The sequence below is a fragment of the Nymphaea colorata genome, chromosome 1 (genome assembly GCF_008831285.2).
Source record: "Nymphaea colorata isolate Beijing-Zhang1983 chromosome 1, ASM883128v2, whole genome shotgun sequence".
In the NCBI taxonomy this organism is placed as follows: Eukaryota; Viridiplantae; Streptophyta; class Magnoliopsida; order Nymphaeales; family Nymphaeaceae; genus Nymphaea; species Nymphaea colorata.
The window spans coordinates 9,547,593-9,598,511 of NC_045138.2; the positions used below are offsets into that span (position 1 = coordinate 9,547,593).

General features: G+C 38.7%; 3 protein-coding genes across 6 annotated transcripts; 1 reads left to right on the plus strand and 2 right to left on the minus strand.

Moving 5' to 3' along the window:
• Window positions 1-2,966: 2,966 nt before the first annotated feature.
• Window positions 2,967-12,265, minus strand: LOC116257737 (uncharacterized). Of its 2 annotated transcripts, XM_031634708.2 has the most exons (9): window positions 11,294-12,265; window positions 11,084-11,176; window positions 10,253-10,345; window positions 8,790-8,998; window positions 7,494-7,638; window positions 7,333-7,405; window positions 3,642-3,788; window positions 3,423-3,548; window positions 2,967-3,334 (listed from the first exon to the last, which is right to left on the minus strand). In XM_031634708.2, the coding sequence occupies exons 1-9, from the start codon at window positions 11,641-11,643 to the stop codon at window positions 3,239-3,241; spliced, it is 1,332 nt and encodes a 443-aa protein (XP_031490568.1). In that variant the 5' UTR covers window positions 11,644-12,265; the 3' UTR covers window positions 2,967-3,238. The 2 variants fall into 2 exon arrangements, with proteins under 2 accessions (XP_031490568.1, XP_031490575.1); XM_031634715.2 differs by lacking the exon at window positions 11,084-11,176 and having other exon boundaries at window positions 11,294-12,245.
• A 12,154-nt stretch (window positions 12,266-24,419) lies between these two features.
• On the plus strand, window positions 24,420-31,779 carry LOC116257753 (uncharacterized). 2 transcript variants are annotated; one of them, XM_031634726.2, is made up of 6 exons: window positions 24,420-24,695; window positions 26,227-26,258; window positions 27,539-27,727; window positions 28,256-28,306; window positions 31,129-31,223; window positions 31,306-31,779. In XM_031634726.2, the coding sequence occupies exons 1-6, from the start codon at window positions 24,502-24,504 to the stop codon at window positions 31,399-31,401; spliced, it is 657 nt and encodes a 218-aa protein (XP_031490586.1). In that variant the 5' UTR covers window positions 24,420-24,501; the 3' UTR covers window positions 31,402-31,779. The 2 variants fall into 2 exon arrangements, with proteins under 2 accessions (XP_031490586.1, XP_031490594.1); XM_031634734.2 differs by having other exon boundaries at window positions 24,430-24,695; window positions 31,159-31,223.
• Window positions 31,780-42,083: 10,304 nt separating this feature from the next.
• On the minus strand, window positions 42,084-47,850 carry LOC116257722 (uncharacterized). Of its 2 annotated transcripts, none has more exons than XM_031634688.2 (4): window positions 46,706-47,850; window positions 46,248-46,385; window positions 42,532-42,780; window positions 42,084-42,402 (listed from the first exon to the last, which is right to left on the minus strand). In XM_031634688.2, the coding sequence occupies exons 1-4, from the start codon at window positions 47,552-47,554 to the stop codon at window positions 42,289-42,291; spliced, it is 1,350 nt and encodes a 449-aa protein (XP_031490548.1). In that variant the 5' UTR covers window positions 47,555-47,850; the 3' UTR covers window positions 42,084-42,288. The 2 variants fall into 2 exon arrangements, with proteins under 2 accessions (XP_031490548.1, XP_031490556.1); XM_031634696.2 differs by having other exon boundaries at window positions 42,532-42,771; window positions 46,706-47,839.
• Between the last annotated feature and the right edge of the window lie 3,069 nt (window positions 47,851-50,919).

Sequence of the window (50,919 nt, forward strand, 5' to 3'; positions counted from 1 at the left end):
CCATATCGCTACCCCTACCACCAAAAAAGGGAAATAGAGGTCCAAGTGCAACACCTCCTGGATGCTGGGTTTATCTGTCACAATCATAGTCCCTTCGCCTCGCCAGTCTTGCTCGTTAAAAAGAAGGATGGTAGCTGGCGAATGTGTATGGATTACCGCCAACTCAACTGCCGGACGATCAAGGATCGATATCCGATTCTCATCATAGACGACCTTCTTGATGAACTACATGGTGCAAAGGTATTTTCCAAGCTCGACTTATGGGCTGGGTACCATCAAATTCGTATAAAGGAGGAGGACATTCCTAAGACGGCATTCCGGACACACCAAGGCCATTATGAGTTTCGGGTGCTACCTTTCGGTCTTACTAACACCCCAGCCACCTTCCAGTCCTCAATGAATCAGGTTTTGGCCTCATCCTTACGTCAATTTGTTCTGGTATTCTTTGATGATATATTGATTTACAACAACGAATTGGCCTTGCACACTGAGCATCTTTCGATGGTGCTAGAGTTACTCCGCGTGAACAATTCTACCTCAAGTTATCCAAATGTGAATTTGGCATGACTCAAATCAATTACCTGGGACACGTCATATCGGGAGAAGGAGTCAGTACCGACCCAAAAAAAGTTGAGGCCATGATTAGTTGGCCTACACCCAAAACGATAAGAGAATTGCGGGGCTTCCTCGGCTTAACCGATTACTATCGAAAGTTCATACGCAATTATGGTGTGGTGGCGCAACCCCTAACTAAGCTCCTCAAAAAAGATGCCTTCTGCTGGTCTCCAGAAGCGGACGAGACTTTCACAAATCTAAAGCACCTCCTATCGACTTCTCCCATCCTTGCATACCCTAACTTTAATAGCGAATTTGTGTTGGAGACAAATGCATCAGAGCGAGGCATCGGGGCAATCTTAACTCAAAACGGGTGTCCAATTGCATACATGAGCGAAACATTAGGCCCTCGTAATGCCGGCTTGGCCACCTACGAAAAAGAGTTGATGGCTGTCCTTTCAGTGGTGACGCGTTGGCGGCATTATTTGGAAGGAGCCCATTTCATGATCAAGACGGACCATCGCAGTTTACAATTCCTCTTGGATCAGAAAGTTCATACAAACTTGCAACGAAAGGGTGTCTCTCGCTTGATGGGGTTGAATTTCTCTATCGCATATTGAAGGGGCTTCGATAACAAGGCGGTTGATGCTCTATCGCGCTTCACGAAGATAACCAGGGGTGAAATTCCAACTAGCAACGAGGTGCTCGCTATTTCATCAGTCATTCCAGCCTGGAAGGCTTCGATTGAGAAAAGTTATCTTGGCAATACCAAGGCAACTCAAATCAAGGAGGAGTTATTAATTACTCCTGATGGCAAACCAAATTTCAAGCTACAACAAGGTCTGCTGAGGTACAAGAGCCGTTTTTATATAGGCTGTTCCGGAAATCTTCGCCACGAGATCATTTTTACACGATGCGGCAGTCGGAGGGCACTCGGGCAGGTTAGCAACTTACAAACGAATCAAAAGGCATTTTTATTGGCCTGGCCTCAAGAAGGAAGTTGATACCTATATTGCTAACTGTGACACATGTCAGCGATGCAAATCAGAAACCGTTGCAAACTCCGGTTTACTTCAGCCTCTACCAATTCCAACAGGCAATTGGAAGGATATTGCGCTTGATTTCATTGAAGGGTTGCCTAAATAGCATGGCAAGGATGTGATATTAGTAGTGGTAGATCGATTCTCTAAATACGGCCACTTCATTGCCATGGCCCATCCGTTCACTGCCATTCAAGTGGCACAAACTCTCTTCGACAACGTGTTCAAACACCATGGGTTTCCCGAAACAATAGTCTCAGACCGAGACAAGGTCTTCACCAGCAATATGTGGCGTGAGCTCTTCAAAACTTTTGTCACACAACTGGCCCTTAGCTCAGCATACCATCGCCAATCCGATGGCCAGGCGGAAAGACTCAATCAATGCCTCGAACATTATCTAAGAGCGATGTGTTTCAATCGACTTGACACCTGGAGCATATGGTTGTCACTCGCTGAATTCTGGAACAATAGTTCCTACCATACTACCATCAAGAGCTCACCATTCGAAGTGGTTTATGGTTACTTGCCACCTCCCATTTCCGGAATTCGAGACAAACAGCCCTCGATGGCCGTGGTTGCAGATTATACCACCAAACATGCTCAAACGGTGCGCCTATTATCTGAATCGCTTGCTAAAGCCCAAAATCGCATGAAGATACAAGCTGACAAATGACGAAGTGAGAAGGAGTTCGCTGTAGGAGATTGGGTGTTCTTGAAGCTCCAGCCTTACAGGCAAAGCTCAATGGCAATCCGTACCAACCTCAAGCTTGCCGCCAAATATTATGGACCCTTCTGCGTCATAGCTCGGGTAGGATCGGTGGCTTACAAACTTGATCTACCTCTGTCCTGCGCAATCCACCCAGTTTTTCATGTGTCGTTACTTAAACGACGAGTTGGAGAAGGGCAGGTACCAAGCACTACACCACCTGTCGTTACTTAAGGATGGTCTAATTCGATCAAAACCAGAGGCAATATTGGATCGCCGTTTAGTGAAGCGTAATAATGCGGCAGTCGTCCAAGTACTTGTCAAATGGGCCAATTTACATGATGAAGAGGAGACATGGGAAGATTATAGTGCGCTTAAGGCTCAATTCTCCATCATATCAAAATTGAATCAAACTGCTATTCTTGAGGACAAGAACAGTTCCAAGGGAGGTCGAATGTCACGACCTTAGCCGAAGGTGTCTACCGTGGCATCATGGCAACAGTTAGTAGGCGTCATGGTCATAGTTAGTGTTCAGTTGAGTTTATTTCAGTTGTTCCAAGAAGTGGGTTGTTCCACATTTTTAGCGATGAGTTATCCCTGTTAGTGGCAGAGTGGGTCTACCACGATCCCCTGTTTTGAGGCTTCCACTTCTGCTAGAGGAGTATAAAGGAATATAAAGCCCTTAGTTGTGAATGGAATTGATCCCAATTCTTCCTCACTTCTCTCGTCTCCTCCCTCCTACTCTGCTATCTTCCTCAAGACTCTGTTTAAACAACAAATATCCACTGCTTGCATTACTAAAGGTGTGGATACTGCATTCATTTTCCCTGTCCTCGTTTGGTGCCAAGGCATAGTTCAGCAGTAGAGCCCTTTGGTCACAAAGTACGGGGAAAATAAACCACAGTTGCTGTTCATACCACAGCCCAGGCTGTAGCCATTACAAGGTAGCTCCTGCAGAGAGAGTGAATTCCTTTGGAACATGTTTGGCCACAAATGATGCAATGAGAGGGTTAACAAGATCGGGTGCTTCATCCTTCACAAAAGAAACCAAGTCATAAAACGGGGTGAAATTGTGGAGGATAAAAGAAAAAGGTAGACACTGTCATTGTTCACTATCATACCTGTGGGCAATGACCAACATCGGGGAGTATGACAAAGTCTTCTACTGTCTCGAAGTCTGCATATGCTTTTCCAAGCTTAATTGGCTCCCATGGATCTTTATCACCCCAAGCAATAAGTACTGGGCACTGAAATTTTTTTTCATGTTCTAACCATCAGATAGGCTTTCAGAACATGCAAAACACTCCCGTGAATGGATAAGCAGAAAGAATTTAGATCACCTGGACTTGACCAAGCAATTCTTCAGGTAGAGGGCCGCCTGAATAACATATGAATTCAAGAAAGACTTCAGCAGCACCAGGTTCCAGACCCGGCAAAAGGATCTTTTGGACCAACTCGTCTGTAACCTTGGACTTGTCATAATAACACTGCATTAGTGCCAAAAAATCAGACTGGCGTTTAATTTTGTCAGCAAGTAGAAGCAGCTGCTACGACAATGGGAAAAGAATGGGGTATAACAGTGTATTTCAGACACTCGGAAGAAACATATACACATGCTTATGTCCTTCCCAGTATTAGATTAGGATCTTCAGAAAACAAATGGATGATAGCACATCTAAAGCATGAGCATAGATAAGCATGGCAGTGAACGGATGTCGCATGGCAGTGAATGAATGTCCGTATTGAAATTCTGATCTTATTTTGCATAAACCCATTTCACAAATGGAAGATAACAAATGAAAATGAAATGCCAGAACATGGAGGCTTAGGTGAAAAAAGTGCAAGGTTTAGTCATATACTGTAGATGAGGCTAAGGAAAGAGTAAGTCGATGTAACATAATAAAAGTCTATTTGCGAAAGAGAGACGTTTCAGATTGGGTTATGAAAAACCAGAAGGCATCTTTTTGCACACCCAAAGAGAACATGGGGTTGTTTACACTTTGAAATTTGAATCCTCCTTTTGTGGGTGATACAGAGGCCAAACACCAGACTGCTGTTTACAGCTTCTTCAAGCCTTCATTACTTTTGCCTAGAAACTTGGAAACATAATCCTTCTGACCTGACCACACTGAAAGAATTCATTCTTGGAAGGCACCATTGCCCATGGAAGAAGCTTCTTTTTTGGAGAATTGTGACAAGGACATGGCATTGGACCATCTCTCCTGACTGCCAACCAGAGTTACCAGAAGTGCATGTAGGGCCTCATACGTGTGCTTCCCAGGAAGCATGCTTAGGAAGTGGGACACCAGGCGCTTTAGAGGTGCCTGGGAAACCAAGGTTGGGAGGGGGGGGAGGGGAAAGAAAGTGCACTTCCTTCTGGGAAATTAAGTGCAAAAAAGAAAAACAAGTGGGCTTCCCATTTAAAGGAAGCAAGCTTCACAGGGAGCTTCCTACTTCCAATTTCTGGAAATCTATGTAACATGGGTACTACTTTGAAGGAGCAGTACCCAAGTTTTCTGAAGAAACATGAGCTTCCTACTTGTGTGTGTGTTTGTGTGTGTGTGTGTGTGTGTGAGGCCATACCCCCGCACCCAAGTTTTCTGAAATGGTCCGTACCCGTACCCGCACCGGCACCCGTACCTATGTGACATAGCTGAAAATTAAGATTCCTATAATTGAAAATCTTAATTTTCACATAAATACATCCTTATTCTATAGAAAATCTAAATCGCACGATTACCCAAACCTCAAACATAATTTTACAAAAAACCAACAAATGATGATTTTAAAGCATTAAGGACAAAAGACGGCCGATGACCTTTCTTAACTTTGTCTATTAAATTTTTTGTTTATATTTTATTCTTGATCATACAAGTTATCTTAGTACAATATTGTAATGAGTATATTTAATGATACTTGTAGTCTTATTGTATGCAATGTGGTTTCTTAACATGTAATGTTGCTTACTCTTTTATGATAAATGTCTTTCTAGCTGACTTACAAATGCTTGTAAGAGATGTATCTTGTTAATTGATTGCATATATCAAAATCTTCATGTTTCACTTTCTTAGTCATGACTTATAATTCTTTGTTAGATAAAAAGATCATAATTTAACTTCTTAATTTACTTTTTCACTTCTAAATTTGTTCTCTTTCTTATTCCAACCTGCTTCAGGTTTGATTCCATTTTTGCTTATGGTTCACTTCATGGTCCATTTTCAATTTAGTTCCTAGTTTGCTTCTAGATCTTTGACTGCTTTCCCCGTCCTAAAATCTTTGAGGCCTCTGTTCATGCTTCTACTTCCTGAATCACTTGTCCCTCCCACTTCCACAGTCAGTAACTCTGTTTTCAACAGGCCTAGAAAGGATACCAACACTAAATATAGGGGGAAAGGGACACTAAGAATGGTCAAAACAAGGCCCACTACTTCCTAGAAGACATATACATGCCTTTAGATTTTATTTTTATGATAAAAAGTTGAAAGTTAAGTTACCAAATAACAAATGCATACTTAGACTATGCTACAATCAAAGACCACAAACAGAGATCCTTGTAGCATATTCACATGTCCACCACTAAAATGACCCTTCATGTCCAAATGAAAAAAACTGCCTTGGCATGACTATAATCGCCTCTAACTCAATGCTCTCAACATGCCCCGAAAAATGCAGATGATCCTGAAGACACAGGACCTGTCCCTTTTTCCCCTAACCTGAGGCCTCATTTTTCATAACTTATTTGTTCCCCCCAGCATTGATTAGTATCTTTTTATTTTTTTTCAAGTAAAATACTCTTATCTGCTTATCATAGTGTTGCAAATCATGCACTAAACTTCATCTTTATATGCTATGGAGCTGGAAAACTGAAAAATCAACCACATAGCATAGCCACAAATATCATTCTCAGGTTTTTATTGGCATGGTTTTTCTCAAGTATTTTTGGCAAAGTTGTTCTTTTTCAGGAAAATCTCAGGAAGATCTCGGAAATTTAAAAAAAAAAATACAAAAATCAAAATGCTAAGTAAAAATAAAATAAACGAGAAACTAATAAGAAGTCATAAAAGAACATCTAGTGAAAAATTAAAATGATAAAGTAATAAGCATTGTATTCCATGTAGGATGTGTTAAATCATTGTCATAAAAAACACGTCTTATTCAAAAAAAAAACGTGACAAAAACGTTAAAAATAAATCACCGAAAAACACAAGAAAGAAACGTGTTTAAAAAAAAATGAACAAAAGCCCAAAAAACATGCTTTATTCACGACATATTTATTTTTTGGGTTCCTTTCACGTTTTTTCACCTTTTTTGTGTGTCCCACCTTTCTTTCGTTTTTTTCATTTTTTGCATTTTCTTCACGGTTTTTACATTTCTTAATTACCAGATTTTTATTTTCATATTTTTGACATTTTATTTTTACTTTTCTAGCTTTTTTAAAATTTGCTGAGATTTTCCTGAGTAAAACAACTTTGTCGTATTATATTCAAGAAAAATTTCGCTGTTTTGTACCCGAAAATGGTATTTGTGACAATGCATTAAATACCTAAAATAAGAAGAAATAAAACAAACAAGCAAAGTTGAAAAAAATGAAAACAGAAAATGAAATAAAAATAAACTGTTTCTTATTTTTTTGAAAGTATAGTGATTTTTTCCCTTTTTTGTTGTTTTCATTTTTTTGATTAATAACAAAGTATTTGTAGCTATGCTGTATGGTCGTGTTAACACTTTTGATGCTACAAAAACTAAATTTCATTCGTGAAAAAGTGATGCTGAAGAAATCGAATAGTTTAGGTACAAGAAAGAATAGCTTCAATCCTGTGGCTTCCATGGAATGAAAAAAATGCATCCTAAGTAGAGAATTGGTCAATATATCAGCAACTATACAACATAACTCAATTGAAGTGAATCTCAAAATTTCCTTCCAGACCAAATATCAGCACAACTTAGAAACATTTATCACCATTTGTCTTTAACGCATATCATAAATGCTTCAACGTGAAGAATCTTGATACATTAGAATGAATTCAGAACCTGAGAAAGAATGCTTTTCACGGACTTTGGTGTGGCGACAGCCTTGAAAAAGATTTTCCCCAGATCTGTATTTCTGTTAGGAAGATGAAAATAAAAAGATAAAGCAACAATTTAATGTGGCACTGGTAAACAGACAAATTTCATTTTGGTTATCCACATACCTTAGAAGATTCTGGAATGCTCGAATCAACGGCCTTGCATACCATGGTTGTTTTTTAATATGAAGCATACGCAAAGAGATGTTGAGAAGAAGCAACCCACAACATAACTTAGGTTCCATGATAGCTGCTTGAAGGCCAACTATTCCTGAATTTATCACGATAAAAGATGGAAATCACTTGTCTGCACCTTGTGGTTACTAAAATTTCTAAAGAAAATAAACAAGAAACAAGTCAATTCAAATGTTTCACTTTCAGCCAACAAATATGTGAGTATAAAACCATGAAATATTTCAATGGGGTGCAAGAGTTAATGAAGTACCAATGTGGTGATCATGTTGGTGGTATTACTTACAGAACAGATAACTGCTTTCTATAAAATATTAGTCATGCAATGTTCCAATGGGTTATTGACATTGGCAAGCTTTTGAAATAATCATAGACAAATAATCATTGTAACACATTTAGACTGTTCATTGGAAATTTTATGGTTAGCCTTTCTTGGAAATTCTATAGTTTTACATCATTTAAAAGTTTGATAAGATGGAGTTCCAGAAAAGGATAAATTACACTTCACAAACATACACATTCATGAGATAACAACAATGCACAGAAATATGAGCAAAAGAAAAAGTTTTGGAGAACACATATTGATTTTTTTTTTCCCAAAAGAAGGAAAGAGGAAGAAGATTTCCCATTAAAACATGAAGAATGATTTTTTTCCCTGATACCATATTACCTTTTAACAGATTTTCAGATCAACCAACAAGAAAACACTAGCATGACATTCCAGTAGACAATCAAAGTCTGGATACCAGTGGTTCAGAAACATGAACAATCATTTTTATCAGCATGTAAATTTTTTATGTTTATAAAAAAAAACAATAGACAGCTGGGTCAGTCTGAATCTCTTTAACATGGCAAAAAAAAAAAAAAAAAAGATAACACTAGAATCCAGTTTAATCTGTACAAAACAAAACAGAAGGTTCCAAGAAAACCTACACCTTGCAATCAAATAGAGTATTGTAATCAATTTCTAATAATATATTCATGTGCTGAAAAAGGCTTACTTCAAAAAATTTTGTGTTTAAGGCATTGTTAGTAATACTGTATTCAAGTGGGTACCCATGGAAAATTATGTTCCTACTTAAATGCAAACACAGGCTAAATCCATGGTTATCCTCAATTACCTGAAAAGGAAATAGGTCAAGCGACTCAGACATGACTTACATACTCATTATCCTCAATTACCTGAAAAGGAAATAGGTCAGGCGACTCAGACATGACTTACATACTCACCTCCTATGGAGTTGCATATGAAAAAAGCCTGGTCTTTGATTACTTCTGAACAAAAATCATTCAGTTGAGCCCCCCATGTCTCAAAGGTATATAGGGGCTTGACCTTCAGCTTTGGGTTTGGCTTGTCAGAATATCCGTAACCAAGAAGATCAATGGAATAAACTCTGTATGAACTTGAAAGATAAGGCAGGTTGTTTCTCCAGTGATCACTATCCAGAACCAAGAGACAACATCAAAGGAACTGTTGTAGCATAGTTACCGGGAAAATTGACAACTAATAAGAAGATTGGACTTTGGAGAACCCTGCAGTTATGAGCAACACTAGCTTTGCAGTTTTATGTGAAATTCTTTAAAAGATAGACAAGGCATGTAAGAAAATGGGACACTCCGAAAAAAAAAGTGAAAAGGCAACAGGGGAGATTAGGATATCAGAAAAAGTCACAAATGACACAAAAGAAAAGGTCTCATTGAGAGCCACAATTCTCCTAAAGAGAAAAAACAACTTTGAAGGAAAAGTGAACTTTTATTCCTAAAAATTTATAGGAGAGACATAATTGTTAAGAGGTTTAAACTGAAGAAGCTAGACAAGAAAACCAAGTCAAAAAGTGATTAGAAGCAGGCAACTGGAAAGTTGTAGGAAGCATGCTAAGCAATCAAACCATATCAATATCAGAATTAAACTAGAAGACAAAAGAAAATTGAACAGGGCCAACGCGATTACAAAATAAAAACTACTAACCAAAGCATGAAAGCCTATGTTATGCATAAATTAAAGAATACATTGGCAAATGAACTTTAACCTTGCTTTGTCCTCTAATTTTAAACTTTGTAACACCTATATGAAACCACCTGACAATATACATTTTGTTGTTCACATTTCAACCATCAAGAGATAATTAAAAATATAAATGGAATTTTCATGCAATAGCCAATTTGTTTAAGAAATTCTGATTATGTAGGATAAGAAATTAAGAATCATTAATTCTTAGGAACAAAACTATTTAAAGAAAATAATAAGGTTAACTAACTTTTTATACTATTCAAACTAATTAAAGAAAGAATAAGGTTAACAAACTTGTGTGTGACTCTTTTAAAGCTTATGTATGTCATCACTGCATTTCAGGTGCTAGTCGTACTACAAAGTGCATGAGAAATGAAAATATGTTAAACAGGCAAGCCACTAACTAAATCTGTTGCATATGGATACCATGCGCGTGAGCACATCAGAGCATCTCATTTGCAACCAGATGAGGAGAAAATGGCTCAGGATGATACTGCAAAAACAAAAGCCATCTCACATTAGATTAATAACAGAAACTTGGTGGTTTTCCTAAAAAGTGAGTTCCAATCATCAGAATCGAGAAGCACAATCACAAAAAAAAAGAAAAACAGCATACCAAGGCAATCAACATACGAAAATCCATACAGTTCCATATTTAAAAGGATAAATAAATTCTACGCACCTGTTTGCACCAAATCCATGGATTAAGACTAAAGCAGGTCCACTATGTCCAGCAAATTGATAACGAATCTGATAACCTCTCCACTTCCACAATCTACAACAATCAAACAAAAATATTCAGTTTCTGGGTATTGAATGGCAACCCAGACTAGAAACCTCTTCAGGGCAGCAATAAAACCCTTCTTGAATGTACCTCAGGGGTCCCAGGTTGTACACCTATAGCTTTGGCTTGCATGAACAGTGAAACTAATGAGAACAGAATCATGAGTATGCATCACCACGAAAAGCCACCCCATTGTACCAACCCCTTGGGATCTAGAAAGTAGTCATTGTGACAAAAGTTGTCGATGACATGCCACAACAAAGGAGTATAAAATGGTCCTTATAAGAAATTTGATGATGACATAAATCTCTCCTAGACAATGACATAAATCTAGAATAGTACTGACAATAGAAGAAAAATGCTCCTAATTTATCTCCAAATCAAACGTAAGTGGTCGATCACCCATCAAAGTAACTTCATCACAGAAGCAGCAAATTCAATCAGGAACTCTGAAGAAGCAATAACTCATGTCAAAAGAATGCATGCCTTCCTTTTTTTGTATATGTGTGAGAGCACTGAATGACCATTGCTTGCTACTATTACAATCTGACAATTAAAATCCTTGGAAACTTTAGGGCATGATGTAGCGAACATGCGGAACGGATGGCTACATCCAAAGAGGCAAAACTAATTCATCTCCATTAGATGAAGCCATCTCACCCCATTTTGATTGGGTACAAAACGAATATATTGAACAGCTGATCAATGAAACCCCTTAAATGGCATTACTTCCTTAATATAGAATTCTTCTTGTCCTCTTTGTTTATTGGTTCTTCCTTTTCTTGTGCCAATCCAGCATAAGTTTGCTGTTTGATGTAGTAACTACATAATTTGAAAAAAGTGCACGATCAATAAGCACAAAATCACACGACCAATATGAAGCATCCATGGTAACCATCAGACAAGATCTAGTTAAACGATAATAAACGATTGGGTTACCCCGTGCGAACTACGGCCTCCGAGGAATCGACAGAAGAAGAAGAAGATGGCGAGTCATCTGAACCGAAGGCACCCTGCTCCTCCTCCTCACTAGGACCAGAGAGTGAGGCAGCGGCGGCAGGGAAGGGCCGTGGCCCCCATCTATCGAGACGACACAGAGGAGACGGCTCTCTCCAGCAGAACCCAAGACTAGGCCGTGCATGGCCATGAATATTGTTATCGATGGAGACTCCACCACTCAACAAGGCGGTAACGGATGCATAGCTGTTGCTCCTGGCCAAATTCTGCCGTTGTTGAAGGACATTGTGATTCGCAAGGGTGCAGAAGTTGGAAGCATTCAAGCAAGCCATCCTTATTTTAATCTCCAATCTTCGCTACTTTGTTTGTTCCTTTTCTTCTTCTTTCTTCGACTTCTTTGCTAACTACGGATTTCATTCCTCGGAGCGAGCAACACACACACACAGAGAGAGAGAGAGAGAGAAACGTGTCAGCTTGTGCTTCAAAATTTTCTCATCCTGCGAGAACCGTACGTTTTTGTTTGGCGATGGATGCGTGCGGCCACGAGCCCAGTTGACCCCCAGCTTGGTCAGACTCTACTCCTATTTTGCATGAGCTCTCGAATCAAGTTACATAATGTTAACTTGAGCTCGGCTCGATGAAGCATGTTAGAGCTTAAACTCGAGCTCGATTTCATTTAACTCGTTTAGGCATGTTGTAGTGCAGCAATAAAAGAAAGAAGATTGCAGTGTGCTTGTTGTCGCAGTGGTGCTATCGAGGGAGATGACACTAGTGGGGGAAGGGTTAGCTGATTTGTAAAAGAAGTGCTGCTATCCAGGGAGATACACTAGTGGGGAAGGGTTAGCTGATTTGTAAAAGAAGATGAATCACTTTATGAAAAATGAGAAATTTGAAATCATGAAACCCCAATGAGAAATCTCAAATTTTATGGGAAACCTGAATTTCATCTAAAACTCTTGCTCAACGAGCGAAGGTTTTGAAACCCTCGCACGCCGAGCAAGGGTTTCATCTGAGAAATCTGAAACCCTCACTGGTTGAGCGTGGGTTTCATTCATTTGCTAAGACCTGCAACTTTCAAAACCTTCACTCTTTCATTCATATGCTGAAACCTTCACTCTTGTTCACTGGAGAGCGAGGGCTTTGAAACCATCGCTCTCTCCCTGGAGCGAGGGAACAAGTGAGGGTTCCTTTGCTCCAGCGAGCGATGGAACAAACCCTCTCTCGGGTTTCAGGACTCTTGCTTGGGTGAGCAAGTGAGTTCTTTTTAGAGTTTGAGAGGGAGGGAGGGAGAGAGAGAGAGAGAGAGGTAGCTTGGCTATGCAGCAATAGACAAAGTAGCAAAAGACGATGTCTCCCATTTGGATGATGTTGAACATGAAAAGTGAGGAGAGAAAACAGATGTTGAACATGAAGAGTGAGGAGAGAAAACAGGCGTGATGAAATTAGAAGTAAACCCAAAGAAATGAAATAAATAGTCACTAAAGTTACTATTCATTTTTTATTGAACAGAGTCAAATCGAGTCGAGCTTAAAAATTCTAGTTCAGTAGACTTGAACTTGGCCTACTGAGGGTCAGGCCCTCAACTTTTATTGATAGGGAATGAAATATTTACAGCAAAAAAAAAATTATAGGATCCCAAGAAGGAGTTGAGACTCATTAAACATTTGCATCTGCAACAACATCTCAATTTGTTGGGAGGTCCTTCCACTCTTGAAAGTGGTTACTTTCATCTGCCAAGAAAAAAAGACCAACTGTGGCACTTGCTAGGAACATGTTGTCAATTTGTAAAGATTCAAGATTATGTCCAATCATGCTGTATTTTTCAATCAACCTAGGGTATCTTCTAATAGCTCTATTGATCCATTGCAGCCATCGCTTTTTGTTGGTTTGGAGAACTATCAGCTTATGCGCTTGAGTGACTTCCTCTAAACAAAAATTCAACAGCCAAGTTTTACCCATAAAGGTTGAAGGCTTGGACCACTTGACTACAACAAGGGGAATGGAGTCATTTTCCAATTTAACCATAGCAGCTAACCCCATAGTGTTGTTCCTCTCCCACGTGACAATCTGGATTATCGCCCGGTTGTCCCTCTTCTGGCTCCAACCTTCCATCCATATTACTGTAAGTGATCATATTCTCAGGCATTTCATATAGTAACTATACATGCACCGCTCCCATACCCATTTTCAACAGATTCTCTAATTTTTTGGGTGTCATGCCTCAATTGATTTCTCAGTTGCCACACACACCAAACCAAAATGTGGAATCTGCATTTACATAAAAACTTGTAACCTATTCTCTTCTACCCCCAAGCCTTAAAGGCATCTTTAGTGGATCCTCTAGGGAGAGGCCATGAGCTACATTGGGAAGCCAAAACCTTTCACACACTCTTCACCACTTTGCAACCAGTAATCAAATCGATGATTGATTCCCCTACAGTTTGACAGAGGGAACACATGGATACCAAATAAATTCCTTTCTTCTGCAAATTGTCATCTGTTAGCAACTTCTCTTCGCATGCTAGGTATAGTGACCAGGATGCTCTTGGAGGCCTAAACCCGACCCAAATATTCTTCCTCCAATGTTCAACCTAACCTTTGGACCGTAGATATTGCCATATTTCATGCCTAGAAATAACGACATTTCCTTGCCCTTTCCAAACAATCTCGTTTGCATCTTCTTCAACCAAAGATGCAAGGGAAGGAAGGCGTGTGTCAGGAAACATACGCTATATTAGAGCTTCCACCTGATTGTTCGATGAGGTCACCATTTGGTAGATCGTAACATTAGGCTGGGCCACTTGCATGTTCACCTCTAGTAAATGAGGACTTCTATTAAGTGAGCATTCCAACCATTGGCCTTTTCAAAACTTAACTGTGTTTCACTCTTAACTTTCCAGATAACATCCTCCCTAATGAGTTTCCTTGCTCTAAATATACCCTTCCAACAATTAGATACACAGTGTTGTTGTTTGATGTTCCATAAACTAGAGTTATGAAGATACTTACCCCTGACATAAGTATCCCATGTCGAATCTGCGGAAAACGCTTGAACCGCCATGAATGCTAAGGTCGCATAATTGACTTTCCTAAGACATCTAACACCCAAATCACCTTCAGATTTCGGAAGGCAAGCTTTGGACCACAAGATTAGATGGAAGCGTCTCTTCTGAACATTATTTCTCCACATAAATTTGGAACATAAGCATTCAATCTGTTTGATAGTGCTACTAGGTAATTGGAAAACCATACTCCAGGAATTGGGAATCGTAGACAATACACTTTTAACAAGGCACAATCGACCCGATAAGTTTTTTTGTTTCCAATCAACTAGCTTGCTTTCCATCTTAATGAGCAACACATGACACTAAAACAAATGAATTGAAAAAATCAGCGGCTCGTTTATGAAAATAGCCGGCTCGAACTCGATCATGAAGGAGCTGGTTGTTCACCCTACATGCCGGCTAATGATGGAAAAATTGAAGCACAAGCTGACTCTCTCTCTCTCTCTCTCCCTCTCCACCTAACGGCAACGACAACTGAATTCTCTTTTTCCAAAATTTTCACTTAAAAGCCTGCAAACTTTTCTCATATGTTGAAAAGCCTCTGAAGGCTATGTTTGGTTTGTCTCGATCTTAAGTTCAAGGTGATTTCACATCTTCGGATTTTAGATACCAACTTTAGATTTTTAGATATGCAGTTCTGGAAAACCTTGTTACAAGTGAGTTCAGGTTGTGGTGGCTTAAGTGCTTGCCGTTCAGAGGGAGGGAAATTAGAGGAATAAGGGATAACCCTTGTCACATATATCACAATATTTTTTAAAATTTCGCAATATTTTCTTGAGATTTTAGAGGGAGGGCAATCAAAGGGAACAAGCACCAAGCTGCCAAAAGTGGCTCCCAAGTGAATAAGCCATGGTAGTTCTCTCTATGTGGCTGAAAAAATAGTGCTTCAAAAGCCTTTCAGCTGAAAGAATAGCTTCTAAGCTTTATCTTCCCGGCCGAAATTATGGGCTTCATTCAAGGCTTTTAACCTTTGGGTCAATCCTACTAAATGGTTGAGAGATAGCCACACACACAAAGAACTACTTGATCTTGGTCTTTTTAACGACTTCTACAAATGGCGTCACAGTATAACTTATCTTAAATCTATGATTCAGGGTTATCAAACTACCCATTAAAGTTCAGCAATTCCAACTTTTTTGACACAGCATCCTCTTTTGTTTTTTTTTTGATGAAAACTCTTGAACAAAGCTCCAACTCAAACCATGTCTGTTAAAAGTTGTAAACCTTGAAAATTGATGTTCTGTATATTTCATTCTAAGTTGATATTCTGGAAAAAAGCTTCATCTTCTTTCCTTTAGTTTGACTCGTATTTTAAGCGACAACAAGGACAATTACAAGAAAGGAAGATCAAACATCAAATGGAAGATGATGAATCATTCTCAGAATTTGTCTTCTTTCTGCTACTATTTTCTTAAGAGGCTTATCTTGGGTATTATAGCTAACATTAAGGTTCGTAACAAAGAAACTGTTTTCATGGCGGCAAGGCTCTTGGCGATAGGTAAACAGAGATCGAAGGGACGAGATCAGCATCCATGGTAGCCTTAACGTGCCCACGACCTAACATGTCCTCATGTGAAGGGACCCACTTGGGGGAGGACATATGCCATGTCCTTGGCCAACCTGATATGAAGTATTGAAAAACGAGGAGTAATATCCCATTAAAAAAAATTTGTCATTGTGTATTGAAGCACGTTGATTTTTTTTTTTTAAAAGCAATTAAACATGCACTGATACTGTTTCCTCTCTCTCTCTCTCTCTCTGGACTACTGATGCACAACCTTCCATCGTGTGATACTAGAGGCAGCGTGAGTGTTTTCCCTCTGCGATCAATAGAGTACACTGCAATAGATAACAACTGGAACAACCGGTGAAGCCTCCACTGTTACAGTCTAAGGATGCCAATGAGTGCGAGGAGCATCTGGTACGGATTCGAAAGCAAGAAGTGCAACAACAACATCTAGGTCCCTGCTGCAGAGGATTTCAATGTATGCTCTGTTCAGAAGTCGAAGGGCTAACACACTGCATTCCTGCAGGTGGTGGAGTGCCAAGAGGAAGAAGCCTAATATTGGTGTAAGGAACTGGTAGACCAGCCGGGAAAGCCCCTACGGCCAAATATTGTGGATGCATTGGAGGGAACAGGGCAACCAAAGGGTGCTACTGACTCAAAGAGAAAGAGTCACGAGATGGGGTCAGTCGAACAACAATTGTCGGACTGAGTGGAGAGGTTTTAGCTCTGGACCTAGCACCCGCAGTTGACTCTGAAAGCAGCCCTGATGGGCCTCTCTCTTTCTCCCATGAAGCGGAAAAAGGTCTAATACAGGAAGGAAGACCAGAAAACTTGAGTTGGTCTCCTGAGACGTTGAAGCATGAAGGTCCAAAATTGGTGCTTTAAATGACGGCACGTCACCACAGAGTAGAGGAGGTGTCCCATGGGTCTTGGAAAAAAACCGAGATGATGCTGACAAATTGAAAAGCGAGGATTTTGATGTGGCTAAAGATACGCTTTCTGAGCTCATGGCTTTATGTTCAGATTCAGGAAATGATCTACCTTCTTGCTTAAGCGTGACATAGGAAAACACTTGTTGGAATGCCTTGGTGACGAAGAGCTTGTAAATCGTGTATTTGCAGCCAAACTATTCTCACAGCTTGATCCTACTTCTGTTCTGCCTACTTTGCCGAAATACATCTATTGTCATGATAAGCGAGTCCAATCCACTGCTAGTGATGTTGTGGTTACATTACTGAAATGTCGGAAAGACAAACTTGATGCAATATCTGCAGTTCGTGACTGCCTTGGAGATTTTAGTCGCAGTTCAAATGCCTCAAAAGTTTCAGCGCAAGCAGTAGAAACTATAACCTCAGATGTTCTTCCTTTATGGTCAGTATCAAGAGAGGACATTGATTTGGTCCTTTGATTGACACCCAAGTGGTTTGTAAGTGTTAGATCATAACACATTGTCAAAGCTCAGCATAATATTGAATGGGTGATGTCAGGTCAAAGATGCTGATAAGTTGTTGTTTGGGTTTTTTCACCAAATTGGCAAAAATAAATCACCACTGCTTTCCACCAACAAAAGAATTGAGGCAGAAGGTAAAATTGAGGCACACTTTGTTTGCTGTGTGTAGTGTGCCCAGAATTCCAATAGGCAATGCAGGTGCAGCAAGTTTCAGAACAAGCCGCAACCAATAGGCTTAGGAAGTCGGCATATGTTCTATAGGAGCTAAGAAACCCACTTAATGGGATAATGTTTACTCATCAACTGAAGAAGGATTCAACTTTAAACAAAAAGCAAAACCAACTTCTCATGACGAATGTGCTCGGTCAACAACGGTTGGCTAACATCTCATATGACATGGATTTCAAAAGCATAAATGAGTGCTATCTAGAGTTAAACACAGGAAATTTTAACTTGAAAGTGGTTATAGTAGCAATTACAAGGTCAGATAATGACCTACAACGCTCCATTGATAAGAATGTTGGTGCAAGACTTGCTCAGTAATTCCGTCAGACTGGATATCACGGAAGCTCCGGGATCACCCGCATCAGAGTACTCCCCACTCAACTCTTGAGCTGGACATTTGTTTTACATCAATCTTTTCTACGGCAGTCATTTCCATGGACACACCTTGAGGGCTAGTGTTTTTCAAGGAGTATTGTTAGTAACGGTCAGGTGATTGGGATCGGATCCAATTTGGGTCAGACCCAAATAAGGATATAAATAGGTCGAAGGTCTTAGTAAGGAGGCGAAGGCAGACTGCGGCCCCCAAGATTACCATGTATTGGTAAAACCTCATCCCTCATGGCTTGTGCTGATGATAACGGGGATCAAACAGAATCCGCTTCAAGCCTCAAAAGTTGTCTCAGCACCCTTGAAGCAGCTTCCGGTCTTGTTGCTAATACAGAGAAATCGGTCATTATTCCCTTATTTGGAAGTGCCACTTTTCACAGGTTCATTGGATATGGCTGGGTGTCAACCCTTGAAAGATAAAGTGTCCGAGGAAATCACCGCAAGAAAGCAGTTAATCTTTCTTATGAAGGTAGATTTACACTTCTTAAGTATGTGCTAACTGCTAAGCCATATGATTGACTATTGGGGTGCTATATTCATCATTCCTAGAAAAGCATGTGAACATATCAGAAAGTTGATGAGCAACTTCCTATGAGGAGGGTCTGTGAGGAAAGGCTCTTCCCACTGTATTGCTTGGGATCAAATTTGCCTTCCACAAGAGTTGGGAGGAAAGGGCCATGTAGACTTTGTTGAGTCCAACATAGCTAAGGTGGCAAATCTATCTCTTCAAGTGATGAGAGCGGATAAACCTTGGGCCAAGCGGATTAGAAGATACATCAAGTGGCAGAGCCTATGGATGTTGAATCCCATCGAAAAGGGTTTGGGGTATTACAATCCACCTCCTTAAGGTACACGCATTCGTGCTTGTGGGACCTTAGATTCCAGTGTTGAACCGGCTCTGATACCACTATAACAACCCGATCTATTTCTGCCTTAAGACACATGTGTGTGCACGTGTGAGACCCTAAATCTGAGTGTTGAACCAACTTTGATACCACTGTAACAACCCGACCCATTTCAGCCTTAAGACACACGCGTTCGCCCATGTGGAATCCTAGATCCGAGTGTTGAACCGGCTCTTATGCCACTGTAACAACCCAATCCATTTCTGGGTTCAGGCCCTTGAGTCGGTGGATGTCAACTAGCCCTTTAGCAGTTTTGGCTCCAATATCAAAAAGGCTAAGAACCAGAACAATCATCTACTTAATAACCTCCTTTATAAGCTCTTGAAGATCTCTTACAATGTTCAATATAATACTAAATTTATCGGGTGTTACAACTTAAAAAAGTGGGCAGAGAAGAAATTCCAGACACGAGCTGCCTACCCTTGATTTTTGTTGTACTTCTATAGCTTGGTTTCGATTGTTTATATCTCTGCTACCATCGTTTGTTATTTCTTCGTGGAACTTTCTCACCTACAATGGAAAAGAGTCTTAAATCAGAGCTCAGATGTTGGATTATGACCATGAGCCACATCCAAACTATATGCACGTAACAGGTAAGAGAGCTTGCTCATCAATTATGTGAGTCATTACAGAATTCAATAATGAAAATATAAGGAACATTAATCTCCTTACTACCAAACTGTGCTTTTCCGGGAAACTAAAGGGTGCATACAAGGAGATGCGTAAGAACGGGTGTATACTAAGGGCTGCATACTACATAATATGTGATAAGGGGTCTGTTCCAACACCTCTAGGAAAAAAAGATTCATTTTCATATCAATTGTATAATTTGGGTCCCCTCGAAGCAAACCCTAAAATCCTAATTTCACCATCTTTTGTTGCTATTTCCTCTCCATCTCCCGCCCTCTTCATATTGCTACTGCAAGCTTCCTGGCAGTTCATCTAGATCCTGAAAAGTGCTAAACGTTCTAATTTTATGCACCATCTACATTGATCAAGTAGGCCATCTTTCGCCATTTTGCATCCCTTTCTCTTTCAAAAAGAGAGGTGTATTTATAAATCTATAAGACAACAATTGATTACTATCCATGATACACAAAACAACCATGCATACATTCCACACACCCTGCAAAATAAACACTCTTTCTTGATGTAAACATAACCTCTCTCAAGGTGTCATTTGTTCTCCATGTATTTTGGGGCATCAAAAGCAAGATGATTTGTTCTTGGTATCTTAGACTAAAATTAAATAATATCATCTAAGAGTGAGTCTGAATTCTTTGTTCTTACAGTAGGCGAAACAAGATATCATGTTTTACAATTCCCAGAGTATGTAACAACCTTTTTTTTTTATACTACGTAAGGAAGATTAAATCCAATAAAATTATCTTCTTGTAGGCCTCCTATCATCAGGGCCCAATCAACATGTAAATAGTAATTTCCATTGACGAGTTGAATATAAAGAAAATCACAGTCTGCAGACTATTTCTAATATCTTAGTATTTTGTTTGACCACATTCACAATGAGTGTAAATAGGAGTGCATGTATTGGCTAGTTTTATTAATTGCAAAGGAAAGGTCTAACTTGTTCACTATGACATACTTAAAAGCTCCCATTATAAGATCATGAAATTATGACCTAGTGTTGGTCATTCGATCTAGAGATGTCACCATGGGAGTAGAAATTTCTTCAGCTCATGTCATTTTAACTTTTTTAAGAAGATCAAAATATATGTTTCTATTGTGAAAGAATAGTCCCTTCTTTGCTTCTTCTTGCTTCAATGCTTAAGAAACAATGAAGCTCACCCAAGGGTTGACAAAACAACAAATTGATGTGGTTCAAGTTCTACAGGATAATTGGCCGAGGGTTCTTTGAAAAACCTAGTGCTTAAATTAGATACTGTTAATTGCACATGGTTGAGGAAATAAGGTTAGGATTTATGATAATAATTGGGTGATCAAATAGCAAATCCTTATTTTGACTGGTCTCTTCATAATAAAAACCCCTTGTTTATTTGTCCCTTGAGTGGGAAAGTTGATCCATCAAAAATAACTTAAAGAGAAATAAGGATCTGATCCTTGAGCTTATGCAATAATAATCCTTGTGTTGTGGACATAGCTAAGAAAAACAGATTTGGCAGGATTAAAATCCAATTTGTATTTTGCTAACGCAGTACTAAATGCACAAGTCTAGAACCTTGCGGAATATAGCTTTAGTAGAAGAGTCAAGCCTATTTCACATGCTTGATGCAACTTTTAATAGCCCCATTCTGTTCAGGGGTGTGAGGATAAGAAACTATATGCAGACCACTCTACCATGTATGATCTTAAACCTTGGAATTGTCCATCTCACTTGGAGTCTAAGAATTTTAGTTTGTGGCCTATAATTTTTTTCAGCAAAGGCTTTAAACGCCAGAAATACTTGATAGAGGTCTACTTTATTTTTCAGCAAGTATGTCTAAATACACTTTGAAAAAGCATTAACAAATATAATGAAATATCTATTGTCCAAATCCGTTGGCGCTAATGATAAGGGTTGGTCGCCAACCATCAGAAGATACTATCTCAAGAGGAATTTTATCTTTTAAGGTTTGAGAAGGCAATTTAATGACTTCCCCCTCTTTATGCTTCATATCAGGAATTTCTAGATAGCTTATATTAGGGGCTTATTATTCATATATTTAGTGGACTCACAAATTTATCGATTTTTACTTCTTTCAAATTTTCATTCCCCATTTTCAGAGAACTTAGCTTTACAAGAGTACGAGATCTTGTGGATGTCTAGTACTTTGATAAATTGAAATATCTGCAAGTGCAGTAGCCTTAGAAATGCCCTAAAGGGACAGAAATTAGCATGCGTGTTTTTAGAAAAAACACCTCCATGTTAGTTCTTCTTGCATCTTTCAAGTTGATTGTTACCCTTTGGACACAATATTGGCTGCACTGACTTGGACATTCTTTCATGAGTTAATCATTTTAAATGTTTAATAATGATTTCCATTTGTTGAATCTAAAATCCTTCTAAATTTATAGGTTATAAGATCTTATTATACAACTAAATGAAAAGTTACACAAACAAAGGCCTAGGTTTTCCCTGATGCAGATAATATCATCACATTTTAAATTTTGAATAAGATTTAAAAGATTAATTTTGAAGGCTTGATTCCCAAATATATAGTTACAATATAGCAGTTCATCCCAATCATAATGTAAACCATCAACCTTATCGTTTCACCCAAAGTACATAAACACATGCCATAAATACATTTTCTCACAAAAGGAAAAAAAATGCATTTATAGTCATCACCAGTATATATACTTTTTCAAAATATTACTAAGAATTAGCATTAGCAACAAACATATTGGACCCTCACTTACTAATAAAAGAGAGAACCTTTGAAGTGCTATCCAAAGCTGGAACAGGGAAGCATATCCTTGACATTATTCATCATTGGCATGGGAAAAAGGGGAAACTATCTCTGTTGTGATAAATCTACGAGGGGATAATTTGCTTGATCATCACCAAAATGAGGGTTCTTTGCCATTTCGAGACATCACAAGAACAACCAGACAGAGGAAAGAAGTGAATCATGAACTATAATAACACAAAAAAAGGGACAAAAATAAAAAGAGGGGGATTCGAACTTCAGGGATAAAATGCATAAGGTGCAAACAAACAAGAGTAGCATTCGTAGCAAACGATTGCATGTAGCATTCGTAGCATACGATTGCATGACTGTTATCCCTTCAATGAATGAAAATTATGGAAACCAAAGCTTTCAACACAAAAAAAAAATTCTAGCACGAAAATTAAGCCAAACTTTTTTCTAAATGATGCCCTGAGCCTAGGCATCCTAGGATGTGTGTGTGTCTGTCTGTCTGTCAGCACTCTCTCTCTCCTACCCCCCCCCCCCCCCCCCCCCCCCCCCAATTTTTTTTTATGAGGATAATCCTAAGTGCGCAACCTTTGCATGACAAAAACTTGGGCCCGACGGGCTGACTTGGGGCAAAATATGAAAAACACTTATAATAGTAATACTTATTTTTTTTCATGTTCTTTATTTTTTGTTTTTTTTTAAAAACGCATTTTTTTCAAGGCCCGAGCCCGGCAAAACGGGCCGGGTTGGGCTTTGGTATGGTGGACCTGGCCCGGTACCCGGCCCGGCCCATCAATATTATCGGGCCTGGGTCTAAACGGGTCGGGCCGGCCCTATACCCACCCCTAGTGTGGAGTCATCAATAATCTTCATCACCGTCTCAATTGACAGTTGATTGGTCTTGAACACTCACATCGTTTCACTTTTGCTTTTAAAAGGAGTTTCCTCTTTTGTCAATGGGGGCACTTTTGTCTTTTGAATCCAAACTCACACTTTGTTGGAGGCCCATACATATAACCAGCTTCCTGTTTCAATGGTGCAATAAAATACTTATTCCACATGGACCCAATATGAAAATTAATGGTTTGGTCAAGCTATGAATTCTCTAAAGAGGACAATTCAATATCCAAGCTGAATCCCTTGTGAATTGGTAAAAAAATATAAAAATTATTGAAATATAAATAAAAATATATAAAAATTGAATAGAGACACACTTTCAAAAAATTTAAAATAATTTAAAAATAACCGCTAAGATTTGGTCATAATGTCGAATCATTTTGCCACTGTTTCGATTATAATATACAGGTTCAAACCAGTTTGATTTCGTTGGTTGGAAAGCGTGAAGCAGTTGAAAATCCTATATTGAAAGCAAAATATTAATCATCTTTGACATAAGACCTAGTCCTCAATGTTTTCTCAAATAAAAGAGTTTATGGGTGTGTCCACTAGCTGAGATTTAAGATATGAGGTGATTTTTAATTACCTGAGATCTCAGATTCTTGGATCTAAACCGGCTCCGCTCCACTTGGAATTCTGATCTACGTTTTAATTTTAACATATATTGTGTGGATTTCAGACCCATGCTGCCGGGATCTCATTTTGTTTAAACAGTATATCTCACATTGTGCGGATTTCAAAGCTGCATCATATATGAGATCTGATGCTATTAAACACTAGCTGTAGGTTAGACATGCCTCAAACCTAAAGAGTCATGAACTGAATGGGGTTGCATAAGCACTACAATAAAATTATGTGGCCTCTTATATTTATACCAAATTCAAACTTCATTAAATTTTATGCTGGTGGAGATTACAATATTCCCAACAAGCTTAAGATTCCAAGTTCAGATCAGCAAGGATTTTGTGGACAGATGTTTTGGTAAGTTAAAACTGTCAAAACAGGAAAATTCCTGTATGGTTATGCCAAAAGATACGCATTAGGATGGAAAGCTTTGACATTCTCCGAGTTTACATTTATCTCATCCTCAATCTCCTACCTCGCACTTAACTATTGAACTTGGACTGGTCTACGGAAAGGAAAAAAAAATGCTTGGCTTTTGAGAAACTAACAGAAAAATGTCTGTAATTGCAGATTTTACATTTAGACGCTTCATGAAATTAAAATAAATTTGTACGAAACTTCCGCATCTTTTCATCATGCTTGAAATTCAAGCGTCGGTTGTTAAAAATATGAAATGAACATCCATTTTGTGACTTCAGTCCTACTAGATGGTAAAAAGCAGTGTTCTTTTTCAAGTCAGATTTCTTACAATTAATGGTAACACATCGTCCGCAAAAAATGAAAATCCCAGAATACCGTGCCGAGCCCACAGGCCAAGGAAAGAGGAGCAAGGAGGAGGGGTTTGATCCTTCAAATCTTCGTTCTCGTCGTTTGTTTCTATTTCCTGCGACGATGCTCGAGAATCCGGCTTCTGATCCCTCAATAAAGCGTTATACCCCTCCTGGCAGGTAACTCTCTCTCTCTCGCTCATTTTTTGGGTTGGTTTCGGTCTTGTGTGGAGAAATCGGCCGTTGGATGGAGTTGCATCTTCATGGTCGAACCAGCCCCTTTCTTTGCTTTGGGGTCTTGGAATTCCAATTTCCAGCAGGTATGCTAGATTCTGGGAACTGGGGCCGGCGGTTTAAACTGTTGAGAAACAATTTTAGCGGGATTCAAGTTAATATTCGGACGATTTGTTTCTTCTTTTAGTTTTCTGAACTCAAATAACTTTTTGGGTTGAGGGGAGGGGACATTTAGTTTGCTTTTGCTTTTGCTTTGCCTCTTCCACGAATCCGGAGCGTTTTGGTATACCATCGTCTTAACTGTTCAGATGTTGAGTTATTGAATCTGTGAAGGTGACCATTTCCAATTTTGTAGCAGAGAAGCTACTTGATTTATTTGGCATTAATCTGTTTATTTCGACGAGTCCAACTTTTTGGCATCTGTTATAACCTTGGTAACTTGATAGGCAATACAAAGCTAACTGCTTCTTTTAGTATTTGTGATTCATCTTTGATTCGTTCTCCTTTGACTGTGTGTGCTTCTTCGGGTTCCACATTCAAGATCCATAACAAGGTGCCAAATCGTGCTCGATGGACCAATATCCGAGCCTTCCTTTAATAACGCCTTGCAAATATAGATTTCACTTAATGTACGACACCAGCATATAGATGTTACATACCAAGAGGTATCACGTTTGGTCAAAATTTTGCTGAAGTTGGTCAGCTTCTCTTTTTTTTTTTTTTTGCTTCATTGTTCTTAACGTTCCATTGTTCCTTCATTCTCTACTGTGTCCAGTTTTAAATGCAGAACGTTCCTCTAACACACAGACCCCGGATACCTGCATTCTCATGTTGCTGTTTCACAAGACGTTTCATGTCATAGGAAGTGCTTTCATGGTGTCCCCTACATCTGTTTTTGTCGTTTGCATGATTTTTACTGGTTATCGTGAAACTCTTGTGCACTGAGCCTGCAATATATAGTGTCATATAAAATATGACTATGTGGCAGCTGTACTTGTTTCCATGTCTATTTCCTTTGTGCACGTGTGTCACGTGCATGTATCCTAGTTTTTACGATATCCTCTTCTTGTCCCAGTAGGCAATGTTTTTGTCCCGTGTTTGTTTCTGTGTATATCTGAAAATATTTTTGGCTAGTTTTGATTGAATTCATTTACCCCGATAAAACTTGGTGCACACTGAAATTCTAAAGCTGCCATCGTAAGTCGTCAACCTGCCCATATTCAAAATAGTTATAATGGAGGCTCAACGCTTGTGTCAGATTTTTTTTTACCATATTGTCCTTTTATGTCTATTTTGTAGCTGCGGTCGTTTCTTCTTCATATAGTGGATCATGTTGTCAAGTTGTGTTTTTATGTCGATGTTGTGGCTGCAGCTTTTTTTGTGAATAGCTGCAGTTGTTTCTTGTTCATGTAGTGCTCATGTTATCAAGTTGTGTTTGCTAGGCATTATTTTAATTTGTTCTGAATCATTGTTGCAGGAATCGCCTCCTGAATAGGCGCAAATCTTCAGGTCGGTTGCTAATTTTTTTGTCAATCAAGTTCTGACCTTTTAATACCTTGAGTATGTTTCTGCAAGCTTTTGATTTGTCATCCAAATGCTGCTAGTGCAGAAATGCTTATAATTTTTCATACACATACACAAACACAAACATGCATATAGTTTTGGTAAGAACTTGGGTTAGAGTAGAGCAATTGCCTGCCACTGAGCTGTTGTGTTGCATCCCTTAGGAATTCAGATATCGAGCATAATGCCAAAAAAGGTTATGAAAACTTGCTTTATTAAGAATTAGAGTAGTAACAAAATTAAGTTTTGTTGAAAAAGAGCCATAGCAGTGCTTCTTGAGCTATTAGTTTTTGGTCAGGCTCAAGCTTTGCCTTGCAGACTAGATCTGAGATTAATCCTCTCACATGGAGCTCTATTTGTAGCCCATCTGAGATGCTTTCATATATATATTTGTTATTGCCTGTTTCTGTGAACTACATTTTTTATTGGTGATCTTCTAGTGTTGCATGTACGTAGCATATCATACAATATGTTATATGTTATATAACATAAGTATGAATGAGAACTGTGGTGAATGTAGTTCATGTTCTGGGTAGGATATACTTGTTGGTTTGTTATGTTTATTTGATTCATGTTGTTTTAACTGTGAAGATTTCTCCCCTATTTTTCCTAATCTCTTCTGATTATTTTATATTTTTTTCTGAAAATTTCAATATGCTTTGTAACTTTTTAATTTCAAAAAGTTTATTTGTGATTTTTTTGTCATGTTGCATATCTAACTTTGGACCCGACTAATATAGTTTACATTATGCGTTTACAGCATTTGGTTCTTCACTAGTTGACTTTTGTGTCTACATGCTCTCCTACTGTCTATTTGACTGTCGAAGCTTGTGCTCTACTTTTAAATAACCTCTATGAATTTATGCAAAGCTGTCATTATTTATGCTAGTTAGTAGACCTTGTGCACAAGTAGGCTAATGTCGATTACCACTGAGTTTTTTGCCATTTGATGTCTATCTCTTACATATTCTGCTGAGTGTTTTGATGTCATAGTGTCAATCTTTTCTTATGGAGTACCATGTTATTGCTTTCCTTATCCTGTTGGATGGATATATATTTCGAGTAGTGATAGTAGATCTGTTTTTTGGAAACACTAGGGCACACTTGCATATAGATTGTCCAGTGTAGCCTCATAGCAGGCTACTTTTGAACTCCACAAGCAATGTTTATTAGAGTTGTCTTGTCTTTTCACTTCTGTGAGTTCATCTGCTTGGCAATGTGGGCAGATCGATTTGACAGAATAAACAACTCTCAGAGCAATGAAGGAGAAAAAGGCTCGTCTACTTTCAGAAATACATCTGCCGCTGATCATGGAGATTCTGTTAGCTGCAACTATCAAAGCGAGAGTTCAAATTCAGGGTTTATTGTTGTTGAGGGATGTAGTAGCAGCGAGGCTGTGCAACTAATGGTTGAACGTATGTCCACACCTTCATAATCGTGAACAAATTGTTTTACTATTAACTGGATTCCTGACATGGTTAACTGCTGGCTGAATAGGATTGTCATTTGTATGATCTCTTGCAGAATATGCACTTGAATTTCCTTTATGATCAGCACTATCTTTCATGTATTGCTTTATGAAAATGTAAAAGAGAGTTTTGCTTCGGTACAGCCTCGCTCAGTAAAGAAAAGTAGATAATATCATCTGTTTAAAGATAGTCCACTTATAGTATCTCACTGGATGTAAATTTGGCTGCTTGTTCCCAATATCCTAGAGATATGTTCAATTCTTTAAACTAGATATGCTGGAGGATACTAGCTGATTTTTCACCAATGCTTTGGAACGGGGATCATTGACTATTCAAGGGTTTAGCTACTGAAAGACCAGAATTTTGAAAAGAATTTTCCTAAGCTAAGGGACTTTTGTGCTGTCTTTGTATTGTTCACTTTATGCTCAAATTATCTTAGTCTCTCTTTTAAATTTTAATGCTTTCTTGAGACAGGTTGGGCAGTGGCTATGGACTCCTATAATGATCCATCAATAGGAATAACAGGTATTTGTCTTTTACATGTTTTCTGCTATGAAAGTTAGGGATATGTTACGCTCTGTCAGAAGGCTAATCTAGACAGCACTCGTGCTTAGGTCTACACATTCATGATTTATCAAACAAAAAATGCAACATGTTGCTGTTATTATTGTCGAGGGGTTCCATGCCATTCCAACCATTAATACTTTCGATAACCTTTTCCTGATTGACTTCACCTAAAGTTGATCTTGAGTTGTTGACAATATGAGATAGGATGCATGCATTAGTTTATTGTGAATTGATCCCAAAAATATGTAAGTGAGTCTCTTTTTTCCCCATAAAACTCTGTTCTTTAATCTAGTAGAATAAATGTCTGAAGACTGTGTACAAGACATTTGCCCCTGTTATGGTTTTTAAAGTTTTACCTCACTAGGAATGTGTGAACAAAATTAGCAGCTATGAGTCCTTGAGCTCAACTGTCTTCAGATTTTTTTCTATCCTTAGAATATCTCTTCTTGGGAATCACAATTTTCAACAAATTACTGTCTTCACTTTCATGTCTATATTCTGAAGTCTTCTTCAATTTTGCTTATTTGAGATACGAATTTGTGACACTTGCATCCCTCAGTAATCTCGATTGTTTTTGCTTTTAATCAGAAAATCTTTACTTTCTATGTTTTTTTGTCATCCTCAATACATTTGGTTGTCACTCAGTAAGCAATTTCATTAGCTCTCAAGATGAAGTGGTTATAAGAACGTCTATTAGGTAAAACTTTCCATGCTAAGGGAAAAGGACAAGATGAGAAGAAATTTTCCATGCTAAGGGTAAAAGACAAGATGAGAAGAAATAGCTTTTCTTTTCTTGAGGAACAATCTATGTTACCTAGGTACTAGTACGGCTATGTCACATGAGTGTGGGGTGCGGGTGTGGGTGCAGATGCAAGTGCTGGTCTGGTGTATCCCCAAAAATTTGGGTGCCAGGGTGCAACGAGGTGTATATATATATACATAATATTTATTTTATGTATACAAATGTATGTATTCATAATATATATAATTTTAGCTTGTTTTTTAGCTTAATCACTCTTTTTTTTTTACTTTTATTACTGTACATAAAGAAAGAAAGGGTCAGAGAGAAGAAGAATAGAAAATATTTTGAACTTGCATAGAAAAGAATGTAGTTGGGATGCGTGTCAAAGCAGCACCCGTATCAGCACCAGCACTTGTCGACATGGGTGCGGTTCCTTTTTTTGAAGAGTCCATGTGACATAGGTGTACGTATAGGTACAGTGTGCGGGTGTGGTACAGACCATTCTCAAAAAACTTGGGTGTGCTGGTATGGCCGTACAAACACACACACACACACAGACAAGCGTATGTGTGTGTGTGTCTATATATATATATATATATTGGAATTCAAACAAACAGAATAGCATATTCATAAATCATGATCCAAAATAAATTGATAGATACTATGCATAAGTGCATAGATGCAGGTCCAACGATGTTGACTGAAAAACGCACAAATCAGGTTATCTCTGGTGGACCAGAAAAACACACAAATCAGGCAACAATGGTTTATTTCAGTGTGTGAACCATAAACATAGCAGTTCAAATCGAAGAAAGGGATAGTGGCAGAAATAAAGAAGTCGACGGATGATGAAAATACTTGTCACCGGTCAATAGGAAAGGCTGTTGGACGATGGGTGAGGCTGTCGGAGATGGAAAAAGCTTAAACGTTGGACAGAGAAAAAAAAACACCCAAATCAGGCGATGAACCAGCCCGATGATGCTTGAATACCATAGCAAGGGCATCGCCTTTCGCCGGAGAAGTCGCCGTTCACCGGAATACTTGATCACGTGGTGGAAAATGGACGGAGGTCGCCGGAGTTTCCCTTATTGTTTACTTGAACAGTGGGCATTGCTGGTTGCTGTGGGTGAAAAGCAGATGCTGCGTTTTCTTTAAAGTTAAAAAAAACAAAGAAAAAAAAAAAAGAAAACATAAACCCTAACCTGTGGACAATTTTGGATTCGGTCAACTTTGACCGAGTTCAAAAATTGATGGATACGTACTCGGGTACATTGACCGTATGCCGATACCCATATCAGTATCGTACCGGTGCGGTACGGGTACTCCTCCTTAAGAGCAGTACCCGTGTTACATAGAGAACATTGTTTTCTTTTTTGCATCTGACAATGTTCTAATTAGTCACAAATAATGTCTTGGAGTTTTAAACGGTGAGGTTTTTTTCGGGGAGGTTTTTTTTCGGGTATAATACTGTGAGCTTAAAAAAAACGGAAAAAATATAGTAAATTTTTTAAAAATTTAAAAAACTAAAAATGAGAGAAAAATAAAATAAGCGAGAAACTAATAGGACAAACTTCAAAAGATAAGTAGATTTGCAACAAATAAAAAACATAAAATGAAAAAAACCGTTTAGCATTAAAAAAAACTGAAAGAATGAAAAAAGTGAAAAAACGTAAAAACGTTTTTTTTTTAGTTTTGAACGGCCATTTAATTTAACGCATTTTTTTTTTGTTTTTTTCAAAAAAAAAACGCCTTTTTTGTGACTATGGACATCTAAATGTCAATTTTCATCTCGTATTCAGAACCTTGGAAAACCATACTTGTTGCAAATATGCATCGGCTTATATCTGATGATTTTCTGTGTTCGTTTAAAAATGACAATGAAAATATTTAATCGGATAAAAATGCTCATTTTTCCAGCCCTTATGTCACTTTATGGCCAATACTTATGCATATCAGCTGATATGCATTCAATTCTGGATGTTGGTATGTTTTATATCATTTACCATGGTTCTTGTCTTTGTACTTTTAAGCATCGCAGCTGATGCTGGTTTTGGTGTTCACGGTGTAGAAAAACCAGTTATATACTCGGGCTCTAGCGGATCAGCATGGGGATCCGTAAAGCTACCCCATCAGGTCTGTTCCTTTGATCAGCTATGTTTTGTTTCTGTCTTTTGGTTGACCCTTTGAGCCTGCCATGATATGTTTCTATCTGCAGATGGACTTCCTAGCTGAACTCCGTCGAGCAATTCAAATGGCAAATGCGCAATCTGCCAATACTGGGTCCAGAGATTCACCCCCTGGGAGAAGTTGATGTCCTCAAAGATGAAATTGTCATGATAAGGAAGTTACTCAAAAGTGGTCCTCCTGGATTAAGATCAGATGCCCATTTTCTTTTGATCAGTCATTCATGAATATGCTTAGATGATATGCTGTCAAGAAGAGAAGTCTATGTTTGTCATTGTCTAAAATCTATGGAGATTGTGCCAGCTTGCTTAATGCCTGAGCGAGCAGAGATGCCAATCTATAATTATGATGCAGCAGAATCAACTGCTACAACTGTTACAAAATTCTTCTGTATTCCTTGTTCTGGACATTCAATGTGTTTGGCAAGGTGGTTCCGTCAACAGCCGGAAGACTGCAGTCAAAATTTGATCCGTTTTCTCTTCATATAAATTCTAGTTTTTCTTTCTTTTTTTCAAAATGTGAACTTCAAAGATGGTCATGGTAGTCTGAATGGAGAATGGAGATGAGCCTCTGTCGTCCCAAATCTACATATTGGGAGAGTGCTGTTCACTATCACGGGTTTTGGTTCCATCTCTTCTCATCTATCCAGCTTCAGACACGGCCTTAAGGTTCTTGCGTGATATGATCTTGATTTGTCTCAACAGGCCGTATCCATTGGTAGTCTTGTAACTGCTAACCAGAATTTTCGTGCTACAATTGATGAGGATGTAGATGTAATTCATGGGAAGGTACAACTGACCTCTCGCAGGTCAGTGCAGGTCATATGTTAAGTCCCCTAACATGTCACAGTGGGGTTAGGGGCTGGAAATGACAAACATACCCTTGATAGCAATCTAGAAGTGACAAAATTGAGATCTGAAAAAAAGACTGAATAAGAAGATGAAAAACACCCCTATGATGAAGTGGTAGAACACGGTTCTCATGTAAGCCACCTTAACACCGATTCACTAGTTCGGCCCTTGCCATGCTTACCTGGGTAAATGTTCAAGTGTCTATTTACGGGCGCAGGTTAATTGTGAATAGGTTTCTCATCCCAAGCGAAGGTTTTCTGTTACAAAAGCGTGTGAAGGAACCAAATTTGACAGCTTGAAACTTCTAACATGCTTGCTTTTTCCTTCAGAGCATCCCGAGATTTTCTCATGCAAAAGTTAGAATTAAAGAAGAGGAATGGTGCATGACTGCTAGGGAAGAGGGCTCGGTTGCCTTTTATTACTTAACCATACAGAAATCCCCGCAAGCTTCTACTTAGATCTCTCTTTGTTTCTTTTCAGTCTCTTTTTGCTTTTCTTGAGGTGTCTGTTGATTGCATAGATTTGTTAATAAAAACTGCTTGAATATTCATTACCTTGTTAAAATCCAAATTGAGAGTACTTGATATTTTGTTTATGAGAGGGTCCTAATGTAAATAATAGCAGAGCTACTTCTTAATAAGTATAGACCCGGCCACCCCTATCACTTGAGAAGCATTGTCTCCAGTAAGTGCATGAAAAGAAAACTCATGCGTATGGTTTTGGATTCACTTCTGCCTCTTCATGTGTTTCCACCTCTATAGCTTCATTTTCAGTTTCATCTGTCAAGCATATGTAAAAACTTTTGTAAGTGTTCCTTGCAGTCCATTTTTCATCACATTGGAAACACAGTTTTCTACCTATCTTATCTTTAATCTGTTATGGACTAGGTTTTTTAACTAAGATTTGCTTACTTGTATGTACATTCTTAACAGGCTGCATGACATCAGTGGAATCCTTATGGTTTGCAGTCAGTCTGCTGATTGGATCACGTGGAGACATCCCTTTCTCAAACCCAATTCCCTACATATGGTACTTCTCCTCGGCTTTTAGCCAACTCGAAGCTCTCTAGAAGGGACTGTGAATGAGCTTCTTGACATCAATTTGGCTATCCTCATGCAGTCCGCCAATAAACACCTTTTGTAGTAGTCAGTCATGAACCATAGTATTGATCTCGTTGAATTCAGTTTGATACCCAATGGATTCCCTCTACTGAATTTTTGACAACTCAGCATTATAATCTAAATAGCCAAATGGATCGAAGCGTGCCACTAGTGTCTTCACGAACTGGTGACATGAGGGTTTGCCTTGCTAGGCAATGAGGCAGAAGTATCATATGATTGTGCCTTTAAGATGGACAGTAACATGGGCTACGTATTGCTCCACTGGAATATTTTGACATTTAAAGTACTGCATTGCTTGAGAGGCCCATACGAGTGGGTCTTAACCTGAAAAACATGGGAAGTCCATTTCCAGCGATTTCAATGAAAACGTATATTCCCCATTGCAAGATGAACTAGGCAGTGGCTAATATTCGTTTTTGTGCTATGTAAGCAGATGGTGGAATGGAGGACATTGATTGTGGTGGGTTCTTTTTGCGCCTACATGATTATGAGACAATGAGGCATTGTCAGCAACTGTGCGATGATTGGTATTGGTCTGGACTTCTCTAACATGTGTGGTGAGCATTTGTTCTTTTCTCATTGGTTTGGAGTCACTAATTAATGTCTATTATTCACTGACCATGTTGTTGTAGTTCATCTCCATGAATTCCATATAACTATTCAACCATCTGCTGAGCCTCCTCATTCTGGTTGTGGAACGTCTCCGATGCAGGGGGAGCTTCCTTACCTACCATGGCATGCAGAGCGATGATCGAAGGTTTTGATACCATTTTGTTATCTGCCGCACCTACAAGGTCACCTAGAAGTCAGAGTTATGAAGAAAGAAATCTAAACACATTTGAGCCCCAAGTGAGCGGAAAAGCCGATCATAAGGGTTTCTCTTTCATTAACAATCACATAAGAAAGCAAGGTCACCCAACCTAATATTTATATGGTAATTTCATTCAAATATTGTTATTTGGGGGTGGCACAAACAAAATTTAAAGTGGTAATGGAGAATGACAATTCTTTGCGATGTAAGGGTTGTTGTCCATAAGAAATGTTAGGATGGGAGGAGCACATTTGTTTTGGGGATGCAATGACTGAGAGGACTTGGAGTATAGAATGAAATTTTGTGGACATGAAAATAAAATGTAGGGGTATGTGAACACCGCAAATTTTTCCTTTCAAAATGACCATTTAACCTCTATGTCATCTGTTTTACTATTGTTCTTTGGCACATTTCCGACTTGTTTGGTTTGTGGCTCTAGGGCAAAGTCAGATAATCCCATCAAGCATCCCTAGTAGGGTCTGCCATAACTTGAAACCTAGAAAAACCCCAACCCAAGGGCAACCCCAGGTCACGTCCAAAATAGCTTATGTCAACTTCAGTCGGCTAATTAGCCCATCGGAACCTAGGAAAACCCTAGCTCCCTAGGTCAACCCCATGTTTATTTGACCATTTGCCCCTAGACCCTTCATTTTGACATAATTTCATAGGAAGACTGCAAAAGCCTTCAGAATCATTTGTCACTAGATGGATTCCATCCATCCAAGTGCCCCCAAAGCAATCAGAATGAAGTCGCCGCCTAATTTTAGCCAAAAATGGTCCGTTTACCATAAATTTCAACCATTTTATGTCACTTGAACATGTGCAACTCTAATCAAACCACGTTTGAATCTCCTTAGAACTAGCTGATAATTTTCAGTGCGCTTCCCAGTTCTAGTACCTAAATTCCAGATTTAGAGCGATCATTTCTACAAAATGATTGTCCATTTCTACCTGATTTGAGCTAGTCATCTCGAACCAAGCTGGAAACATATTCTTCAGGGCATGATCTGAGAATTGTTGAGATCAGTTTGAGTAATTCTACCTTTGATTGAACATAATTTTGATTTTTTAGTTACTTAGGAGTGTCCATGCCTGCACACTGTCACTAGTGGCTTTAGCACTCATTCTTGAGCAATTCGTAAACCTAATTTTCTATTTCTTCATGTAGGTGCTCTCAGGATCACTCAACCAAAGTAATATTGAAGTCAGTTGCCTTAGACAAGTTCAAATCAACCCTTCCATCTTGTCATTCCATTTTATTAATTTACAGGTTCAATTTCATGCTTGTCATTTTGCAAAAATACAAATTTTTATGGGCAAATGTTGGAAATTTTCCACCAAACATGCTTAAAACCAAACCTAGCCCATGGTCTGGTGCAGGCAGCCTACCGACACAGGCTTGCAGAGCCCAATTTCTACACCAGTGGCAAAGTTGTTGAAAACTGATATGTGCATTATTTCTCATGTATCTAAGTTTGGACTTGCATAAACCTAAATTAGAATCACCCAAGCCTTAAATGGAGCCCAGTAGGCTCACATAGGGCTTGAGCCTACCTAGGACCAGGCCTAGCAAAAAACTGAACCCAGTGAATGAACAACTATAGACACCCTAAATTTTTTGTTGCCAAAATGGCCATTTTCCCATTTTAATGAAGATTTTGTGTTGATTTTCTCAAATGTTTTTTTTTTTTTCAAATACCAAGGCCAAAAGATCACACAAACAGAAATTCATAATCCTAATGTCAGGCAGCTAGACCTAGATCACTCAGCTTACTACCAATCAAAAAATGACCATTTTACCTTTGGTCATTCCCATTTCACCCAATTTTCATGAAACAACTATGGAACATCTGAGAATTATGTTTTACCAACCCAATCACAAAAATTCTCAAATTTATAGATCACTATGAGCTTCCACAACCCATTGTCTAGCTCACATTTAATCAAATTTGAAGTAAAATGGTCAATTTTTGTTGTTTTCGGCAATTTCTTCACACTAGAACATCTATTGACCTCACCATCTTTACATTCAAATCTTTTTTAGTGTCAACAGATATTTTCAGTGATACCTTCAATTTTCAAGGCCAAATTCCAATCACAAACCTTCAATTTCCCTTCATTTCAGTTGAAATGATCTCACTTAATCATTTGGATAATCCTAAGTAAGAACACCCTATCAATCCCCGTGAAGCTCATGTATACTTTTTTCAATATCTATTTTCAAAGTTAATTTTTGCTCACTTATCTTAACTTAAGCTTTAGAGAGTTGTCCTGACACCAAACTCACTCTCTCTCATTTAATTTGAGTGTCTTAGTTGAAATTCTCTTAATCAAAATTTTCTTAATCTATGGCTAGTCATCCCATGTTATGTGGGCAACATGCTCCTTAGTGTTTGAATTGACTATTTTAAGCTCCATTCTAGTTAATTCATTTTCATTTGAATCCAGTTCATTGTCCATATCCACTCATTTCTCTCACATATCTAGAGAGCTCAGTCTCATCTAAAACTTCAAAGCTAATTCTCATAATCTAGAAGTTAGATTTGTGATTTCTTTGCATCAATGCGATCAGATATAGAGTATTATCATCTTCACTTTAGAAAGATCACACAATATATCATTACCCTGAATTTCCCTATCTTGTTTGAATGATTGAATCTAGACACTCTCTCTTGTGGCTTCGGAGCTAAATTCTAATCAAACTGAGATCCTTAGATTTCAATTTAGAGCATGTCAGTAGATTCAACATCACTTGAAAAGAGTATCAATGTGTCCATTTCTCATAAACAAGATCGAAATCCTTGTTTTACATTTTACCTTCTACATTTCAATTTTTTACCTTGGTCCAATTTGATAATGTGTGATTTTCAAGGGAAAATCAAGTCATTTTCTCATGAAACTTCATACGAGCATATATTTCGGTCTTGTTCATGATTTTGCATAGTTTGATACACAATGACTCGTAGAACATGGTTTTTATGCTAGGAGTAAAACTGTCATTTGGAAAATGTTCAACATTTTTATATTTCCCTAAGTTAGGAGCCACATAAACCTAACTTACATGCTTTATATGTCAGGCCTGAGCCCAACATGGCTAACACAGCCTCTGAACTCATCTTGAATCCAGTTCAGGTGAAAACCTAACTCAGGCAACTCAGTTTGACTTAAAAGTGAAACCAATTGACCTGAACCCAACCTGGTCCTGCATCCAACCCCATCCAAACACGAAAAATGCCCAAGTCAATGACTCGTAAAACATGGTTTTTGTGCCAAGAGCAAAACTATCATTTGGTAATTGTGCATCAATTTCATATTTTTCTAGGTTAGGAGCCACATGAACCTAACTTGCACATTTCATATGCCAGACTTGAGCCCAACATGGCTCACGCAGGGTTTGAATTCATCTTGAATACACTTCAACTCAAAACCTAACTCGGTCAAATTAGTTTGACCTAAGCTGAACCCAATTGACTTGAACTTAGGCTGGACATACATCCAACCCCATCCAAACACAAAACAAGCCAAGGTCAACCTCCTAACACTGAGTTTGAACTCATTGAGCCTAGGTCCTGTGCCTAGATATCAGATCTTGATTTTTGAACTCCAAATCTGCAATGTGGATTTATGGTCTACATGATTTCAGATCTGGATCTCATTTCTGATATCTAGAATCACTTTTTTCAATCAAGAGCATGATCTTAACCTCTGATCTAAAATCCAAATGCATATTCAGAATTCGAATCAAAATCCAAATCAAGCATCAGATCTCTAATTCAATGCTCTATTTTGATCCATCCTGAGCAAATACGATTACGGCCAAACATCTCATGGCTGGCCAGGGTTTTATCATTTTCCAAAAGGGTCGCCCCTGGCCACTATTAATTATGCATGTCCTTTGCTTGTGGATGCAGACATATTGTCGAACCACATACATTTTGTGTTTTAATGTTTAGATTTTATGCCTTATAGGTTTTTTCTTCTTGTTTGATAGTTTGGTTGGTGGTTTATTTTGATTCAATTGTGGTTTTGTCTTAACATTCCTCACACTACTTGACAATAATTAGAGGAGAGCTTATATCGAGTTTTCCAACCAGGTAGATTGTGATCCATCTTTTTTTGTCTTGATTACAACCAAGACTTTGTGCCTCTGTGCACTATGCTTTTGCTTTCACTCAACCCAAGCACATTGCTTGTTTTTTATTCTTTTGATGAAACCTTACCAGACCACCACCCAACTTCGTTGCTTGTATGCTTGGACAAACATAGATGGCTGGGATAGCTTACCCAACCTATTTTGTTTTGCATTTTCATTTCCCTTATTGAGGGTTAACCTAAACCTATGCTTGGAATATAGTTGTCCACACAATAATAAGGGATGTATGTATTTTTGAGGAGAGAGAAACCATGGTGTATTTATAAAAGAGTGATTTTATTTTGGCAACCCTTTTCCTGTAAAAGAAATGAATTGATTTTATAGAATTCCAAAGAAATTCTTCAACCTTTTCTAGAAACATATGATTATTGATCATCTTTTCACATTTTAAAAATAATCTACATGTTGAAGAATATCCACAAGGGTATTTCTGAAGTTGATATGATTCTTTGTTTTGTATATTTTATTTGAAGAGAGGAATGATCCCAAAGAATCGATCTTTCTTTTTTGTGTTGGATCTCTAATTGATTGATGAAATTATACAAAATTATTCTTCCTATGTGTTACAAATTATTATTCAATTATAGACACTAACAAAAATGAAGAAACAAAATCTGTATTTGTGGATTCTCCAGAATGGATTCATAATAAGAAAATGTTCTTTGTATTGGCTCTTTTTCACACTTTATATCAAAAGTTACTTTGTCCATGACTGGATACTTTTATCCTTAATTTTGAAAATAATAAGAAAAATGTCTTCCCTAGAGGCTGGGCGTCATCATTGTTTTCACCAGGAAAGATCTTATGACAGAGGATGAACCCTTTTAGTGGCATGTTTTGATCCTTTTCCCCATTACTCAAAAAAAAGTGAGCTACAATTTCAAATACAAGATACCACCATTATGCCTGGACAATTAGACATCCAATCCGTAATGGCAATGAGAGGCTCTACTAACTAAGCTATATTCTCCAAGCGAAGTGGAGCATGCATGGAGTCAAATGCTTCTTCTATTATTTTTCATGGCATACTTAGGCCATCCAGGATTTGAACTAGATATAATTAGCATATCTTCTGAGAATCTAGGATCAAACTCCTCTTTTGGCCTTGATTGGGCTTCTCAAACATACTAGTAGGGGTGTACACGAGCTGATTGGAGCTCAAATTGGGCCAGCTTGAGCTCAGCTCGACTTCCATATTGTGCAGCTCAACCTTGTCTCAAGATCTAGTTGAGCTTTACACGGCAGGCTCTGTTCAACTTGAAAGGCTATGTTTGAGTCTGAGCTCGACTTGTTTAAGCTCAATGGCTCACTATGACATCCATGTCTCGACTAAGGAAAACTAGCAACCTTGCCACTGCGACCAAAGCAGGGGAAAGAGAAGAAGAAAATTGAAGCAAGAGATGGGGAGACAGAGAGCAATAAGAAAGGGTGAAGAATTAGAGAAAGAAAAAATAAATAAAGGGAAAAATGGAGAGATAGAGAGAAAATTGTGGAGATAGAGAGCAACCAGACAAAAAGTAGAAAAAAAAATAAGAAAACAACATAAAGAAAAAAGAGGACCAGGGGTAGGGAAGGAGGAGGAGGGGAAAAAAACAAACAAAAGAAAAAAAGAGAGATAGGGAACCATGAGAGAAGAAGAAGAAGTAGTAGTAGTGGGGAAGAAAAACAGAGAATAGGCAATAACACAAGGAGGAAAGAAGAAGAAGAAAAGGAGTCGTTGGTGCCACAACAACAACAATAAAGGGGGAATAAAAAAGAGGAGAAAAAAAAGGAGAAAGGTGATGAGAGAAAGAGAAATAGAGAGTTTACCAGCCTCCAATCCACAAGTACGCATGTCTCGATGAGCTCACCAATCACCAATGATGGCTAAGGAAGGCTGGCAAACCCCTGTAGATAGAATTTGATGAGATTACCAAAAGAATTTGACACCTGTTGAAAAAAGAGAGAGGAAAAGAGAGAAAGAGGGAGGAAGGGAAGGAAGCTGAGATTGTTATTGTGATGATGATAGAGGAGTGAAGCATTGCGAGCTTGCACCGCCTGCTGCCATGAAGTTGGCTGGAAATTGTGTCTGTCACCTTTGCTCATTTGAAATTGAACAATAGAATCGTGGAAACCTTAACATCCTGTTTGGGTGGAGGGAGAGAGAGAGAAAGAAATGAAAAGAAAGACTTTTCGTGTGGATGACTAATTAACAAGGAGGGAAAAAAAGAGAGAGCCAATAATTGTGTTTAGGTGCAAAAAAAAGGAAAGGTCGAAGAAGGAAAGGATTTTTTTTAATGCAATTTCAATCTTTCCAAAAATGGAGAGATTTGGAGGGAAAGGAATGGACTTTCCTTTCTTTTCCTTTCTTCCCCATTCTTTTCTTTTTTCTTTTTTCTTTAGCGTAAAGGTTTGAGAGAAGAAAGGAAATGCGACAAGGCAAAAACTCTTTAAGGTTTGAGAAAAGAGCGTATAGTGAACACAACATTGAAAAAGGTTTCCATACACTATATTATGTCAAATTACAAAATCACCCCTCATTTTATGTGTTTTCCTAAAAACAGATTAAGTATCTCTATATTTTGACCTTGCACCATCTCAAGTTTCTAAAATTACAAAAATAGGCTGGGAATGAACTTACACTAGTTTAATTGTTTCGAGTTTGTCTAACCTGAATTCGACTCGTTTACAAACTCGGTCTCTCAATTAAGTTCGAACTGAAATCATTAACAAGAGTCAAACTTGAGTCTAGCTTAACCAAATGAGTTGGAGTCAGCTCGAGTTGGGTGGACTCATTGTACACTCCTACTTACTACTACTTCCTTTTGTCTATTATATTTTTATCCAATTTTGAGGTCAAAACAGCCTCCTATTTGTATAAGATACCACCACACTCCTTCACAGTCCAAACTCTCCTCTTGGTCATTGGCCTGTGAATTCACAACAGCCTCTAGCTTGAAACACATCCAGATTTAGCTAGTTCATTTGGAAGCTTTGATCATATGACATATTATTTAAGTCTGAACAACAAAACAGTATTTTATTGCTGTGGATATGAAGTCGTGAAAAGAAGAACACGTTATTTGGATTCCCTTCATCCACGAAGTATTTTTCATTGTTCATTCTTCATTCCAGCAAGCTTACACAACACCAGCCTCATTTTGTGTCAGACGTTGAAAGGCCCAAGGATGTTGGTCAAGTTGCTTACTGACAGGTCGTGGCATAGAATGTAGGTTGGAGATGCGATTCCTACAGGAACTCACCTTCTACGCCGCTAACGCCAGCCTCAGCTGCCTGCCCCTCTTCGTCGCTGACCTCTTCAACTTTTATCCCCCTCCTCTCTGGTCTTAGGTTTGAGTGATTACCTGATGCTTTTATTTTTTAGTATTCCTTTGCTTCATTCGGTAATTTGGGTATTTAACTCTTGATGATATGTTTGTTTTGAGGTTGATTATTCTAATTTGACCTAATGTTGTATAGTTTTTTTATTAATCTAAGTGTTGATAATGCCATATTGTGTGCCATTTTAATCCTTGAATTGATAATTTGCCATCAGAAGTTTAGAAGTCCTCATTTTTTCATGGGTTGTACCATGCTATGCACTTTGAACTTAAAAAACGTGCTGGCTACTGGCTACTTGTTACCATTTATTTGTACTAAAATTTCTTTGTAAAAATTTACGACCTAACTCACCGAGTTGCCGAGTCAACTAGCTGACCCAGTGTCCCCAGTTGTCTGCCGATCTCAGTCGGTTGCTGATCTGAATCGGAGTCACCAATTTGCCAACTATACTTTAAGAAGGATAAGTAAAGATCAAGTTATCTCCAACGACCGTGAACCTTAAAAGGATTCCAATAAATGCTAAGCTTCAGAAAATCTGATGAGTGCTTCGTATGAAACAGAAAGATGCCACTTCATCTAGACATTGAAAGGTACAAACTTCAGCCGAATTCTATGTTTTAAAAGTACAGAGTGTTCAGCGACGATCCTTAGTTTTCTTTGTCGGCCAGTAAGAATGCACAAACCCTGTGACCCTCGCAGAACAAGTAAAAGTAAATTATTTTTGAAACGTTGGAAAGAGTATGCGGAGTCTCTGTCATTACAGCTCTGCCAAGGATTCGTCATCCCCAATTGGTTCTTCATATGATGCATATGCTTCAATAATGGCCTCATAGACCTTAATTCCTTTTAGATACACTCCCCTGTTAAGGAACTGCAAATTACAACAGTCATGAATCCAGCAATTAGGCCTCCCTAAAGCAAGCACACAATGACATGCAAATATAGAGTCCCAAAGGAAATATACAATCCAAGCCAACATTGCACAAGATTGGAGACACACCTCATTATGGTCATGTAGCAATATTGGCGTGTTTGCCATGGGAGAGAAACCAATTGCTGGTACTCCCTTCTGTCTGAAATAACGAGCATCGGTTGCTGCAGGAAATATCTCAGGTTTTCTGAGTTTTCCATCTGCCTTCTTCACTGCTCTATCCAGTAGCATCCACCAAGGGTTCGAACGGTCTGTTTTAGTGATTACTGGATTCCCAAACTTGTCATAAACTGGAACCTTCTGCTTGAACTGCCGGAGCTAAGGAAACAGGTTAGCACTATCACACAACTAATTTTGCAGCCACATTCATCTAATATCTAAAACCGAGTTACCAGTCAGCATTGAAGCAATCAATAGAGGAAAGAGGCAGGAAAAATTAGCAATGATATGCATTGTCCTAGAAACAATAACAACTTATCCCCTAGAAATTTATTCAAGGAAACTTTCAGTCCAAGCAATTCTATTTTTCTAGAAGCCTTTGATAGGTAGGTTTCCCCTGCTTCTGATCAATGGTGGACCAGGCTGGAAACCAGTAGCCTATGCAATTATGTCACATGGCTGCGGGGTGCAGGATGCAACAAGTTCCAAAAAGAAATTGGGTGCGGTGCGAAGATGATATATATATATATATATATATATATATATATATATATAAAATCTGTTATGTAAGTAATTTTGTTTGTCTATAGTTTTAAACTTTTTTTTAATCAAGGTTACGTTAATCTCATCCAAAATTCAAAGTTTTATTAAATAAAATAGGGGAGGAGAGAGAAAAGAGGGAAAAAGGAAGAGGGAAGGATAGGAGAAGGAAAGAAAACGAAAAAAAGAAAAGAAAAAAGAACGGTGTGATACCCCACTTGGTTTGACAGAGTCAAGTGCAGGTGGACGTGCAGATGCCGGGTGCCGTGCTGGGCAGCATTTGGGTGTGCCACCGTATTTGGCGCACCCATGTGACTTAGCTATATATATATATATATATATATATATATATATATAGTCATAGAAAATGCCTTTTTTTGAAAAAAAAACTCAAAAAAAACGCGATAAATTAAATGGCCATTTAAACTTAAAAAAACGTTTTTTAAACGTTAAAAACGAAAAATACTTATTTTTAACACGTTTTTTGTGTTTTTTTCACTTTTTCATTTTTTTCAGTTTTTTAATGCCAAACAGTTTATTTTTCATTTTCTATTTTTCATTTGTTGTAAATCTACTCACCTTTTGATGTTTGTACTCTTAGTTTTGTACTTATTTTATTTTTCCTCCATTTTTAGTTTTTTTTTAATTTTTAAAAATTTACCATATTTTTCTCCTTTTTTTTTCATTTTTTTCAAATTCGCCGTATTATAACCAAGAAAAACCTCGCCGTTTAAAACTTTGAGATGTTATTTCTGACTATGATATATATATATATATATATATATATATATATATATATAGAGAGAGAGAGAGAGAGAGAGGTGTTATCTTCTAAATGCATGATTTAGGGAGAGATTCAAAACTTCTATGTTGCCTCTTCTTTCTCTGTTTCTTATATTGCGCTTTCTTTCTGTCTGGTAAGACTGCTCAGGTTTAAAGTACATAGCCAACAGGAGACCGACAAAAGTCACAAAACAAATAACCGACTCATATTAGATACCTTTGCTGCACGGATATTTTGGGGGAAAAAATGGGATCTAAGCCATCAGAAGTATCCTAGTATGCACGTAAATGGTCATCTGTCTTAGTAACAGAATTCAACCCAGTTTGTAACCCAAGACTTCCACTAGGTTTACATCACTGTCAGCAGATTAACTAACATATAAATGTTTAAATTATCTCCAGCAAGCTATGTCACATGGGTGCGGGTACGATACGGGTATAGGTACGGGAACACGGTAATTTTCAAAATTTTTGGACACGCAGACATGGAAAATTTTATATTCTCAAAAATGATAAAATGAAAAAAATATTAAATTAATAGTTCACTCTTACAATCTCGTAAGAAAGTTTGTTTTATCACAAAAGTGCTGAGTATTTGAAAGGATTGTTCATGGAAATAATTGGATGTATCACAAAAAAAATGATAAGATGGAAAAAAAACATTAAATTAATAGCTTTTATTTTTTGGCGTGTCCCAGCCGTGTCCCGTGTCCGGATCCGCATGTCTGCGTGTCGACACGGGTACGTGGGCAGTTTAGCCGTGTCCGTGTGTCATAGCCAGCAAGCAAAAGAAGCATCAAAGACAAAACTGAGCTGTTTTTCCTGTCTATAAATTATGAAACATTTCAGTTCATACATCTTGCTTTTATTTCAGCACATTTTATCATTCATCATTGAGATGCTACCAACTCACAAAAGTAAAAGAGCTTTTTCAGCACGATCAGATCATCCCTGACAATGGGTGAGAATTTGCTAGAAAATTTATTAATACCGTTCCTGGAGAAGCAAACATGCCTTTTTCTGTAGTTGTATGTGAAAGTCAAATGGTTGTTGAAAATAGTATGAACCTGACCGCAGCTCTATTGAAATTTCACTGACAAAATACTCTTCTTTAAAGAATTAGTGGAGTAGTGTTTTAAGACCTTCACCTTATCTTCTTGGAAGAGTAGACTGCAAAGACTTCCTAATGTTAACATAAATCATTTTGGAAGTCATTAACTTTCGGTCCAAGTAATTGTTGGAAGCTAATTATCACTAACTTGTTTACTGATGCCATTACCTAGCAATTTAGCATCTGTTTTGTTCAGCATTTCAGTTCAGATGCAAAAAATTTTCTTTTCCTGGTAATCAATCATATATGACTAAAATAGTCTCCTCTTCCTTTAATCTCCATGAAATAAAGAAAATTCATCTGTATGGACTTGCAATGTTCACTACAGTTCCCATCGTGCCCAAACTGTAGACGTGGCATTAGCAAGAAAGGAAAGAGCTTCTCATGATGAAAAGTGACAAGTTGACTGGAAACTCTACACCCTCACCTTTTGCTGCAAGTAAGCCTGACGTGTTGTGGGAGTTCAACCCACGTATGATTTTCCTGTTCAAGAGAATTTACTTGGCGATTTGAATGTCCCCTTCTTAGTTTGTTGTTCGTAGCCCTTTGCTAGTTACTTAATTACATTCTGTTGTTTGTAGCCCTTTGCTAGGTTCTGTTCCATATAATAGACAAGGTGCTTAAGTTATTGGGTATTTAAACAATTGGTGAGCAATACCTATTCGATTTACATTTTCGAAAGATGGTCAATATCTACCCTTTTCCATTGCTTTCTTACTTTCTCTGGAGCAACTTAATACAGCATGAAGCTGCACTATTTCACAGCGAAGTGGAAACGACTATGAAACAGTTATATTACTAAAATTGACCAGTTATATATGACTTTCGCATAGAAAAAGTTGTTAACAGAACTTGCTTCATTATGCAGCATGCACCTTGAACTACTTCCGTTGATGCTGCACACATGACTTTAGAAGTTCATGGAAAACAAAAAGAATCCAAAAGGTTCTGTATCAATTAGATACCTACTGGGATGCTCATACTCTACAAAGGAAGCTCACGATCACAGGGAGCAACACAAGGCTGACCCAGGACGATCACAGGATGACAACATTTATCACTCACTATGATGCTCACAAAATCACAGAGAACAACATAAGATTGAGCCATGATGATCACAACAGGTGTCACTCCAAGATACTGTATTGCCATCAAAACCAAATACAGAAACAAAAGAATGCAAAATTCGTACCTCGAAGGTCATGTTCCTTGAAGAAGGTGCCCATTCTTCTGCAATCCGCCTCTCAAGATCTTCAGGATCTGCAGTAGGTGGGACACGGATATCGAAACCCGCCTCAGCTTCAGATGGTTGAAGGTTCATCACGAACCCCTAAAGCAACAAAAATAACAAAAACAACTAACTGTATTCAGTACAAAGAAATGAGCCTCCAAAACATGAACTAAATGCTAACAGCAAGCAGGAAGGAGAGTCCACTATTAATTCAATTAACGAAGAATCCCGATTACCTAACTCAACCCCATCTTACTGAATTACAAGTGTAAATCTACTTCAATTCCCAGAAAGTAGAGTACCATGAAAAAGTCCCCAAACGGATTGACAACCGATGGCACTAAAAAATCTAAAATAACAGTACCAATGGAAAGGGAGAAGATTAAAAGTGACAAGAGGGTAGAGTAGGTAGCGCGTACAGTGGGTGTCGGCGTTCCCGCCTTCAGGAAGACGGGATTGACAGAAACCACCTCGCCCTCCGCCCTAAGGCCCGCTTTGATGAGCTGAAACTGTGACTCCCTGAACCTGGATATGCTCTCCAAGCTCTTCAGCAGGTTTTCCATGGCGCTGCCATCGTAGAGCTTCGACCCGTGTCCAGGCGGCCCTACCGCCTTGATCGCCATCCACCAGGGGCACCGCTCCCCATAGAAAACCCTGTATTCGTCCGTCTCAGAAGCCAAGCCTTCGTCCAAAACGATACCCACGTGCATACTCCGGTACACCTCCGACTCCGCGAAGAGCTCCACTCCGTCGTGACCGCCGACCTCCTCGTCGGGGACGAAGGAGAGGTAAACGGTGCGGCGGGGCGTGAACCCGGCGGCCTTGAGGCGGCGAATCGCCTCGAGGTACTGCATCCCGACGCACTTCATGTCTTGGGAGCCGCGGGCATAGATGTTGCCCATGGCGTCGAGGGCCGCGGAAAAGGGATGGTGTCGCCACTTATGGGGCTCGGAGGGGACGACGTCGGTATGTGAGTTGAGAAGGATTGTGGGGAGGTGCGGGGAGGTGCCTGGCCAGCGGAGGAGGACGAGAGGCTTCCCTGGAGACAGCTCCAGTGTCTGGGATTCGAGGCCGATGGACTCCGCCTGAGAGAGAAGGAAAGCTGCGGCATCGGCGTAGTTGGGCGCGGGCTGCGAGGTGTTGATCCGGAGGTACTCCTGGAACCTAGATATGATGGCCGCCGCCGCCGACGACGACGACGACGAAGATGATGGTTCCGGTAGGAGGAAGGAAAGCAGGAGAAGGGCGAAGAAGGTGCCGGACGCCATGTAAGTGGCAGGAAGAGGAATCAGGAAGATGACGCCTATCCAGTGCGTCCGTCCACCAGTGGTGCGTAGCAGGTGTCTGCTGTAGATAAATGCCTCGGCACCTGTTTTTCGGATCGAATTGTGTAAGCCGCTCTTGTCGTAATGTCGTGGGTCGAGGTATTCTCAACAGGAATGGAACCATAGGCTCAATTGCTGGGAGCACAGAGGGGAACCTCAACTCCCCGTTTCTGGCATGCTATACTTCTGTTACGGGAATGGGAGATTACCGGTCAGCCAGACCACCAACCACCGGTTGAGCTAGATTTGAAAGCTGTAAAGGAAGTACGATCGGGATGAATGCTTAGACGAAGACAGCATCCAGTTTGTCGACCGCTTGTACTCTCTTTTCAATGCTCATGACTTATAGTGACAAATAGGTACGAAATAGTGAATGAATGTGTGATAATGTTTATAAAATTATAAACAAAAAGTTTAAAAGATAATAAAACAACAGACAAACGGATATACAAGATAACGTTAAATATAAATATAAGATAATATTTATAAAATAATAAAAAATTTATGAGAAAATAAAATAACAAACTTATATATGAAACGATGATAAATATAAATATGAGATAATAAAAATATGTACAAGATATAACATAAGTATAAGATAATATTTATAAAATAGTGAAATAACATTATAAGCGAGAAAACATTTTTTTATTGTTTAAAAAAATATAATGGTTATAATGATATGTAACAAATTTTATTTTACTTCTATTTAATCTTCAAATCTTTTTTTTTTGCAGTTTTTTTATTTTCATAAAAAATTATTAATCATGAGTATTTTGGTCAATATTAAAATAACTTATAAAATTAGATGCACAAAGACTATATATATATATATATATATATATATATATATATAACCATCTTCGCGTGTACATGCACAAAAGACGCCAACGCTGATATCAGCCCTTCCCATGACTGCAAAGCTGTTGTTCATTTTCGGGGATGTTGGAATGGCGCTTCCATCTACTAGAGTTTGACTGAATAGTACATAGTTCTTTAGCCATGTGCTGCTTGTTGTTTACTTCTGAGATGGAGTCTTGGCCTTCAGCCTCTCTGCGATCTCTATGGAATCTTTTCACAACAGCTTAAATATAGTTGTTGCACTTGGCTTTGACCAGTCATGCTCTAACCACATTAGTTTCCCTAGTCTATGTGACGACATTGACATTAAGCATCGCTTCTTTTTCCCAACACCAGTCATCTCATAGGATTTTTGTGATCAATGTCACAGTGGTACGTGGGAAGGGCCCATGTACCAGTACCGTATGGTGGTACGGCTTGGTACAGCACTTCCTCCTCCTTTTTTTTCTTATACTTATGTTACTTTTTTTTATTGATTTCATGAATAAAATTAATTAAAAATATATAACTCTCACCATATCACCGTCGGCAAAAATGCCATACCCATACCTATATAGTATGTGATTAACCAATGTTCACATTAGTCTTTTTTGCTGCAATGTCCAGACATTAAAAAATTTCTACAAAAAAAAAAAAAAAACAGGTGTTCTTCCCCAGGTTAGGAGGTTTTGATTCGCGTTGATGCTTAATCAAGTTCTATATGTACCAAATGATTATGTGGAACCAGGTCTTCCATACCTTGCGCAGGCGTCTGCTTTTGAACCTTCTCTATGACCACCATACCAAACCATATATAATGTTTCATTTGGGTATGCCGTGCACTTGAACTTTGTGAGTGAAGAACCACCATATCTTCCTAACTTCCGTGCATTCCAAGAACAAGTGCTGCTCACTTTATGTAGCATGGTGGCATATAAAGCAACACGAGGCTAAGAGAAGCCAAGGTGCTGCACTTGTCCTTCCGTGGATAGTTTACCCTCGCAGCCCACGTACACGGTCCACAAAGCCCGTGGAAATGCCTAGCGCATCCACGGGTGGTTCTTCCATGCCTCAGGTTCCCCTGTTTTTCGCATGATGTTTCCATGTGTTGTGTCCAAAGATGGATTGAGCGGCCTATCCCGAGTATCTCTGTTGGTAAGAATATCACAGGTCATACAAACCCTCCTCCTGCACATCATCCATGGCCTACACCTACTCTCCAAGACCAGTATGATTAGATTGAAATGGGTGGCTGGGATCTCGTTGATCAGTCATCTTCCCATCGACTGGTCGAGCCAAAATTTCACATGTCCACCACTCTTGACCTTCCAAGTGATCTTGTCCTTAATGTTCGGCTGGGCATGGAAATTGACCTCCATATAACTGAACTAGGAAAGAATTTCAGCTGTCTACATGCCATTAGTCCATAGTTATTTGTTGGATATCAATTTAGCCCAACTATTATCTGTCGTTAGTGCCCTCCATGCTAAGTGTTAAGGAAAGTGATAAGGGAAAGATCAAAACCGATTTTGAAGATTTTATTAGAGGATAAAAACGTATCAGATCCTAAAATCTTGGATGTCAATGGTTGTTTATTCCTTTCTACATTTTGCTGTAATTTACGTTGCATCCCTTATCACACGTCTCCTTCCTTTTACTCTTGTTGTAACCCCCATTGTAACAACTCTATATATAGCTTGTAATAGTCCTCAATACATCATCAAGGAAAGATTTCATAATTGTTTCTCTCGTTCTCTCTCAGTTACTAGGTTTTTCATGGTATCAAAGCCAAATGTTGATCAATTTGGGCTGAATTGATCGAGGGAGACCAAGCTGCTATGAAATAAGGAGCCACGCGTGAAGAATAGGAAATCGCAGGTGACTGTAGGTCAAATCCCTCACGCGTTTTGTCCCTGGTGATTGGTTGAAGATGAAATTTGGAGCATCCACTCCTCACTAGGATTACGTCTTGCTGTCCAATTTTTATCAGAATCGGAGCTGGTATTGAATTTCTAAAATTCTGCTAGTTGTGCAGTCCTAAACAGTGTTTGAAGCAGAGGATCACCTCTATTTTTGTTTGTCGTCTCCCTTGCCTGTCTAAATCTCTCGGCCTTGTTTCCACCGGAGCTTTTCCACAACGAGTTTGGATGTTCGCGTTGCCAACAGACCGGTCCTCGACCAGAATCGTCGTCGATGCCAGCCGGATTTAGTTTGTTTCCCGGCTGCCCCTTTTTTCCTGCGTTCTTGCGTCCCCTGTTGCGTGGTCCCCTGTTTAACCATGATGTCTCTCATCAAAACGAGAGAAAGGACCCGAGGCATTCTCCTTATCAGAATCGAGGCTCTATCTTATTCCATAAAGGGATCAAATTAGACAACAATGGCTACATCGTTGTCCCCTTCAACACAATGGAATGCCCTTGCAGCATTAGTCTCTGTTAAACTTAACAAAGATAATTATATGTTATGGA

What these genes read in the sequence shown, in the direction of transcription:
- LOC116257737 (XM_031634708.2), bottom strand. Translation starts at nt 11,643, where the DNA reads ATGGCTTGCTTGAATGCTTCCAACTTCTGCACCCTTGCGAATCACAAT. An exon ending in CATGGATTTGGTGCAAACAG is followed by an intron (nt 8,999 to 10,252) that starts GTGCGTAGAATT and finishes GGTTCTGGATAG; the next exon opens with TGATCACTGGAGAAACAACC. An exon ending in ATGTTGGTCATTGCCCACAG is followed by an intron (nt 3,335 to 3,422) that starts GTATGATAGTGA and finishes TCTTTTGTGAAG; the next exon opens with GATGAAGCACCCGATCTTGT.
- LOC116257753 (XM_031634726.2), top strand. Translation starts at nt 24,502, where the DNA reads ATGGTAACACATCGTCCGCAAAAAATGAAAATCCCAGAATACCGTGCC. An exon ending in TGTGCAACTAATGGTTGAAC is followed by an intron (nt 27,728 to 28,255) that starts GTATGTCCACAC and finishes TTCTTGAGACAG; the next exon opens with GTTGGGCAGTGGCTATGGAC. An exon ending in CCGTAAAGCTACCCCATCAG is followed by an intron (nt 31,224 to 31,305) that starts GTCTGTTCCTTT and finishes TTCTATCTGCAG; the next exon opens with ATGGACTTCCTAGCTGAACT.
- LOC116257722 (XM_031634688.2), bottom strand. Translation starts at nt 47,554, where the DNA reads ATGGCGTCCGGCACCTTCTTCGCCCTTCTCCTGCTTTCCTTCCTCCTA. An exon ending in CGGGAACGCCGACACCCACT is followed by an intron (nt 46,386 to 46,705) that starts GTACGCGCTACC and finishes TTGTTGCTTTAG; the next exon opens with GGGTTCGTGATGAACCTTCA. An exon ending in TGCTACATGACCATAATGAG is followed by an intron (nt 42,403 to 42,531) that starts GTGTGTCTCCAA and finishes TGTAATTTGCAG; the next exon opens with TTCCTTAACAGGGGAGTGTA.